We start from the raw sequence: 58,021 nt of genomic DNA on the forward strand, positions 1-58,021 counted from the left end.
TTACCATTGGAACTTCTTTTAAATAGTGTAATTATTCGGGAAGAAACAAGGCTTTGACCTTTTCTGACCTTTGGGCGAATCCCCTGTATCGTCTGCTGGTGATGTATTTTCTTGAATTGTGACCCCTCCTGCACTCGAAGTTATTTATCATGGCCGTATATATGAATACTCAAGAAAGAACAATAAATAAACACTGAAAAGAGAAAATGGCGTTTTTATTTGAATTTGTAGATAACTGTGCGCGTGCTGGAACGAATTCCAACTGCCGCGCGTTACTGTGGCAATACCATAGATACAGTGCGCGACAGGTAAAAAAGTAGTTCATTGACGTTCCAATGACCTCGAGGTCACATGAATATTAATCTGCCTGTGCCAGAGATACTTATTAGCGTACGCGCGATAAGAACTCTGGTTCGAGAGTGTGCGCAACTGTGACATAGATCAACGAACAATCTTCACATCAACGTTTCCCAGTCACTTACTTGGCATTCTAAACAAAGTTTGCGGAGGACTTGACGATCGTGTTGGATCGAGATACATTTGTAAACCATGTTTCGCAAAAGTAAATACTTTAGCTAAGCTGCAAGACAGTGTTACAAATTTACACTCTCGCTTTGAATGCGTACGGGAAGAATTAGAAATGAAATGTAAACAACGACAGCGATCGCTGATTGGCTAGTTACAGGTCTCGTACAGTCGTGTGGTGGCGCTTTAAAAACCATGGTCTGTGGGCTCGATCGGCCAAGGCCTGATTTCGGGAAGCATCCAGCTGCCCGAACAGCAGGCCTTGGCAAGCGAAGATGAATTATGGGATAAATATAGTTTTCACAGGCTTAGTTTTCAGAAATCACAAATATTATCTTCCCCATTGAGATAATACCGGAAGTGCATTAATTTTGAATGACAGATGTCGGTGAATATTGGTGAATTTGTTTGTCTAGTACCAAAATTTGCATGTTACCCCCGATTTTTATACTCGATTTTGAAAGACCATGATTGAAAGTTTGCTTGAGGAAAATTTGAGCAAAAATTACTTTCATTTTCGAGGCGCATACTACCTTAAATATTAAATCAAAGCATTACGTAACCAATATGAAAGACCGGCTTCTCATTGAAGCATCACCCATCTTGCTCTATTTCTTCTACCATTATAGTAACTATGACTCTAATTCTATGACATACTCCTCATTAGTGATAATTGGTTTTTTATAAAAATGACACCTTGTAGCTGCATCCTCAGTGATTGTCTGTTTGATAACAGTATTCTACGATATCGATCAATGAGAGCTGTCAAATGTACTTAACTAATTTTGCTCGATTGATTCTCCGGTAAAAAATTAAAATAACACATACATCTATTGCAGCAGTACAGATGGTTTTACCTCAAACCAATTTAACCTACTTATACCGTGTACCAGGCGACTTTCTTTGGTCTTTAACCAGGTTAAGAAATTATCTTCCAGTGAACGAGTAATTAGAAGCCACTGGTAAATAGGTGACAATCAATCATACACTGTATTTGTCAGACTAAAATTCGCCATGTAATACAACTGCCATGCGCCATGATACTTGTATCAAGAACAATTATGTATATCCAGTGGGTAGTGCAACACATCATCTTTGTGTTTGTAGAACCGAAAAGCGAAACTTTTAGGAAGTGGTCTTTTTAAACTTAACGGGTCATTTCAACATTTATTTGAGGCTTCTCGTTTGATGAAATAATTTTTTGCGACTGGAAGATCTTTGTGAATGCACATGGCGACCCACGCGCTTGAAAATGTTACATATATAAAATTCCAGTTCAAACCTTTATTTCTCTATCATTTTTCTAAATGACTACAGTGCCAGAGGCACAAGTCCAACAGGGAATATTGAGAAGTATAAGAATATCTCTATTTGAATACAGCCATGCAAATGGAAAAAAACATAATCCAGGTATTTTTATATTTCGTCTGTGCTTGTGTGTGACCAGCTTACGGGACTCCATACACCTCAACTTCGCATATACTAAGGGGCTTTTTGATCTCCGCCAACTTAATGCTGACATAGCGCCCCTGGGCGAAGCTATTGCAATGGCATATCACTTCGATGGTCTCAGTACCAGCCACATCACCACGTGACAACCTTTGGCCACAGAGATGGTTCTCGTCCATATTGGCCCTGTTACCAATGCGTATTTCTGCGTTGGCCAACTTGAAGGCTGAAAAAGACAAAAAGGTTAATTAAAATGATGTTTTATTACGGGAAAGAACGGCTGATCTTTACTTCCTACCAGTATCAAATAAAAATTGGTCTGACATCATGTAGCGCTCATTTCAACGTCGGAAATATTTGTCCACAGATAAAGACCTAATCTATGACAAACATATACGATAGGGCGCAGGGAACTCTGGGCCCTTGTTTGTTTGTCTTTTTGTTTATGCGTGTTTGTTTATTTGTTACGTATGATTATTTCCATATACAATGAAGAACCAATAAAGTTGTATTTGTGCTAATATCTGTCAATAAAGAACTGTGTTTGTTTGTTGTTTTTTTGTTTGTTTACAAATATAGTCAATAAATGATACTTTAAAAAGCCATCTGATCGGTCCAATTTGAATTGGATGGGATCAGCAGGCAAATAAATCGTGTGTAGTAAAATAGATTTTAAGTAAACAGATTTAAATTATTCATACTATGTTTGACCTGATGTTTATTTAAATGTCATTCCTGCTAACGAGTAAAGAAAGCCGATTTGCTTTTAAAGAATGCTTTCAATAACTTTCTGTTATATCGGATGGTTTCAGCTGGTGGACGGTACGCTTATATAGGCTAAAACGCCATTCACCGAAGGAAAAGATCACTTACAACAGCAGTCCATTCTGTTTGTTATGACAACCTTATACACGTCATAGCTCTGTCCAAGATCAATTAGCGCCCACGGCTCTCTTTCGTTCTTCGTCAGCATACACGAGTCGTGGTAAAAATCGCTGTCCTTGATACCGTCGACGATTCGCTCGGAGTCGCCATAGTTTCTCCTTGAGCTGGCGGAAGTGACTTTCCCCCTGGCGACGTTGGTGGCTTCCGGTGGCACATAGCAAACTATTTATTCGGACATGAACAAACAAAATGGAATATTTACATCGTTTGGATATAATTGAGTGCCATGCACGTATGAAATTTATATATATGTAGGCATTTGTGCACAGTTTGTCATCTGTGATACACGTTTCTTGTCTATGCATTACCTTTGTATCGATTATTTATTACAATACATTGAATGTAAATGTTGACGTTTTCGTTGTGTTACGTCAAAGTCAATATCAATCAATCAATTAATCAATTAATCAATCAGCAAAATTCATATAGCGCCAAAATAAAAAGAACAGTGTTTTGCTCTGTGACGCTCACAGGCTAAACCACATTGTACACTCTGGAGAGCATGTATACGTTTTCGTTTTTCTTTTGTAAGTTTTCAAGTTTGGGATTCTCTGATGTCGAATGGTAGTGCGATCTATATTTTACGGGCAGAATATGAAAATGCACAGCCAGCACAAGTGATGGCTTTGTATGTTGTACATGTTGAAACTTTCTTTGTGGATGAACGGAGTGCACGAGTTGGAATACAGAACTGGGGTAGATCACTGATGTACGCAGCAGTCTGGTTGTGAATAGCCTTTAAAGTTAAAAGCAAAATTTTGAAGTCAATCCTGGGAAGAACTGTTAACCAATGGAGATGGGTTACAACTTGGACGATTGGCGTAAATATATTTATATAATGTATGGATCCTCGAGAAAGTCAAACGCATACAAACCCAATTCGGTCGTTCCAGGAAGAGTGGTCGGCAGAATAGTTGTAGGAATTTCCATCTCGTCTGAATATGCAAGAATTTCCACCTCACACAAGCTTAGGATCTCCTTCTCGCCAATGATCTGGATACTGACATACTGCCCTCTAACGGGCTGCCCACACGCACAGCTCACGCGAATCGTTTCCTCCCGGGCATCTAGCTTGGAAACTCCTTCTTCCGGTCCGCAAATGGGGTTAAGCCCAATGTTTTGGTGATTCCCGACGCGAATTTGTGCTCCTCGAATCCTGTAAGCTGCGAAGTAAGACAGAGACAAGAGTATCTGATGAGTATTAACAAAATCCATATTGAAACTTGCATCGGCGTTTTCAAGCTTTTACAATTATCATTATTACGAATCAAACCAACAAATATACTGAAAGCATTTATTTAATAAAACAAGTAAACTTAGCTCAAATTTTGATTGCTCGGCTTCAACATTTAAAAAGTTCATCGTTTTTGACAGACTGAAGTGCATATATCATGATATATCGTGTACGAGCCCGTGCATGGGTATTAACTCGCATAAACTATGTAAAATATGTATTTACAATTTAGCGGCGTATTTATCCCTTGTGACCAATTGCAGCATTTTGATGTCATAATTTTGTGTCAGACTCAATGTTTAGACTTTTTGACAGATATCTACACAGTGGCGGACAGAAAAATGTTGGATGTACTGTGCAATGTCAGGTTTAGCGAGACTTGTGTATGGACTACAACCGAAAATTCAAATATTTTTTCATGCATACGATATATATCCTGTAAAAAATAATAGTCTGAAGAAGGTAACATTGACCTCAAGACAAGGTCCTGAAATAAAAAGTTATCAGATGCTTCAAACATACAGCAACAATCCATGCGATTGGTGATTATCACTTCAAAGACACTTCTTGGACGCAAGAGATCTACCGTCCAGTAAGGATTTTTCTCCTTGGCCGTTTGGGTGCAGGATTGTCCGCTGTAATCGCTGTTCTTATCGCCGTCTATTGCTCTCGCCGGCACACCACTGCGTTTCTTGCTACTTTGGAATACCGGGTTATGCCGTGCCTGGTTGACGAGGCCTTTCGGTGTTGGGCAGACTGCAAAGTACGAAATAATAAATCAATAATGTATATAAGGAACAAACATCATCAAATCAGAAAAAGGCGCCAACCAACTGCAAAATGTCTCAAATAAACATTTTGACTGAACAGTAAAAGTTAACGAGCTATAGGATCATTGATTTAAGTGTCGAACAGCAATATTTGATTTTAAATTAACAACTGCAGTGTAGTGCATGCTGAAAAGTATTTTTCTTGGTTCAGCTTAAATATTGTCCCTGCCTATTGTCGATATCGATTCTTTTTTTCATTAGTACCTATACCTGTTATCTGCTTTTGTATGCTAGAACATTTTCTCTTTCGTAAAAAAAGCCGTAACACATGCAAACAAATTTAGCCCAATTTTGTTACAATCACCACGTCTTTGTGACGCGATAGCATGCATAATGCCATGCGTGGTTGCATTCTTTCTCTTTGATATACATCTTTTTTATTCCCTTCTTAGAATGTCAAAGTTTTATTATCATGTAAGCAAAGTTTACTTTACTTACCTGCAGGAGTAGTTGCAAATGGGTTTATGGTTGTGGGCCCCCAAGGTGGGTTGGTTGGAAGCGATGGTTGAATCGTGTCAGGGACGAGAACCTCGACTTCACACAGTGTCAGTGATTGGGTCAATTCCGCGATTTGAATAGTGACGTAGCGACCTCGTACTGGTAAACCGCATGCGCAGACGATAGGGACGGTTTCTTGATTGGCCTCTTCTTTGGTGAGTGGATATTCCCCACACTTGACGGTTTTCAACATGTTGGGTGTGTCGCCGATTTTGACGACTGCGTTTTTCAGCCTGTAGGCTGCAATTCAAAATCAGAATTTAGGTACAGGACTACGAAAAGTGACGATTCAAAGCAAGAAAAATATTGTAATTTGGGATCATACTTAGATTTTGAAATCCATCTCAGAAAAATACATCTTACCCACTACTTTTACATAGATTGCATTGCTTTATGACAAATTCCAGTCAGCTATTTTCTCGTATTAGCTTACAAAGAAAGAAATAATCCAAAAATGGCGACGGCATTTTTTAGCATTTTCTAAAATTTGGACAACGATAGCAAGGCTAGTGTACAACGTAGACACTTCCTCTCAGTACTGCTGTAGACGTAACGAGACGTAACTGTATTTTAAATTCTTCAAAACGGGTCTACAAATTCCTCTCTCCAGCTAATGAATGTGGCGGGAGTCAGAACTCAATGCAGTTTAAAATCAGTACAAGTAAGGAGCCACGGGAACGGCTTGAAATATCAGAAAGACTGTGGTATACATGATGCACTGTACAAAACTAAAACGATTTGCATTGGCGCTCCAAAACGTAAAGTTGTTGATGTTAGTTGGCATCCCGTGATTGATACACGCGTTGTCATGTTTTCAACATACGCGAAGAACTCCGGACCACTTTGTCCTTACAATGGAAAGCATTGCTTGTCTAAAGGTGCCTGCAACGGTGAACATTCCCCTTTAAGATAACGTTGAATTGTTGGATTTAATCTTCCCTCATTTCTGCTTGATATAATTTGAGCCATTTACTTACAGCAACAATCTATCCTATTGGTGATAACGACACCGAATATGTCATAGGTATTTCCGAGGTCTATTTGAAACCAAGGCGCTTCTTCCTTGCCAGTTGACGCACAGACTTTGTAGACGCCAGTTTTGTCGCCATCTACGGCCAACTCGGCGTCGCGTTTTCCTTGTGTTGAGCTCTGTCTAACTTGCTTGCCCTTTGCTATATTGATTACTCCATCAGGTATTTCGCACGCTAATAAATAATGAAAATAAAATTATCATTGTACATAGCTATCATTTACGTAATGTGCCTCTGGCAAATGTGCTAACAGTAATGGGTATCTAGTTAAATCAAATCACCAAAGGTAACAAAATTCTTATATCAAAAGCAACATAATCAGAAGGAGAGGTTGCGGCGCCAGTGTGATGCAATTTGCAAGAACCATCCGATTGTTTCAGTCATGAAACATGTAAGCTTACAAATCCAACAACCAAGAATTGAGAGTACATACAACAACTGATGAAGAGAACGACAATTATTTGTTTCTTGAATCTGTTTAGTCCGAGTTTACTTTTTGAGGAGCAGACACAGTTCTGGACAGTGTAAGGACTCAGTGTGACCCAATCAAAATGTACCAAAGTTGTGATTCAATACTAGCACTTCAATAAAAGTCAATTGAACTGAACCCATAAGTGAGAATTCCCGTTTGCACTGTGATTGTCACATTACGTTTTAAGTGCACCGGAGTGAGACAAACGTACGTGGTATTGTCGGCGGTTGAACAGTTGTAAACTCCACGGGTCCGTACGACCACACTTGAACTTCACATAACGTCAACATATTAGTTTTGTTGTGGAGTTCTACAGTTACGTATCGGCCGGTGATTGGTCCATCGCAATTGCAGATTATGTCGATCGTCTCCTCGTTGGCAGCTTGGCCTGATACTTTGTGCCCACATATAACCGATGATTCTTCGAAATTCGGTGTGTCGCTGATCCGTACTTGAACTTCCTTGAGCCTGAAAGCTTCAAAGCGACCGACAGCAGACATTTAGACATTTCTTCATAAAAGAATACTGGTTTTTACAGTGATGACATTGACTCGTTGTGCAATATTTACAATTTACAGTCATTAAAATCAAGGAGGACTATTTTGGATCATATATTTTTATACAAATGCATAAATGCAAAGTTTAATGTTAATGCTTTAGCTTCATTTTTTAGTCTTCATGTACCAAGGTTTTCAACTCGGCGTACTACTTTGTTTCATGTGCCATTTGGTAGAGTTAATTGTGTTTGTGACTCTCTTTTTAGTAGAGTACCGAGACAATTTAATTTGCTTTTAAACGAATACAATGATATTGATCCTTTTTCTGTAAATTTAAATGGTTTTAAAAATGTTTTAAAACATTGTTTTCTCAGTATTTGTTAAAGTTTGTTCGTCTTGTCTTCATGTTTTAACTCTGTTTCTGTATTTTTACTAACAGTCTTCCATAAATGGCCTCGGCTGTGGAAGTCATTATTAATAAAATAAAAATAAAAAAAAACACCAATCACTATGTCAACCGGATGTTTAATCTCGACAAGCTTAGGGACGGTCTCAGATTGCTGCATAAGTTCAAAAAGCGAAATTCATTCGTTTACTGGGTGAAGGGGTTTGACCTCCATTCAATAAGTGAACTTCACTTTCGCACTTTTATTTTGTGATACAAATTCTCTTTACATTGTGTCTAAAAAATAAACAAAACTGCACACTCGAACCAACAAATTTTGCTGTAACTGTTTCCAACTCGTTCGTGTCATACTATGGTTAATAGTCACGGATTAATTTACGATGTATATGTAATGTGGTAATGGGATAAATATAGCTATAGCAAAATGCTAGATTGTACTCTCAGGCAGACAACAACATTTTGCACTTTTAAAGTCTCGTTTAGGGAGGGGGAGGGGGTTTTGATGTAAACGAAGAAATTTCGTTTCTTGAACTTATGCGACAATCTGAGACGGTCCCTTATGACCACGAATTCCAGATCCTATCGATGAAAGTGCTGTGTCATTGGAAAACATATCTTCAAAGATGTATTATCAATGTCGAATATTGTCAAAGGAAACCAATGCTCGTTTTCTCTTTGACCAAAATTACTGCTCATGGGGTAGATTATTATTTCTCAGACCTTGGCTAACTATGTGGGGTCTTTCTGGAGGGATATATCACGATGGGAGTAAAAAGATTCTACTGTCACTGAATAACTTAATTATTGCTGTCACAATGTCAAGTGACTTTAGGGGTAGTGGATAATTAAAACACCTGCTCGCCAAACGAAACCAATTGCACTTAGGCGGTTAAGTCTAATCCGATTATCGTTTGCTAATTCACAGCTGTATGCCACGATTTTATCATAGAAACCGAATATATGCGTCAAGCAACTCGATCAAACTTCATATTTTGCTTTGGAAAGGTTTTTGAAACCTTCTAGCTGTCTTGAAATCAAACCACTTATTTATGCGATTCATCGTTTTTCGAGAAATTAAAATTTCATTTTGTTGTCATATTGTATTTCCAATCTTTCGCTTAGGGATGGGTGAGCGGCGTGAGGTCAAAGGTTACGTTTGTTTACTGTTCAATTATTCTAAATCCCCTACATATTATTGGACTCCCCTTGATGTAAGATTAGATTTCGAATCGAGAAACACCAATTACATGGAAGACAATGACATTAACCACAGCACAGTAGCAGAGCTACACTCACAACAGCAATCCATTCGGTTAGTAATTGTCACGTGGTAAATATCGCGATGTCTTCCGAGATCAACTTGCCACCAGGGACTATACTGCTTGTCGGTCATCGAACATGAGCCATCAGCCAGGTTGCTGTTCAAATCACCGTCGACAGCATTCTCCGGTACCTGTCCCTGTTTAACAGAGCTCTGCTGCGTCAGTCTTCCCTCTGCAACGTTCAGCAAGTCATCTGGCATTGGACAGGCTGAAAATAAATCGACAGAACTATATAAACGAGCTTATATCTTAGAATATCCATCTGTCGTCAACACTATTAATATTAATTGTGTGGTAGTGATATTTTAGCTGTCCGAAAACAGAGCAAACTAAGGTTAATAAGAATAAGTGTCGGAAGGAAGAAATTTGGAGATACTTGATTTGTGACTTTTACAACAATAACGTGGTAAGTAATAAACTAATATTACAAGATACCGACGAATTTCATTCCCAATAGCTCCAATTTACATTTAATGGCCACAAAAGCCGTAACATTATTGGCATGTCCACTTTATGCTAACCTAGGACTCACGTGAACACTGAGGGCGCATTTACGTAAAACAGTATATTTTGCTCAAAACTGCTTTTTTAACAATTCATTCAATTTTCATTCATTTGTTAACCAACAGCATGAGGTTCACGTTTAAGCATGACACGCAGTAGTAAGTTGGATGAGAAGAAAGTGTAAATTTATGCAGGTCACCCGATTTGCTGACTTCCTTTTACACCGTTTTCATTATTTCCAAAGGAATTAAGTCCGCAATCTAGCTAGGTCAAATTCCTGACATTTTTAGTTTCATTCATTCAGTGCCATAGGATAAAACAGCAGTTTCGTTTGGCAATACAAAATATTACATTTGGAATGTTAGTCTTCCAATTTGACTAATAATAATTTTAAATCATTTAAATATTTTGAAAGTCAGTAAAATTCCCACAATACAAATACAAGTAATTCATGCAAAACAAAAATTGTCGTTTTTATACATAAAATCTAGTCTCAAATTCTAAAGTCTAATTTCAAAATGAAGTATCAAGTTTATGACAGAAATGTATTTCTTATATCAATATGAATTTGAGATTTTGATTCAAATCTTCATCCTTCGAGTTAACTATTGCTACCATACTAAACTTTAATTTTTCTGCTTTTTAAAAATGCAAAGTATAATGGGGTTTTGTTGTCATCTTTGATGAGAAATATTGCTTTCAAGAAAAGCGTGTGGGTTAAGTAAAGCACCACCTTAACCGTGAGACCACGAAGGGAAAGCTGAAAGAGACAAAAAGGTCAATGAAAGAGGTGTCTCTTTCAGTAATTGCTGTCCCTAAGATCTTGAGGTATGGCCAGAAAGAAAAAAAATAACTGTTGATCGGAATCGCCGCTTCTACTTTGCCCGATTTGGATTTTTTTTCTCGATATTTCGGCAAATTAATACCTTTGCATTGCAGATACTTTAGTACCGCCGCTGGCGACGCCTACAGTTCGTCGGGTTTTCGCGTGCAGGGTGGATTCCGAATGAGACTTCCGACGTGTCTGCACTGGTATCTGTCAACACATTATTGCGACGTCTGAATTTTGCAAACCACGACACAAACTGGGCCAGTTCTTGTTGAAATTTGTCCGTTTTGTCAAGGTTAGTACACCATGACTATTTGATCGCCAGCAAATAAAAATAATAAAAAAAACTTTCGCTCGCCGCTCCTGGTAAAAAAAATCCGATGAACAAGATTTTTTCTCTGGCCTAAACTATAGGTAGGCGACTTACGATGATCGGTTATAGTTGGTTCAGTGGTGAATTCTACCGGACCATACGCAAACACCTGCACTTCACACAGAGTAAGCATTTTGCGTTCGCCATGGAGCATAACTCTGACGTATCGGCCGATGATTGGTTCGCCACACTTGCAGTTTACATCGATTGTCTCCTCGTTGGCTGCTTGTCCCGAAATTCTCTCGCCGCACATTTCGAATTGGCTGAAGTCTGACGTGAAGCTGACGTGTACTTCAACTTCTTTTAATCTGTAGGCTGTATCAATTAAAACACGTAAAAAGAAGTGAAGAGTAATATGAAAATATAACACAGAGAGATAACTTCAAACTTTCAACCATCCCGTCACTTTTGGTCGATATAGGCTGGTTCCCTACCCTATTTCTATTTCAAGATGCGACACCTCATCGTCGTCAGTGACAGAAATTCGTCAGCGGAAAAGAGTAGGTCGACAAGTTTATGTTGTTCAAATTGTGAATAATACCCAGGATGCAGTTCATTTCCAAGGATACAAAACGTAATGAGAATTCTTAATTCTGAAGATAAGGGGTATGTATTTGCTATTTCCAAATATGAAGTATAGGCAATGGTAGAGACTAAAGAATAAATTAAGACTAAAAAGAAATTCAATATCGTTGTCGGTTCATTTGATCTTTACCTTTTCCTTGCTAGCGTTCTGATTCTTTATTTCATAATAATTAGCATTTCCCACAGACCTTTGTCACCAAATGTACACTGTAGATTTCGCTGTATGTGTTGCAGTGACTGAGGGGCATGTTTTTGACAAGTTTAACGTGTCTAAGTAGACTTACAGCAACAATCAGCTCTGTTTGTAATGGTCACGTGGTAGATATCGCGAAATTTTCCGAGATCAACCTGCCAATAAGGATCCTCTTCTTTTTGCGTCTGCGTGCAGGAGTTGCCTGCAAAGTCGCTGTTCAGATTCCCGTCTACCGCCCTCTCGGGGCCAGCACCACCTTTCACTGAACTCTGTATTGCCGGTCTGTCAATAGCTACATTTACCAAAGTTTCTGGTACAGCACAGGCTTTCAAAAGAAAAATTGTAGATTATATATTGACATCAACTAGTAATTACGGAAGCAAAGTCATCATTGACAATCTCTCTCTCTCTCTCTCTCTCTCTCTCTCTCTCTCTCTCTCTCTCTCTCTCTCTCTCTCTCTCTCTCTCTCTCTCTCTCTCTCTCTCTCTCTCTCTCTCTCTCTCTCTCTCTCTCTCTCTCTCTCTCTCTCTCTCTCTCTCTCTCTCTAATAAAAATCTCAGATTACGAGCATGTACCAAGTGAAAATGCGCAAATCTTTCAATGTATACTGGCAAAAACAAAGTCATTTAAGCAGTTCACGAACTTCGAATCTCAGATACTGTTTTCTTTCAAGTCAGCTCCTTCCTATTGGTTGTCTGTTCGAAATTACATGATAAACTCCTTCATAATATGCAATTTGATATCAGGTTTAAATGGTATTAGGGAATTTTCAAAAACCATTTGCATTGCCGCCGAAATTGTAGAGAATTGAGATTTGTAGTAACAATAATCTAGAGGAGAAATCGTATGGACAATTACGTAAGCATGTCTGCTGGATATAGTATTACCCTTCGTATCACTACCTGTGTCACTGTGTTATTTGTATTCTCCTTTCTTACTTACTGTTTAAAAATCAAGGACTATTTTGATTGTGGTAGAGCATTTGTTCTTACACAAAGTTAGCGAATTACTTAAAAACTGAATCTTTATCTCTTAATGTAAAATTATATATTCACAAGAGATCATCTTTTCTAAAAGACTCTCAACAAGGCATGTCACTTACGATCTAATGTGGTCGGCACTGGTGGCAGTGTGGTTGGATGGAACACTTCGTTCGTCCAGATTTCAACCTCACAAAGTGTCAACACCTGAGTTCTGTCTACGAGCCGAACGCTGACGTATCGGCCGAGCATCGGATTTCCACAATCACAAATCATGTGGATTGTTTCCTGCAGTGCCTTGCGACCAGTTATTCTGCTTCCACACAGTTGGTTGTTGTCCATTTTCTTGTCGTCTCCCACTCTAATCTCAGCATTTTTCAGTCTGAAAGCTGTTCATAGTGATAGAAAGTCAAATTGTGTTGTTTTCAAACTAACTGTGGTATCGTGACGAACGCCTGTGTCATCACTCATCATACATTGCAATATCATCATTTTGATCAATGACGACAATGTCATTACCATTATCACCATCAAAATTATAGTAATCGTCATTTGCCGTCGTCATTCTCGTCGTCATCCTCATCGTCGTCGTCGTCGTCGTCGTCGCCGTCGTCATCAACAATAACATCGTTGTCGTAATCGTCGTCATCATCATCATCATCATCATCATCATCATCATCATCATCATCACCACTATCATCATCGTCGTCGTCGTCGTCGTCATCAACAATAACATCGTTGTTGTAATCATCATCATCATCATCATCATCGTAATCGTCATCATCATCATCATCATCATCATCATCATCATCATCATCATCATCATCATCACCACTACAAGTATTCCACTGCCACAACTACACCTAACCTCTAGGGTACAAACATGTCCTTATAAATTGTGCAAAATAGCACTGAAATATTTATTTGCAAAATGCAGATTAATTTATCCTGTTTGCAATAACTTTCGACATTTTAAAGATGCTTTCATTGATGAAGGAAATCATGCTTCGATTGAAGGTGAAAGGGAGGTTCGATTGACAAGGCTGACAGACATGTTTAGCGAAGTCCATGAAGGATCAAAACTATGTACGAGGGCGCCATTCTCTGCAATTGCAAGTTTCTCATTTTAAGTTAACTTTCAAAACTTTGAAAGTATGTAAAGCTACTTACGACAGCAATCCATTCGATTTGTTATGGTGACTTTAAAAACCTCGTAAGTTTTGCCGAGGTCAACCTTCCACCAGGGCTGACGTTCACGTTTGGTGAAAGTACAAGATCTGCCGTCGAGGAAATCGCTATTTCTGTCACCATCAACTGCTTTCTCTGCGACGCCACCTTTATTGACCGAACTCTGTGTCGGATTAGTGTTCTTTGCTGCATTGATCAGTCCGATAGGTAGTGGGCAAGCTGTATAAAGAAAATTAAAAATACTTTTTAAGTTTTAACAGTTTCTCTATGTATATATGCATATATGTGTGCACACGTTAGCTTAATTTTGTGTTTTGCTTTTGCGGATGTGTAAAAAGCATACTTTCAAAACCATGCATCTGTACTGATTACTGAGCCATGGACGGCTATTATTAGGTCTCGGTATGGGTGATCAATCTTTTTAAAATCTGCAAAGCAAAAGCAGACATCAGTCATTCTTCATGCAGTGTTTCTTTTACATGTAATATGGTCAATCGGAAAACTTTTGAATTCGTGAAAAAAGTGACTGTATCTATTTTTGTAACAAACTGAAAAATCCTGGAATGTGCAAAGTCGCATCTCAGCTTTCGTTCCATCCCTCGAAAAATCTTTATATATATTCCGTTTCAAAAACAACACCGTTTACAAAAATGCATTATTATAGATACACTTGTAACGTACGTTCTGAGGTCGTTACGAAAGGTCCAAACGTGAAAGTCGCCGCTGTTCCCCAATCTATGGTGACAAGGTCTTGAGCTGGACGGGACCACACCTCAACTTCACATATGTGCAAGACATTCACCCTGCCAGCCAACTGAATGCTAACAAAGCGCCCTCTCAGCGGTATGCCGCATGCGCAGGAGACCCATATAGTTTCCAATATGGCCGTGGCGTCGTCAAGTGGACCGACTCCACAGATCGGATTCTTGGTAAAGTCATCGCGGTCACCGATACGGATTTCGGCACCTTTAAGTCTAAACTCTGTAAAAGAGAAAGGAATGTTTGCTTTAAGAAACACTAAGTGTGCAGGTACTTCGTTGCGAAGGAACTAGAAAGATCACTTAATTTCCGCTGGGGGAAAACCTTTAACCTGTTCACACCAAAGTCCCTGTAAACAGGTCCACGCTCACCATTGATAACAGTGCGTTTGAGCCATACCATGGTGTTCAAAGGGTTAAACGTCACACCAGTTCATTGATAAAAACAAAAATACAATGTTGATAAAATAAAACTGTCCATTGGCATGCGTCCCATAATCATGTCCCAGTTCAATTATTACGATGCACAGACTAATATTTTCGAAAATTACTCTTGAAGGAATCGCAAGATGTCAAGTACATAGTGACTCCCACTCCTGAGAATCGGTAGGGCGACTCTGTGACTTGGTAGTACCCATGCAGTGATTGAAACAGGAAATTACAATAATGAGTGATGAGACCATAAGAAGAAGCAATTAACGAACTTGAACGATAAAAATCTGTCAGAGTATATATGTGTCGTCACGGTCAGCTGCTAGAGTAATGCTATGTTTAGTAATAAATAAACAAATAAATAAATAAAAATAAAAATTCTCGATCCCAGTTGGTATAAGAACACTGCTTATAATCTATGCAGAACGTAGAAAGAAATGACACTGTGGTTTTCCGATTTAAGGTTGTACGCGCCTGGTAATTAAAGAGCTTGACTTTTTCTCAAACTTTCCTTGATGAAACCATCAACCATACTCCTACTACATCAAGAATAAATAATTCAATTTGCAACTTTTGGTATAAGGAAATGTTTCCAACATTTACCGAAGATCAATTCAAAATGGTCGCCATCTCTGTGTTAACTCGTGAGGAAAATTATATATATATGATTTTCGGAAAACTAATTCGGAGAAAACTAATTCGGAGAAAACTTTCATCACCGGAAGAGCTTGAAAATGTCCGAAACAAGCACTCTACCAGATAAGTATTCAAAAAATCCGAGAGTCAGAGTATTTGTCCCCAAGGCGCATTAACATAATCCAACGACATGAACATATTTCAATAAAATAAAAGTGATTAATTTGTCATAGTGAAAACGAAACTGCCCTATTCTTCTGGTAGCAATGCAATTACAGATGTTCAATTGAGAAAAACGGTCTAACAAGTCAAAGGGTCTCTATTCATGCCTTCTACATAACCATGTTAGACCTACAGTTAAAGGTTCAGCAAATATTAAAGTAAAAATAATCTTAGTTAAGCATTCAATGAGCTTTATTACAATTCTGACCAAAGGCATATATTTTAGATCGTAAGGTATTAAATAAGTTGTCTACATGTGTAGAGAGAGAAGGGGAGGCAGAGAGTGCCAGGCAGCCAGGCTTACAGACTGACGACAGAGATGACGACAATCAGGCTTATAGACAGAGACCAAGAAAGAGAGACATACTGAGAGACAAATAACAGACAGACAGACTGAAATAGACAGACAGACAGACAGACAGACAGACAGACAGACAGAAAGAAAGAGAGACATACTGAGAGACAAATAACAGACAGACAGACTGAAATAGATCATCAGAGAGCTTCAAAATGGATTATACTATGGGATGTTGTACATAGTTGTGGGATGGTGGATTTCGTAATATACTCACCATGACTGTCTTGCCTGTTTGTTATTTTGACGGCATACACGTAATGCGGCAACTGCAGGTCAACTTTCCACCATGGATCTTGCTCCCTTGCGGTGTGCATGCACGAGTCCGAGGCAAAATCACTGTTGGTTTCACCATCCACGGCTCTGCTGGCCACGCCGCCTCTGTCAACTGAACTCTGGTAGGCAGGCATGTTGTAAGCCGTGTTCTCTACGTCGCCTGGCATGAAACACACTAGAGGGCGTTCGATAAAAAATAGTTGTTTCAAACAATCGTTCAGAACACTTTGGCAAAAATATCACTTTCAGTTTAAAATGAGAGAGATATGAAACTAAAAAAGTTCTAGTCAACAATTACGGAGAAATTTAGAGCTAATCTTATTGCTCGAAAAAGATTAGATCAAAAATACTATTAAATTACCAGGCCCTGCTGTCGCATTTTGATTGGTCGAGCTTGCACGTGACCGACCACAAATACATAGTAATGGTTTGTTTACATGCCCGTTAATATGAATAATAAGATTAACAACTCAAAGTATCGTAACTTTACAGCTGAAACGTAAATCATAATCAATCACAAAATAAAATGGAGCACTTGTGGGCCAAGTTGAGATACTTTTTTCTGAAAATATCTCCGGATTTGCCAATTTTTACAGCGCGCGTGACAGTGCGTCACGTATTGCTCAGTTCTGGGGCCCAGTTGTCGTTCGCTCCGAAAATTTTCGCAAATTTTGACGGTTTTCTTCGGTTCGTTGATAATATAATGGAAATAACAGACTCCGCTCTGACCATTAACGTTTATTTATGGGCGCGGGCTCGAGGAAAGCCAAATTAACGGGCTCGGCAAGCCTCGCCCGTTAATTTTTGGCTTTCCTCTCGCCCTTGCCCATAAATAAACGTTAATGGTCAGCGCATCGCCCGTTATTTCTATATTAAATTTGTTTGGTTATTAAAATTATTATGTTTTAAATCTTACAAAGATTTTATCTGAGTTAGAGGTCGTGGAAATTCCGTTTTAAAGCACAAAACATAACAAAGATGGCGTTAGTGGCTTTGGAGCAATACAGATCTTGTTTTCCAGTCTAATGTTTGAACTAGTTTCGCATGTAGATCAAACCATTAGCATTTTTACCTGGAAACATAGAAACTTGAAATTCTAGGCGACAAATTGCCTCATTCAAGTTGACTGTTTTTGTCAACATCAAGAAAGGTAACGCCTTTGCAAAATATACAAACATTGGAAGTATACCTGGAAAAGCTTAGATATCTTTGATATCCAAGAGTTTCATTTTCATAATTTCAAAACATATTGTCACAATCAAATTTCCTGAACAATTTGTGTGTTATAAATGAAAAATGATACCAGTCATTTGGGAATACGTCTACCCAATGCAACTGATTTCATGTATCGAGGATTTTGATTGGTTGTTGTGGATCGTTGTACTATGAATTCACGAAAAGTAACGTTAGAGAATGAACGTACTGAGCAGACTCCTAATCCTAGGATCTAATCATACTAGTTTCAACCTTGAAAATTTCTTTTCCATCATCAAGTGCACTTTGAAAAGGATAATAAACCATACATATTGGTTTTATTTGTTCAGACAGACTCTGATGTCAATTTGGAATGCGTAAACTGTAAATGCAATCCACTTTTGTCTGACATCACACATTCGAATTTTTGTTTACAAAAATCGAGACACACGACACCAAAACTGTTGGCACAAAATGCTTATGAGATATTTCTATCAGGGCAAATATTTTGAAGTATAAAAACTAAAACAAAATGTTTTGTGACAATGTCGGGAGTAACACCACTGACAACTATTTAACGCATAAGACACGCCTTTAATGGGAACTTAACCAGGTTTCAAAACTTCATGATACTCTCATACCTTACCGCTGAGTTTTAAAACTTTTTGTACGTTTTGAACAGGTGAAAATGATACACATACCCCCTTCGACACCTTCTCCCGGAGTTAGTCCACCCGGCACTGGTACAGGTTGTCCCGGAATCGGTATTGGTTGTCCCGGAACCGGTATTGGTTGGCCCGGAATAACTGGTCCTGGTACTACAGGACCTGGTATTGGTTGTCCTGGTTGTCCTGGCTCTAAAGTCACCTGCCCCGGACCTGGCAGTGGCTGGCCAGGTTCAAGTGTCACCTGGCCAGGGCCCGGTACACCTGGTATAGGTCCTGGAATGGGTTGCCCGGGTATGACGGTTCCAGGTTCGCCGGTTCCCACAACACCTCCAGGTACGCCCGGCGCAGCCGTAACAACGACTGCAGGTACTGGGTTGACATAGACTTCTACTTCGCATAGGGTGAGTACACCGTTTGCAATCAGTTGAATGCTGACGTAACGTCCGGCAAGAGGTATCCCGCATGCGCAAATAACGTCGATGGTTTCCTGTTCCACTACATCTTCGGGGACTAACCCTCCACAGACCGCATTCTCAAACATGTCTTCCGAGTTGCCAACCCTGACTTCAGCGTTCAAAATATCACTTGCTGAAATGAGTATTAATTCATGTACTGAGATAAGAGTTCCACGTGTCGGTTTCTAATTGCATAATATTTCGGCATAAAGTTCGGTGTTAAGATTGTATTTCAAAGAGTTGAGAAATTAAAAGCTTATATCTATAGAAGACCGGTCACGACCTGCGACATGCGTCCTGCGTCTTTAAACTGTGACCTGCGGCCTAACCCTAACCCTACCCTAACCCTAACCCTAACCTTAACCCCTAACCCTAACCCTACCCTAACCCTAACCCTAACCTTAACCCCTAACCGGAATTTATAACATTAACATGACAGAAGGATCAAAGACAAAAGTTCAGGTTTAATATAGGAAAATGTACAACAGAAGGTACTGAGTAACCGACCGTATCGATACGACAGAAACAGAAAATACAACAGATAACAAATTTAATATGGATTTCCTTTCATTTTAGCATATTACAGCATAAACAAGAACAACTTGATTACAAAGGCAGAGTAAGAAATATGTGTGTTAACGATAACCCGACCAACCCTTGAAAAACCCGCAGACCCTAACATTTTTTCTATACTCAAAACATTTGAAGACATCCTCTAATATTTACAGTATTTTATAGGTCTCAGCCAACAAAAAAAGAAAAAGAAAAATCCTCCTACCTATACCTACCCTATTGTTCAGAAGTATGTTGCCGGAAACACGTGTTTTTTTTATATAGCCTTAGTTCCCTGTGATCTTATTGAAGATCTTCCCCAATCGCGCGCTTGTTAAATATAGTGCCTTGTTCTTTAACGAAACCTTCAAACCTAACTAACTATTTAAGTCTGTTTGTGTTTGTTTTATTCCGTCTCTGTCACCATTTTATCGTTTTCTTGTCATGATTTCATTTGATGTTTCAAGTAACTCTTCGTGGTGTTCCATTTCCCACTCTGAATGATTTCTGATTCTCTTTAATTTGTAAGTGACATTATCTCGTAACACGATCGGAACTAATTTTGGAGAATGGGATCTTTATATTGTTGAAATTTCTCAAATTTGTTAGGTGCCCTACAGCTGAAAGTTGCCATATTGAAATTACTTGCATGAAGAGAAAAGCAGATGAGCTTACATTTGCAGATTAAACCAACAATACTTCACTATCCAATTATCCCGAATCAGTTCCAATCGTGTTTTGTATACTAGTCCTATTTGTCAAAAGTCTCAATTTGGAGTACAAAGCAACATTGCGTTAGAAGTTAGACTGTCGAATAACTTGGTACAAAGATATATTTGAACAACGTACCAGGTTGACGTAGTAAAAGAATGAAAAGCTTTGCTCACCGCAGCAGTCCTGTCTGTTCGTGATGGTCACCTTGTAAACATCGTAGGGTTCTAACATATCTAGTTTCCACCAAGGCTCCTGTTCAGCTGACGTCATCGAACATGATCCGTAAGCGAAATCACTGTTTTTATTTCTGTCGATAGCTCTGCTAGCGCTAGCTTTACCACTCCTAGATGACTGGGAAGTTACTTTAAACGGAGCTATATTTACCAAACCACTCGGAACTGTACAAACTGAAATCGAACAAAAAACACATATAAGAGTTGTTGTTGGTATCGTTATTCGAAGTAACCTTGAACTTGGACAAGATAGTCACTGGAAATGAACATGAAGGCAGTTTTTCGCTGTCTGCTTACATCTTTTGATGAAGATGGTCAGTAACTCAAAGGAAGCATGCGAATTCATTTGAATGACTGATCAGGATTGTCCAATCGGCAGCTTTAAAATGTTAAGATACCCGGATGTCTTAAGTTCAGGTCCAAAAATATTCAAAAGGCTAGCTCTACAGTTTGAACAATCCCTTTTATATGCATCCGCAATTAAGATACTCAAAACAGCAAAACATGCATATGTCATTTAAATCGATATGCCAAATAGCCTGACCGTTGACTAATATGATGAAATGTCAGCATGCTGTTCTTTGAAGATAAGAATTGCTCAGAATTGCCTTATGTGGACTCAACGCTTCATTAAGATCGTCGGTTACACAGAAAAATCATGACTGGAGCTTCACAGCCGTGATAATGAAGAACAATGTTTTAGGAAACAGATTTGAGACGCGAAAGCACGACCGTTTAAAAATTGTGATTTATCCAATGTTTAGGGTTGAACGGCTACTTACTGGTCGAGCAACCCAACCATTTGGAAATTACTACTCACTTAATGTCGGCGGACGAACTATAACTCCCGGCTCGATGATGTCAACGTCAACCTCTATCTTGTCGGAGAGAACTTCAACTTCACAGAGTGACATTGCTTCTTCTTTTCCCTTGATTTGAATGGCGATAAACTGTCCCGATAGCGGTACACCGTTTTCCGTGCAGTCCAGGGTTATAGTATCGCTCGCTTCCACCATCGCATTGGTGACAGGACCACCACACACGGTGTTTGCATCACCTTCTAATTCTTCATGGTTACCCACTGTCACTTCGGCGCCAACTAATCTGGTAGCTGTTGTACACAAAGAAGTTTCTTTCTTTATGTTATTCTTGAGGCAATAGCAATCAGCGTATAACTCATAGGGTTCGTGTTGGAGGACTCTAAGTTATGATGTGCTATTCCTATCAGGTCATACAAAGTTTCTATACAGCTTCTGCATCTTTCATGATGGTGCGTTCTCAAACAGTATATGTCAGAATATTCATGCACATTGCAGCAGATCTACTGCTCAAGTTTATTGTAGAATAATGAACATTGCAATGTTATCAAACAACAGGTAACCTTTAACATGAGGTTTTCATGCAAAGCTTTCCACTGGCATTATGATTTCCCTAGAGGAAGTTCCCGCAAGAGCGATCTTTTTTAACCCGATTTTAGATCAATAATTGCAGAAATTGCCTTAAGTGATAAGACTAAGACATATGTAATTTTAACGACATATGTAATTTTAACGAAAGAGGGTAATTTATTCAAATCGCGTTCGTCTTTTTTTCCTTTTTCAGACCCGTAATTGCGCTTGCCAGTTATTTTGTGTTATTAATAATAATACATCAACAAAACTTGAAGACGATTAAGCAGTGGGCCGCCGAAACGTTTCACTGATGGGCATGCGTCACTGCAATACGGTAGGAATTTTCTGTCCGTAGTCGCCGCAATTGCAATCCTATAACGCTGGTGAGTGCGCCCTCGCACGTTTCATCCCAATTTCATTTTTCTTTAATTTGCTCAAGATTTGCAAGAGATAAGGTTAAAAAGTTACTGACAATAACATAGTCCCCACTTGTAATAGGAGTATTAGTCTTGATGGGGCAGGGAAATGTGGTCATTAAGAAGTATCACTGGAGTGTATATGTTGAGATCTATGGGCACATAGGTCTATGTCGTTGTTCCCAATTTGAAACACATGAGGCATGTCTAAGTTATTGTTCTAAATCTGGAAAAAAGATCAGACCTCTAGCTGTATTGGCCAGCCAAGAAATACATATGCGCATAATAAATGAGGTACAAGATGTGACATCTTAAGGTCTAATATCCTATCAAAATTGGAGGGTATAGAACTTGTGGTTACTGAGTTATGCATATATATGTATAATCAAGGTCAAAGGTCATCGAGGTCACGTGACATTTTGAAAAAAAATTGTATTGCTAATTAATCCCTCTATGCCAAAAATCAGACCTCTAGCTCTATTCGCTTGCCCAGAATTAGATATGTGCATAATTAATGAGGTAAAGCGTGTGTTGTCATAAGGTCTCCCATCCTACTAAATATAAAGGATATAGCACTTGTGGTTACTTATTTATTGACATAAACGTATATTTTAGGTAAAAGGTCATCGAGGTCACATGACATTTGGTCAAACAATTTCTATCCTATAGTTATCCCTATATACCAAAAATCAGACATCCAGCTCTATTGGCTTGCTCAGAATTAGATATGCGCATAATTAATGAGGTACAGTATGTGGCGTCATAAGGTCTTCCATCATACCAAATATGAAGGGTGTACCACTTGTGGTTACTGAGTTATGGACAAATATGTATATTTCAGGTCAAAGGTCATTGAGGTCACGTGACATTTTGTCAAAAAAATTGTATTGCTAAGTTATCCCTATATACCAAAAATCAGACCTCTAGCTCTATTGGCTCGCTCAAAATTAGATATGCACATAATTAATGAGGTACAATATGTTGCGTCATAAGGTGTCCCATCATACTATACATGAAGGGTGTAGCACTTGTGGTTACTGAGTTATGGACAAATATGTATATTTGAGGTCAAAGGTCACCGAGGTCACGTGACATTTTGTCAAAATATCTGAGATATCTGCGTGAACGGACGGACATGACCCAATCTATAAGCCCCCTGGACTTCATCCGTGGGGACTAAAAACTGTGTCACTGCATCCTTTTTGCAATATGAATACGATCAGAAACTAAATTTTTATTTTCTTGGCCTTGTACATGGCAGTCTATGGAGAACTGACTTATACATGGGAGTCTATGGAGAACTGCCTTATACATGGGAGTCTATGGAGGTGTAAACTAAAAAGTCCTCTAACACGGCCAAATTTGATCGCATTGTGAAACAAATCGACGTGCATCTGTATTGGGTAGGGTACTTACTATCCTTGTGCAAAGTTTGAAAGAAATTGACCAGGGCATGTCTGAGATATCTGCGTGAACGGACGGACGCACGGACATGACCAAACCTATAAGTCCCCCCGGACGGTGTCCATGGGGACTAAAAAGTTACTAAGGATAACTCCACAAATAAAGCTTAATTAAATGGCATAAATCTTTTCGTCCAGAACGAAACATAACATAAGTCTATATCGGCCACTATGCACTGAGTCAAGGGTAACCGCCCAAGCGCAAATTACGCTTGGTAGTTGCTAGCCACTGTACAAGTAAGCAGCGAGCTCGAGACCATCAACAGTTCTGAAGAAGAAGAGCATCTTAAAATTATTCATATCAAAATCCACCTGCCATCATGAATAGTGAACATCCACTTTAAATTTTAATTACTTAAATTTCCGATTTTCTTCTGCATGAGCTTATGGGCTCAACCAAAATGTGATATTTTTCGAAATACGTGAGATGTAAACTCTTCTTAAATTCTTGAAATTCTTGATGATGTATAGCACCTTTGTGTCATGTACTGTGTCATGTAAATGTCGTGGCTGTCTCACCACAACTAGTGACTTTGACCGAGACGAATTGCTGGTAGATTGAGGTGGAATGTAACCGGAACGAGGCTTATCGAACTATAGACTCATCATAGTCGTCAAATATGATCACGTGATACTCACTACAGCAGTCCTTTCGATTCTTTATGACAACCTTGAAGACCTCTCTGGGTCTCATCAGATTCACTCGCCACCATGGATGGTGTTCCTTCTTGGTCAGAGTGCAGGTGCCATGACAAAATTCACCGTCGCTGTCGCCATCCACGGCATTAAAAGAGTCCGCGTGCCAATCTGTTGAACTTTGTTCAGTGGGCTTCCCGAGAGCAATATTAACAAGTTCTGTATCTGAAAAGAAGAATGTTTTTACATCATACATCATACTTTTTCCTTTGGAGTATTTACGGGGACAAATTCGATCTTTTTTTACCTTTTTGCATGATTTTTTTGTTTGGTATGAAAGTAGATTGTTTTGTTTGCCTTTTTGAAACATGATGGAATACTAGCTCGTCAAGTACGCACAACCTCAACTCTGCTTGCAGTCAGACAAAATTAAACATCCTATGAAACATTTTACGCTCGGTACTAAAAAGTCAAGTAATTTGTTTAACATATAGATAAGAATTATTTGCAATGTTGCCTAGAGGTCACAAACAAAATCATCAGTTTGCATTTAGCAAGGGAGTATTTTTGACACGCATACAGTTATGTACCGCCGTCATGTTGTCCCCTTAGTGACTTTATGCATGTATTCCAAATTTTCCTGACAAAGATAAAAAGAGCGACTTTGTCCCTTTCAGTTCCGTGAGCTGCACCTTTTGAATAAAAGTTGCATCTATTACTGTTGTACATTGTCATCCCGTGGCCCTCTAAATCACAAATAACGTTGAAATGTCCATATGAAAAAAGTGTCAAAAATTTTATTGATGAAGAGAGTTCCAAGCCTGGCTATAAATGACTTCTAGGCGATAGTATCTTTTCAGCGACATGTTGTACACCAGACTGGAAAAACCGTCGCTCGGGGGCGCTCTCTACGCTCCCCTCTTACGGGAAAGTCCCCGAGCGACGGATCTTTCAGTCTAATTGTACAGAATACAGTATCCAGTAAGGTTTGATAAGTTTTCTATGGACAGGATGAAGAACAACAAAATGTACATAAATATCAGACAAATTGTTAATTATGCACTGAAGTAAAACCTTTTAAATACATTTCTAAGTACTATTCCAAAGTTATCCGGTCGATAAGGTTAGAAACCTTTCTACCATCGTACGCTTGAACTTAAATTGGACATACTTGGAGTCGATGACTATTTTAAAGCCACAAAATTGAAAACTATTCAAAAATGAACTTCATTCATGATGAATGTGTCCTTCTTATATTCAGTATTGATGTTCTCAAGTAGAAAGAGCGTCGATACTTGAAAATAAAAATATAGCGTTGATGAATTCGTAGGAAGGAGGTCTCTTAATCCCCTTTGAAACAGATGGCGCCACAATAAAAATATTACGAAACCTATTTAAACGAAAGCCGTAACATATTTTACATGATGCGGTATTATAATATAATATGTACGCAAAAAATGAAGCTGCATGATTTGGCTTTTATGGTTAATCAGCCGCCGTCATGCATGTGTATATTCGTCGCTGTTTGAAGCAAGGTAACATGCCAAGCGTACCGGTAGTTCTGACCAGCCTGATACTTACAAATTTTGTTGTCAAAGTTCATTAGCATGTCATTATGCAGGCCTGTAATAACCTTGATTAGACTGTTCCACTACCAGCTGTCTTGCCTCTCTAGCTAATCCTTGCATAGCAAATGCCTAGCTTTCTGATGTTGATATGTACTTCAACATAGACAGTGGTCAAACCTTTCCAAACTCTTTTTCGTTATTCACGTCTGCGACCGTGGAATTGAAATTTTGAGCTTAATATTCCATTATACATGTAATCCATGTGGTCAAGATGCAGTCAAGGTGATGGTGAATAACTTGTGTTCGCATTAACCAAAATTTGCCGAAGCGTCAAAACGAATGAAGACGTGAAGTCCTATGATTCAGATTTTATTCAGATTTTATATTGCAACGTGAATATGTTAACATTTAAGGAAAAGTCTTTTCATTGCTTTGCATACAAAAAGAACGGATACATACATCAAGACGGACGGACGGATACATACATACATACATAACATGATACAACACGACATTACATTACTTACATTACATTACATTACATTACATTACATTACATAACATTACATTACATTACATCAGAGAGATCAATATTGATTATCTGGCCCTTAACCCGTTTAATATTTCCAGAGCCATCTCGACTGTTTGCATCTGTCGTCCCTGTGTGATGTTAATTTTTGTCAACGATTTCATAAATATAGGAATGTTACGTAAAGATTTTACGAGAGGTGATGATTTGCTTTATTCAAAATATGCAGATGACAATATTTCACTGAACGTACTGAGTGAAATAGAAGTATCGGTTTTTTGAAAACAATGACGTTGGCGTTCTATATTGCTCGTGGCAATAGTTCTTGAATAAACCATGATCCATTCTAACCGAACTGATGCGACTTTGTCAAAACAAGGATTATAAAAGACGGAGTATACTTTAAGCTCCCTGAGCAAATACATGCAAAGAGACGTCAAATAACAGAAAGAGCAATCATATTTTTTGACACGATGTTTCAATCACAAATTAATACAATCGTTAGAACTTTACAATTCGAATGCTGTGGTTACCATTGCCTGAATGTTCGCATGATTAAAAGCCCTTTTTACAAACCTCTGTTTGATCGCTCTGACCAAAGTAATCGAAATAATCACTAAAATCGTTTGAACTTAAACCATTTGTCAGGTATTCTAAGAACCTGCAATCAATGAATTTGATAAATACCTTCCTACCGGTCCTCAGTGGAGGGACTTTCTTAACACTGAAATACTTAGTCCATACGAAAGCTTATTCAAAACCCGCAAGGGGTTCAATATTTAACAAGAAACTGTTGCTCACATGGATGAATAAAGTTGTTTTTGTTAAAATTAGCATTAATGGTATAATGGTACAGAGGAAAGTCTCTCTGCCAAACGTAGCTTAACAAAAGGCAAGAAGAAACAGATTGTTTTGTTTTTGTCTCTCGACGGAAACCTTAAGCTTTTCTCTTACTCCCTTACCATTGTATCATTTGAGACCCATTGGTTATCACGGACATAGTGTAGGCAGGTTTATACTTTAACGTATCCATATGTAATGAATATTACACAAATTTCTCTGTCGCTATTTTTTATATTATTATTATCTTACCTCAACACTCGTGTAACGCAAAGGCCCTAGAAATTATTGTACTTGATACACATTGGTTTTGCGGTATTTTAACCGAGCATACATAGAGACCGAAACAGAAAAGTTCAATGGTACTATTTCGGAGGAATTGATCAAATTCTTGATTGCTGTCTATGCGTCTATGACCCACAGAACGGGGCTCAAACTTTTGAAAATTTCGCCGCTATGCAGCAAATTGCCCATGTGGTGAAAATGAAAAATGTCACTTCTTTTGACAGTGATAGATAGAGATGCCGGAAATACAAGGACACATTAAGTTACCCTGCAATGAGTTCCAGGGCTACATTTTGTAGCATATCCTTAAGATATCACATACGTCCCGGTGCAATGCATCGCAACATTTCTTGTACAAGAGCATGTACAACCAAAAAGATGCAATTTTCAACACGTAAGGCCTGACATACTGTTAGTTCGAAACTAATATCTTGAAAACAGTTTAAAAAGGCAAGTTCCTAGGATACTCATTACATTCAAAGTATAAGATTCTGGAATTAAATGTTTACCTTAGGTAGTGCGCACCTCGAAATTAAAAGACTTTAACCTTTAGTCAAATTTTCCTTTCAATCATTCTTTTAACAAATCAATGATAAAATCAGGGGTCACCATATTTTGGTACTAGAGAATTTTTTTATTGAACATTCTAGCAAAATTGAAGATGAAATAGCCGATATTTCTGTTTTAAGTCTAGGGGAAAAATAAATTTTATTTTCACAAAGCTATGACGTTGAAAACTTTGCTTATTCCGACAGCTTTAAAATGTGCCCCCTGAGCGGCAGACCAGAAATTCAGTGTAAAAGTTTGAGAGGACTAATATCTGTGCCCAAGGCGAATTCTACCTTTAAAACAACGATAATATTTAGGTAATGAGCGCCTCGCAAGTGTAATAAGTAAACTTTCGCTCGAAATTTCCTCAAGGAAATACTCAGCCTTACGCTTATCAAATCAAAAGTGAAAATAAGGGATATCAGCGTTAACATTTTGTACCAAAGAAAAACAATTACGGAAAATTTATTTTGTTATTTAAAATACAAATGACAGCCAAACCTATGTTAACTCTATGGTTTAAAATTAAATTTTAGATTTTCCAAAAATTCAGTCGGTGAAAACTTTGCTTTCAGGACGTTTTAAATCGAGTTCTCACGAGCGATTGTAAATTTCGAGTCTGAATATGTGCCCCGGGGTGCATTCTAAGGTATACTGACGGTATCGCTGATGCAATTAACAATGCGTTGTTCGCAGTAAAAATTAAAAGTAAAGATCTTTTGCTGGGTTAAGTCGAACTTCTTGTCCGGAGAAAAAACGCGGGCAAATGTTAGCATTATGTGGAATAAATTCTTGTAATTCGATTTGACTGGGTAAAATGCGATATTCTGATTAATCCATGCCTGCAACTATGAAAATAAGTCCATTTGTATGTGCTTAACAACGACAATGTGAAAAGCATTACCAATAAGTCAGTTCGAAATAAGTCCCTTGTGAAAGCGGATATAGATTTGATACCAAACGCGATAATGTCATTCGTGTAAAAGTTGAAGTAAAAACTTACCCTGACCGGAGACAGAAATGAATAAAACCAGTAACACGAAACCGATAAACGTTCCCATCATTTACCAGCTGAAATAATTTTTCTGAAACTTGTGAGCTTTATAACCTAATCATAGTGATCAAAATGATTGTATAATCATAAATATTCATATTTCCTTCTTTGTGCTTGTTTTGCATAACTATGAGTATTTTGTTGGTAAATCCTATAGGCGGCGACAGGTGTTTGAAACTTTTTACGTCACGGCACAAGTGTTATAATGTGAACGAGCTATCATTTTGTCAATGGTAGGCCCATGTTTCACGAGTGCTACTTCTAGCAATGTAGAAAACAAGATTTTCCAAGTTTCCTCATTGGAATTAAATATGTAAATCCATTAAAGGGACAATGGCAATAAGTTTTGATAATAGTTCTGTCATTTCTGTTCTTTTTTTTCAAATAATTGGAAGTGCATTTCACTTTTCCTGTCCCTTCATCACAGAGAAGGATTTTGTCGATCGAACGAGTGGTGTACATTGTACAATTTAAGTCGAAAAAAACATTAGCTTTTACTCACGAGGGATGTGTTGGCAAATTTAAAACTCAACCTTTCGACATAATTTTAGCAGTGGAAGAAGAAACAGTAATTTAGAAATAAAAAAGGATGTTTGATATTTGACAGTCAAGAATTAAAAAAAAAAACTTCATTGCCCTTGTCTTTCGTCTGAAACAACCAGAGTGATTCACAATACATCCGTTATGACGTCATATTTTTCACGCCTGATTATCTACACCAGAATAACCTCAAGGACGTCGTTGATTGCATTAAATTTGTCCCCACGCAATAAATCCAATAAGCTGTATTTTTGTAATTTTGCTTTCCAGAAAAATCTACCATCAACTCTTCGGAGAGACGATTTTATTGACGCTTTGAGTGCCAAAGTCAATTTTGTTCCCTTCATAAATATACCCCAGTCAGGTTTTTTTCAGAGTTTTTGCCAAAGTTTTGATAAAAAACTGCAGCCTATGAAATGTGATGTCTATTTGGTCTAAAATGATAAAAAATTACAGAAAACTTATAAAAATTGGTAAAATGTTGCACTAATATTTTGGCGGGAAAATTACAACACTCAAAGGGTTAAGCACAATTGTCTTTGAAAATATGGCTATTTCAATCCTTAGCATTAGATTAGTCGATTGTTCACATTTTGGTGTACTCATATTTTTCTTGTAAGTCAAAAATTATTAAATTGTGTAAATCTACATTGTATGTACGTTCGTCCAACAATTTTTGAATAACGTATTGTGGTCGCTCTGTGGTATGCAGTTTTTACATGAGTTGGTTTAAAGCTGCCGGAACGAAAAACAAAAAGATAAAGGTAGCTAATCGGGCGTTAAACAGCAAGTTTAATAGATCTTTCTATTAGTTCTATCGGATCTCCGAGTGACCAATTCAAATGAAAGACTTGAAAGACCCAAAACTGAAAGACTTAAACTTTTGCCAAAATATTCCTCAAGGATACCTCAAACGAACTTGAACTAGAACCGGGGGTCACCTTGCAAGAGTTTGAACTAGAGAAATAAACTACCGAATTTTTACCGACCCTTGAAATCCAAATGTCATTTGCAAATTATTTACAATATATCGTGATAGGGAGACAGACACTTGCATTTCAATGAAACATAAGAAAACGAGCCTGTTCCTGGAATATACTTACTGAAAATGTCATCAAAAATAATTATTACAACTATTGACCCCTAAAGCTAGTGACATGACAGACTTGAACAACAGAAATTGATTATTGAGATATTTTGTGATATTGTCTATTCAGTTTGCATATGATGTGGAGTAAAGAACGGTTTTGAATTGAGACGCTATTAATAAATTATATAAACAGCAAAATGTTCTGCATGAAGCAACGCAACGATTATCTCCCAGGCTTCTCAACTACTAACTGATCTATTATATTTAAAACGTTTTACGATTGAGCAGCGTACACCAAAGTTTGGATTTATGCGACTGATGCGAATCAACAAAGGGAGATGCGAAAGGTTGTACATGTAGGTACATCAACCACTGCACCGAAGTGTAATCATGAGTTTGAACAGATTGAACGAGTCATGATTTTCATACGGTGCACAGTACATTATTTTTAGATGGAAAAGCAGAATTCAGACACATCATGTTGACAAAGAGATGGGAAGTCACGATAATTTTCCTTGACCTTAATCAAACTTGCTTCTACAAGAGATAGTATTTAAATCACATATCATCTGGCGGAGATGGTCTCCGCTGTGCTTAAGTGTGAACATTTTCCATTACATTTTAACCGTGTCCGATACCCTACTGAAGGCATTGAAGTTCAATCAGCTGGGCCCGTTAGTTAATTCCCTCGACATCGACAGCTTGTAACGTCAGCAGGTCTTAATCTTTCGGGTATTAGTGAGGCAAACATCACGTGGCCCGAATGCATCCTCATTTAGAGCTATCGTTTCGCCAGCATGCAGAAGGATGAATAATGATTTCGGTCAACTGAGATGTCAAAGGTCGTTACCTAAGTAACCCCGAATGTCACTCGACAGCCATTTCCTATTATGTTAGACTCTTTTCAATTAACCGTCCCATGTGCTTTCAGAATTCTGGTTATGTACGGTTATCATGTATGACGTCAACAATAAATTCCCTCCGTGATTCACAATTAAACTTGCTATCCCGCCTAGACTATTTGTCGTAAAAAGTGAGCACTACGCCCTCGAATTACCTCACAACTTCTGGTGTTCTAGTTAAAGTACACTCGCTAATTTTTATCCTACTTTCAAAGAGATGTCCTCAAGTAATATCGTTGGTGAAGACGAGACACTTGTCGAACACGTCAAACACGCAGTTTGAAATTCAATAGTATCTTGACAGCGCCCCTTACGGCAGATGGCCTCAACACTTCCTCTTTAGGACACATTTTCAATATGATTAACAGTATTCTGTATTTTTGAAATTTTATTTTCTTCATTTTTGTGGTTCAAACCGTAAAAATTACTCTGAGGCGATTCAAACCCTCGTTCACTGAGGCAATCAAAATCTAATTATACTAAGTAAAACGAATGGCGATTTCTTAATGCTTAAAAGTGCAATACGGGGTCGACGTCAACTTTTCTGAAGTAAGAGATAAAGAATATCAAATACTAAACATATTACTCGTCAGTTAAAGAAAAATAAACAGGCAACTTCATTTTCTCAAATGTACATTATTAGATTATCATTTCCACATGCCTACGATTTCCAAATTACAACCGTCGATATTACTTAGTTCACCAACTGACCAGCCAGGTCACTAGCCAAATAGCTGAATGATTTTTTCGTCCTTTTCTGGTATAGTTATGGTTTCCATGTAACAGTAACCTACCAGTATTACTTTAAATAAAAACATCCCATGAGTAACCGCTCAGTATAAGTGCCGGCTCTCGTTGGGTAAACAGAAAATTGGTGCAGCAGGAGGGCGCATGTCACACCAACCAAGACCGATCTATTAATTAGCTTTGTTTGTGGAGTATTTGACTTGAAACCGAGCGATTTTCCTTTGACCAATTTGGCACAGGTCACCCATGCGAACCCCAAGTATTTCTTCGTTAAGACGATCTGATTTAGTTGTGTGATTATTCTTGTTTAAATTACCTTTCTGTGCATAAGAGTATATTTGTATAAATTTGTTTTTAAATATTTCATAGTCCCAAGTCAGTAGCTGTTTGTTTTTCAGTGATCTTGACAAAGTCATTGATAATTTTCATACCGTAAAGTTATTTAATGCTATACTGAATGTGATATAAATATGCTGTTGACGTATTTGCATAACGTTCTCCTTCGTTCCCGCTGGGCGAAAGAGATAAAGTTACACAAATTCAAAGTTCCCAGTAACATATTGACGATTGGCATGTGGACTTGTAGTCTGCCACAGTCATGGCGCCATGTTATCACTCACTGAGGACTGCTTGATTAATTATTTGGAACTTGGCTGCGGTTGCAGGTACCAAAATGATTTATGGCTGGGCCCTAGAAAGGGCGCCCTCGAGCGAGGAAGCTACACCAGATTAGGACAAATCGATATGATCATCTTGCCAGCTGCAACTAGTCATATATTGACGATGCACATGGTTATGTCAGGGTTGTGACGCTCGTTGCGATTTCTGCATTAAAAGTACTCTGACCTGTTAATGTTTTAACCATTTGACAAAGTTGAAGCATATACGATTTTAGGAGAACATCTACATCAGCCAAGATTCGGGCGTTAGTTAACGAGAGAGAGAGAGAGAGAGAGAGAGAGAGAGAGAGAGAGAGAGAGAGAGAGAGAGAGAGAGAGAGAGAGAGAGAGAGAGAGAGAGAGGTATGTCTATACGTCGACACTGGGATCATGAGTTGAAAAACAGCGGGGATCATGCGTTTTTCTAAAGCTCAAGGCGATACAGAAATATGTCTTAATTTTTCAGTACCTTAAATACGATTTTGCCAGCCCACGTAAGTGAGTTATAAAAGTTTCAGGCGGTAAACCATGTCTTCAATATGGCGGATTCCTACAGGTAACACGAATAAGATTACAGAAGCAAAATTAAAGTTTTAGGTTATACAAGAGTTTAATGCCAGAAATGCCTAAAAAGATGAAAAGATGAAAGAGGTTAGATAGTTTCAAGAGCAAACAGATCTTTTGGACATGACAGAGATAACATTTGTGTTAAAACTATTCATGAGCTCAATATCTCAAACTTTTCTGTAGTAAGAAGTCGACGTTTTACCCACAATGCATTTCAATTTTATGTAATCTGCCCACCCCTTCAGCACAAGACAAAAGCTATATAAGGTAGCGAGAATTACTATGCCAGGAATAATGAGAAATATTAACGAAAACATTCTTATGTTTATGATATTTTGTTATACACCACGCTGTTATTCAAGTCGCTGTTGCTGCAACTAACTACCATTCTTTTGAAAGTCATTATCATCGACAGCAGCAGTGTTGACCTTTGTTCTCCTTGGCACCATCATTATTTTTATGAACTGAAGAAATAGTGGACGAAGTGTCAGATCTCAAACTTCAATAATACTAATCGATTCTAAATAGCGATCATTTTAGCCTCCTTCGATTCATTAAATCTCAGAGTTCTCAAAGATACTATCATGATCGGTTATTTAACTGGACAGGCGATGTACATCCGATTCAGGCTGGAGACGCGATAACAGCATTTTTACACGAACAATTTTAAGCATGTCTTGTGAGTGTCCAACACTTGTCAAAAACATGTCTCGGTTGCATGTAATGGTGTGGGTTTAACTTACAGTCTAATTACTGTTAGTTGGTTTATTGAAATATGACTCCGAGTGAAGGAGAGCGCTGTGGTGCGAAAAGAAAATTGAAAAAACGCTGTGGTTACAGACTTCGCATAGAGGGTCGCTGACCCTTTTGAGATGTCCCGAGTACGTCTTTATGGGCATAGGGGGCCTAAATGGTTGTTTGAATCACAGTGGTCACATATCATTAAAACGAATGATGATGATTCTGTGCAACTTGGAGGTGACCTTTGGCATCCTGTCAAAGGTCATGTCCAGTCGAAGACTGCACTGTTTGGTACTGCTGCGCACCGCGGGCTTTGCTTCGTCTCCATGGCGACGGACTTTTTCTCTTTGCGTCATGACTGTGAGTCGTGCAGGTGACTACTCTTTAGGATAAAGTTGTTTTCGATTTTTTGATTTCTTTAACCACTGTCGCAAAATCACGAAAATGTTTTGCCCCTTCGTCAGAGCGACTATCAAATATAACGGATTTGACATCGAGACTTGGAAGGCATAAATGTTTTGCAGGGGAGCGTGCTTGAGATTTGATTGCGAATTCCCACATGCTGATGACGTCATCAAAGGGAGCGAAGACGATACCTAGCGGCGGCCAGTCATGTGACTCAAAGCAGCAAATTGAAAAGTGAAGTTGGAGTCCGGGTGCGCGTGTTGTTGTCAGTGGTGACGCGATTTCATCTGAGTGGCAGAGATTTAGAAGTACCGCACTGAAACGCCAGAACAGATGAATTCGACAAACAACGATCGAGCTACAGCAATCTGAACAGTTGACGGGGCGTTCGCGCTGCAAAATGGTAAGAACAACGTTTACGTTAAGATGTACGGTTTAGACTCGTAAGCTGGCTTGTGTATGTGTGAATTTGATATGTTACTGTGACTGACATAAAATCTTTAAAGGTTATTGCAACATCCGACAAATGAGGCTTTAAAGACATCACAGCCTCTCAAAGACGTCAGCGGCAGGGTAGTAATACGAGAGGCAATAACAATATAACAGGTGAACCGGGAGGTCTCGATGTCATCTGTCATCGGCGATTGAAGACACGAATCAAGTTTGCGCGCCTCAAATTGCAAGCGTTATTATGCGCCCTTGTTCTTCTCTCTGTCTAACTTACACGGTATTTCACAACACTTACGATACCGTGACCCAGTTCCTAGCATATTTTCACGTCTTGACGATATCTTTATGACGGACCACCGCGAATACTGAGAGGAGGCGAAAGTTCTCCACGAAGGTGGGCGCTGGATATATCATTGAATACTCAGACTTGCACAGACCTCTGATATCTGGCTAGACTGCCCACTATATTACGACTGTCGGCTTAGATTTCAGTAATAAAATATCAAAATTACTCGCCGAATACGTCTTTTCGCGTTATCAAAACCATGGCAACTGAATGACAATTACTACGAATGTAGAAGCCCTCGTTTCAAATTGTCATGTAATCGTCCTCTTTATTAAGTCTATTATAAAAAAAAATTGGACCTTTGACGCATACGAAATCATTGAGATTTTCCGAGAGTCCGTTTTTGTAAAGCCTGCATCATCTTCTTCACAAGGAACAAGAATTGTTGATACCTTTCATCGACAAGGCCGACACGTTTCATTTAGTCCCATCCTTTTTCTGAAGGGTGAACCATTTATTTTCATGGACAAAAAACAACTTTTCACTTTTACTGCCTTCGAGCGTACTCGTCTTCCTGATATGTCTTATATATATTATATATATATATATATATATATATATATATATATATATATATATATATATATATATGTCTGTGTGTACATATATTGTACCTATATTGTTTATATATACATACATATATACATATACGTATATATATACATTATATATGGACATATACAAATATATTATATATATGTATACATGTATATGTATGTATGTATATATAAAAATATATAAACAATATAGTACATATATATGTATATATACATATATTGTTTATATATACATATTACATATATGTATATAATATACACTTTATATATGGATATATATATATAATATATATATATATATATATATATATATATATATATATGTCCATATATAAACTGTATATATACATATATGTATATATAAACATATATATGTTCAGGCTATATATATATATATATATATATATATATATATATATATATATATATATATATATATATATATATATATATATATATATATATATATATATCAAACCATTACAGTTCAATTACGATCCCTTAGAAAGATTCATTGGGGAGAAAAACGAGAGAGCAACATCTGAAATCTCTCTGAGGAAAGATAAAGCCCAACAGGACAGTGCACTTCAACCAACTAGAATTGATCCGTTAGCTCAGTTGGTAGAGCATCAGAGCTGTATTACAGGGACGTGGGTTTAAATCCTACATGGGCCATTTTTCAATGTAAAACTGTGCGGTGTACGTACAGACAATCAGATGTAGTTGTGTGATTTTTCTCATACGAGAGAGGGGGTGGTGTGCGTATACAGTTTAACGAACAGAGTCGATGTGAAGCCTCCGACGACGAGGCAGGACAATGCATCGTAATGAGAGGGAAAGTCAGCATACACATAGTGTAAAGGTTAAAAAGAACGACAAAAAACATGCTGCAAGGACATACAGCTTGAATAGTAGGGTTCATCATTTGTGTGTGTGTGTGTGTGTGTGTGTGTGTGTGTGTGTGTGTGTGTGTGTATACACACATATATATATATACATATATACATATGTAAAGGTTAAAAGAACGACAAAACACATGCTGCAAGGACATACGACTTGAATAGTGGGGTTCATCAGTTGTGTGTGTGTGTGTGTGTGTGTGTGTGTGTGTGTATAACACAATATATATATATACATATATACATATGTAAAGGTTAAAAAGAACGACAAAAACACATGCTGCAAGGACATACAACTTGAATAGTGGGGTTCATCAGTTGTGTGTGTTGTGTGTGTGTGTGTGTGTGTGTATACACACAATATATATATAATACATATATACATATGTAAAGGTTAAAAAGAACGACAAAACACATGCTGAAAGGACATACAACTTGAATAGTGGGGTTCATCAGTTGTGTGTGTGTGTGTGTATATATACACACAATATATATATACATATATACATATATATCACAAATTACTTCAAGTACAAATTAATAATATCAGTTATTTAAGTTTCATGCATTCTGCTTCGAATATATATATATATATATATATATATATATATATATATATATATATATATATATATATATATATATATATATATATATATATATATAGAGAGAGAGAGAGAGACAACTCTTTTCTTAACAGGTCTTCTCTACATTTTATCTACTTTACGGCCTGTCCTCCACCCACGTTTACAATCGTCCATCTGTGCCCTTCAAAACAGTGCTCTTCAAAATAACGTTTGACATTTTCTGGCTCAAAACGCGGAGTATTTAGGAACTCTCTAAGCCTTTTTTAATACTTGTTCGAAGGCGACACAAATAATCTGATTAAATCTGCAAACGAGACTGACTGACTGACAAATTACAGGATGCTGCACGTCCAATTCATGTTCGAAAAACTGACAATGCCCTTATGTTCTCTGTTGCGTAACCTAACATAACTTTCTTCCGTTTACGGTTAATGAACTATTAAGTCGATAAGATGAAACATTATACAGCACTGCATATGTTCTCCTTACATCGTTTCAGCGTGAAAGATAAATTTTTAATCACTCCTTCCGATAAATGCCTTTTTCGCCATCTTTGCATTTAGAGGTATTATGCATGGCCTATCATTCTCAAAAAAGTGTTGGTGAAAGTTCGAACATTCCAGCACCAGTCTTTTTCTACGATTTTTTCTAAGATAGCTTGGATCAAGGATTTTACTGCAGCATCAGAGTAGTATTCAAACTTTCCTCAAGGAAAGTTCAACTATACTCTTCCAAATGCAGATAATAATCAGAGGTCACCGTGCAAATGTTGCTACTGGAGAAACAAATTACCAAACATTTGCCGATATCTGAAATTCAAAATGGTCATCATCGCTGAGTTAACTGTATGAGGATAAAGTAAATTGTCGAGTTTCGCAAAACTAGGGGCCCCACAAGCTGTAAACAAGAAATGGATTGTAAAAATTTGAGTCTAAATATCTATCCCCGAGGACCACTTCATCTTAACATTTTTTCCTGTAAAAGTTCAATTTGCCTGGAGTTTTATAGGATGTCATGTAATTACGCTAATTCTAGTTTCCTAATTAGACCAAGTGAGATAAGTTTTGGGCCAGTGTTATCACAACTGAAGGAGAAATTGTTAGGTACTATTTGGTTGTATTTCGGTTTTTTTGTTTTGTGTTGTTTTTTGTATTCTCGGCATTTGAATATCTTCATCTGTCCGTTATATGTTCGCATGTTTTAATTAATATTATGATATTTTGCCTTTTTCAGTGACAGTGGTTGAATTTATACAAGCCTTGTGCAACATCATGAACATTTCTTGCAAATGAAATGCAAAGCTATAAACGCATACTTATTTATCGTAAGGTGTAACACCACATTCACAGCTTCACTCATAGGGGAGAATATTTCTCCCTTAAATGTGGAAAAAATGAGCAATGAAAATGTCTGACAAAACCTCTGAACGCGCAATTTTCCACCACTTGTAAGCTTATATATAGAATGATGCTAGTTGTGTGTGACAGAATTTAGGAAGTTAGTCTTGTATCATTTCTAAATCCTGTTTTAATGATTCGCTTGCTTTCGATGATTTCCTCAATTATAGATTTCTGAACATGATTCCATTCGCTCTTGTCAGCTGACACCCTTTGATAGTCAACTCAACTAACATTGCTTTACAGATAATTGTTGAGAACGTTACATTTTCAAAATTTATTATGTCTTTCTAGATGCATTTTCAGTATTGTTGCTGTCTTTCATGAACTCCTTATAATTCAAACTGTAACGTCCATTTTGAGGCATATCGTTCTGTTTTTATTATTCTTTATACTTATGATTTTTACTATCAACATTGACACAAATTTTAATATGTATATAACTATATAACTATATATTTATATAAAAAGAGTTATATACATATTAAAATGTTGATAGTAAAATGATTTAATTATATATATATATATATATATATATATATATATATATATATATATATATATATATATATATATATATATAAATATACTAGAAACGTGATATTGAAATATGACAGGTTCCCCAGTGTTGTGTAGCGTGGAAATTTAAAGTAGAATCTAAATTGAAAAACACACAACTACATCTGAGTGTCTCTGCGCAACAAATTTTTGGGGCTTCAAAAAATGACCCATGTAGAGAATAACCAGTGTAAAACTGAGGTCTCATTCGGGGAAGAAAAATTCAATTTAGTTTCTAATATATATATATATAATATATATATATATATATATATATATATATATATATATATATATATATATATATATATATATATATATATACGTAGATACATCAAGATGTGTGTATTCCTCAAGTTTCAAAGTTGAGCTTTTTATCTTATCAGTATGTTTGACGTCGTTTCGTCTTGAAAAGCGTCTTTAGCTTCATTCGATCGAAAAGCCAAATGAAAGATAAAATGGGTACCGAAAATAAATTGTCGCTTTCCGCAATTTAGCAGACGATCAAGTCGCTATCGTGAGGTTGCCATCAGATACGGGCGTTCAATTGATTTACGCCGTCAGATAATGCTTAAGCTGTGCTATCAGTCGACGCGAGGCAGAAATCCCAAGTCGTATAAAACATTCATTTCAATATGCTGTGAAACTTTCCAGGCAAACGAAGCAGTCACGATTGTTGACGCCTGTGTGTTCATATTAAATCGCGGCTCTTCTTACAAAGGTGATTTCGAGATCATTTCTGCCAGATAATATTTATTTGTACCAAGATGAAAATTAACATAAAATCCTCGATTTTATTTACATATCGAATAATAACACGTCTTCTTGCTTTCTTCAATACACAAAAAATCAACGCCCGTCTACTTGTCCACTGATTTTATTTCGTATTGAATACAGGTAAAACATCAGTAGAGTTTCACACACAAAGGTAACGCTGTCTTAAATTTTTCATTATCTAGGATGTTAAACTGGTTTTCTGATATGAGAATTATCTGTTGTCAAACATCTGACACACTATTTTAATAGTTTTATTTATTCCAAATATCAAACTTACATTACACGTTCTTCCAATTAAAATTTCGTCATCCGTTGAGGTATGCGGCCAATAGATTGTTGTCTTACAATATTTCTGGGACGAAAGTCAAGATATCTGTCTTGTGAAAACGATCGCGTAAAATCGATGTGAGTTTAAAATATACATCACCGCTCTCGCATGTAGATATCAATTATTAAATAAAGTCTTTTTACCGGTACATTTAAATACTAAAATCCTAAATGAATTGGCGCTTAGTTGCAACATCAAGCTTCCGGCAAAGATATTTGTTGTCACTGATTAAATTCTTTATCACTTAAATAGGTGTCAAACGTCTATATATGTCACAATGGTTGGCATTCTTGCGGCACTGATAGGAGCCACAGTTGAAATCATGTTGTCATGGTAACCAGAGAAGAGTCAGGATTCAGGACGTCAAATCTGTAATCGGCACTGTAAGACGACATAGCCCACACATGGCTTCAGTATAACAGTCAAAATTCACGTATGCTAATTTTCGAAGTTGTAGGTGTATATTGTTGGGGAGCAACCAAGCTATATCGGCGACTATTGAGCTAACACGACGCACAGACATAGAAATGAAATATTCATTTGAAAAAGAAAAACCGCCAAAGCCTTGCTATCATGTGCAGAAGAAAGTAATTCATTCGATGAGAAAAAACTCTAGATGACGGTCAAAAGATGTACACCACGTGGTCGACTCGATTGTTGTCAATGGATCTTAGCAACGAATATATAGGCAAATAAGTTCATACAAATGTTATTATACATTACAGTTTTTAGAGAAATTGGCGTTTGGACAGTCGTTATCAATCAGTCTGTCCGTCTATCGTTCTATGTACTTACCTGTACTTACGCTATCTCTCTGTATTTGCCTACATTATATGTATTCTCTTGGCGTGCAAATTATATGTATTTTCCCTTCACCCCTTCATCTATCCAACATATCTTTCCAGGTTTCTGTTCATCTTTATTTTTTGTCCATCCATGTCTCTGTCTGTCTGTCTGTCTGTCTGTCTGTCTGTCTGTCTGTCAATGTCTAACAATACTACATTCCATCAATAATGCACACGGTCTCGTATACACTATATACCGTTGCAATTCTACTGACGCTTGAATCCACACAGATAGACACAAATAGACAGGGACCTTATCTGTCTTTAACTTTCCAGAGTGCACATTCATGTGTGTTAGGGGTCGGGGTTGTCTAACTACTTCTCAGTCTCTCCAGTCATATGTATGTCTCCCCGGCATGTGCATCTTGCTACATTCGATGAACGATTTCAATCATGCTAAAAATATTTTCTCACCATTTCTAACAACTACCATCCCGCGTCAAAAATACCTCGGCGTCAATATATATAATTTTAATTGTGTCAGTGCTTAAATTACATCACCGCTTATGTGCATTCACATTGTGTTGCATTCCATAAATTAATAGGGAAAACAATATGCATGGCCTCTACAAGTGTCTACTGTTTTATGTAGCGTCGATTACGTTAGAATGCTTAATAATTAATATAGCTGATGTTGGGAAGCCTAGAAAGTGTATCTTACCGCACCACTTAGATGCAGACAAAACAAACTTTAGTCGCAAAGGGATTATTTTTAATCATAATTCAGACAGTGAAATGAGACACTTTCAATACCATTTCTAAAATGTCATTTGATAGGCGCATCTTAGACAAACCTGCATGGCCCGACTTGATTATCATAATCTTAATAACTTCACCATTTAATCTACCGTATGGCAGTAGAAAGATAATCACTTTACCGGGGTCGTGCATGATTGAATTTCGAGATGTGCTTTCTCCTTACGGCTTGTGATGTTCTTCAGGGCCATGCCCGACAGGCCCCTGACATTACCGTGATATTTAAGTAACATACCAAATTTACATTGATAGAACAGGGCCTTCGTTTTGACTATATTACTTCCAACCTTATCATGTTCAGTGAAACCTATCATAGTCAATGCCATTGGCACATTCACATGTTGTTTAAGTATTTCAGCGAAATTTCCAAGTAGATGTAATCTGTAAAAAAAATTGGTGCGTTAATCTTAAAATTCAAATATAATTATGCTATCTTCTTATCATTCACCTGTATTCATGAACGTCTGTCCTTGTGAAGTTTTTTACATCGCGCGAGCGAGCGATCGAGAGAAAAAGAGTCAGAGACAGAACGAGACAGAGACAAAAACAGAGACAGACAGAGACCCAGAGAATGAGGAGAGACAGAGACAGTAGGGAGACAGAGGAGAGAAACATACGGACGTTCAGAAAGACAGAGACAGAGGGGCAGAAACAGACAGGCACAGCATACATACATACATACATACATACATACATACATACATACATACATACATACATACATACATACATACATACATACATACATACATACATACACATACATACATACATACAGACATACATACATACATACATACATACATACATACACACATACACACATACACACATACACACATACACACATACACACACATACATACATACAATTATATTACATAAAACATACATACATACATACATACAATACATACATACATACATACATACATACATACATACATACATACATACATACATACATACATACATACATACATACATAGATACATACATAGATACATACATACATACATGCATACATACATACATACATACATACATACATACATGCATACATGCATACATGTACATACATACATACATACATACATACATACATACATACATACATACATACATACATACATACATACATACATACATACATACATACATACATACATACATACATACATACATACATACATACATACATACATACATACATACATACATACATACATACATACATACATACATACATACATACATACATACATACATACATACATACATACATACATACATACATACATACATACATAAATACATACATACATACATACATACATACATAGATACATACATACATATACATACATACATACATGCATACATACATGCATACATACATACATACATACATACATACATACATACATACATACATACATACATACATACATACATACATACATACATACATACATACATACATACATACATACATACATACATACATACATACATACATACATACATACATACATACATACATACATACATACATACATACATACATACATACATACATACATACATACATACATACATACATACATACATACAGACAGATAGCCAGCTTGATTGGCGGACGGGCGGATAAACAGGCAGAAAAGCAGACAGGTTAGCGAAGGTCAAAACGAATACACCAGTGAAGCCAATAAATGTTTCATTTCACTTACTACTGGAACATGCCATCGAAATCAATGTCGCTAAATTTAACAAAACCGATTCCTTCATTGTAGTGAATGACTAGAATATGTAAACAATGGAAAGTGGAACATCTTTCTTGACTAAGCAGTATAATCGTGACACCTCTACAGAATACCGAGACTTATAGCATTAAAATGCAACATTCTGTCTACAAAGAAGGTTTTAAGACGACAGCAACACGTCTTTATTCTTTATGTTTTATTTTTAACTTTAGTTTAACGATTTTAAAATATGAACCGTTTTTGCGGCTGTACTTTCAGTAGTTGCATTCCGCAAAGCGACAAATGCAATACGCTTAACTCTCACTTTGGCTTGACGTAGATAAATTCGTCTTTAACAGTTTCGCTTTGATGACGACATGAATGTGTTTTACACCATACGTATTGAAAGCAAACCATAGCCTTAAAATCAGAAAACGAGGTAAATTTTCCATAATTTATTGTCTGATGGGAATCGCTATGCATTCTTACTGCTTCGATTACGATAAAAATCCATCGTGCGTGCATCAATAAAGGAATTTTGTCAAAGATGTGAGAAACAGCTCAGACGCTGATAATGCTATCTTTCCACCACGCGCATGCTCAAAATAGTTTATTCATTTGCACACATGCCCATGAGGAAGTATCTCTATCTGCCTTCATCGTCAAAATCGTGACCGGCGACAGATATGTTATCGTGCCGCACGTTAAGGTAGTTCGCGCCTCGAAATGGAAGACTTTAATAAGCTTTTGCTCAAACTGGCAGATCGTCTATGTAGCCAACACGAACACGGACTGTCTGATACCAGCTATCAAATACTATGAAAAATAGTGAAGAATGAGCTACAAAACTTTCCTCAAGCAAAACTACAACCATTCTCTTTCAAAATCAGAAGAAAAATCGGGGTCACTGTGCAAATTTGGTTCTACAGAAACGAATTTTCCCAATAAAATGACCTCCATCCCTGTGTTATTTCTATCTGAGAAAATAAACTTCCCGATTTTCACCAAACTAATCCGGTTAAAAGTTTATTTACTCTGTAAGCTTCAAAAAGAAGCCCAGGTTGCAGGCAAAAAGAACCCTGTAAAGTTTAAGAGTCCGAATATCTGACCTTTGTTCTCCTTTAAGTGTGCGCACGCAGTCAATCGATTTCTTCAGAGATAAAACTGACAAAACCCTGCCCCTTTAAGTCTCCCTCAGACTTAATTTGTCTTCATGATGTTAGGTATATATGCAACGAAGTATATAACCTTTACAAGATCAGTCTTGTACACGGATCCATCGCCCTAAGAAAATTAATTAATACTGATATACCAAAGGTAATGGGCAGGAAGGGTCAGGCTGTCAGATTATAGTCTATTCGCACCAAATGTTTGCTTAGGGCATGACATGAAATATCCACACGTGGTTCACCTCAAGCCACTGTGTATACTGCAAACGAGGCCAGCAAATTTCAAAGGGACAATATACATCTGAACCTGTTTAGATTGCCGAAGTAAAATGCGCAGTGGGCTTGCGCAGGCGGTTTTCTGGTGATAACAGGCGACCTCTAGAAAACATATTTAGGCTTCGCGATGTATATCAGATGTCGTTTAGAGAGTCGAGGTCCGACAAAATGTCACGTTTTTCTAATGTGTAGCATTAAGTGTGCACTCACTGACAAGAAAATATGATGTATAATACTTGTCTTCACTGATATACCTAAAAAGTGCTCACTGGCGATCAAGTGATACTTTTTATAGATATCGTCGTGACTCAGCCAGACATGCTAACAACTATAAGTCCACGATCAGATGGTGCAAATTTATATTAGACTGAATAAAATAAGATGGAGTGGGAAATTCGGGTTGTTTTTATTCCAAAATGTTACCTTCGTCCCCATCTTTTGTCAGAACAGCCCAACAAATAAGTGATCTTAAATTATTCATCAAATGTGGTAGACCTACATTTAACATTCAATAAATGATATGAGATATTAGCAAGGTATTTCGTCAGAACAATCATATGGAGTTTTCGTTGAAATGTCGTACACAGATGCAAGACGGGCAGAATAGGCTCCTTTCTATGGAATGACTGTAGTTCAAGGATTTGTTAGAGTTTACGATGGAAAATGAGTCACAATATTAACTTTGTCCTTTGAGTGATGCCAATACAAATCCATCGAAACAATGGGTTCAAAGCAAATAATCGTTTTTGTTGATTGCTGCGTAACATTATTTACCCACATAAGTAAACTTGTGGCGGCCATTTTGACTTCGCGAGATGCAGTATATCTTCTCAGAAAGCGAGATTCCTATTGCAAAAATTATCCTTATTCAAATGTTTGGTTGTTTTGTTGTTTTCTGCCCACAGGTGACGGCGTTTTGTAAAAGAACTGCGCATGTGTACCGTGCCCGGCTGCCATCGAGTCTGTAACGCCCAAAGGAGATAGTGCAGTTTTTTGCGTTAGACAAGTTTCGCCGACGAATCAAGAATACCAAAAAGAAGAAGGGAACACTTATTCAAGCTGACCTTTTAGTACAAACAAATCTCGTCTCATTGTTCTACAAAGGCCAACAGAAGAGGTTTGGTGACCAAGGAAACGCCTTTGTCGGTGCATGAAGCAAGCTTGGAAGGCTGCAGGTTTATTTGAGACAAATCTTTTGAAGCTTAGTGCTACTTTCAGATGCTGACAGAAAAATAAATAACGAACATATAAACCGAAAGTAAACGGTAAAAACCAATACCAAGAAGGGCTTAATACAGCATCGGTAAGGAAATCGCAAAACCAGATCGAGTAGAATTAAAATTGCATGAACATGAGTTGGTGTTATCGTTCCTTCGTCTGATTTCAAATTTTAATTACTTTTTCATTCATTTCCTTTTTGAAATTGTCTCATCAGGCAATTTCCTTCAGGGCGGAAGTAACCAGTTCGCGTTTTTTCTAATTTTCCTTTATCAGAGTTGACGATTTAAAAATGGAATCAGACGTCCCCTACACTGCGGTGCACCTCACAGAGGAAGCCGCTTTCTACATGAAAGCGTATGAGTATCACTTCACGGGACAAGAATCCCTTCTTGTCGATGGAAAAGCTGGTCAAAATCATGGCAACGAGGTAGCAGCGAGAGCAACTTCAGCGATACTTGATGGACAGATACCGGGAATGACAGAGAAAGAAGCCGGGGACGCTGACGACAGTAGTTTCGATAAACCTTTCTCTGCGGATAATTTGAGTAAGAGGGACTGTAGAACTACTGTTAACCAGAATGAGTTCGATAGTAGCGACCCAGAGCAGGCTGCAGTGTCTGATGACCGCCATGGATCGTTGCCGACGACCACAACCACCTCGAGACGTAGCAAGTTTATCGACGTAGTAACAGCATATAGACGGTTAAGAAATGCTTTAGTCGCCAATCCCGCCGAAATCAGCGACGGCAGATGTGACAAGAAATTTGACGACCTCAATCGTTTGGAGGAAATTAAAAAAATCGCCTCAAAGGTAAAGAAAACGCCAAATTTGAGCACTGCAAAATTGCAACAAAAGAAGGAGGCCATTGACAAAGGAGACTTTGCGACCAAAAGTATTACCATGGCAACAAATGAAAAAGCGGGATACCTTGATCGCCCACAAGTTACAAATCAGCAGGCGAGAGGACATTTTGAATCGAAAACTCATCCTAGACACAAACACGTTGCGAAGAAAAAGATGTCTGAAAACAAGTTTAAAAGTGGCGACGCTCTAGTGGTTATTGGCTCCCGGCAACATCCCTCCGTAACCAAGGCAACCATTCAGCCGTTTGAAAGGAAATCTTCACCTCACACATCGCTCGTTTTATCGGATCCCTTTGCTGTGAAACTTTTCGATGAAATGAAACAACCCGGAAGAAGACAGCGAATCGATGGTCCGATCAGTTCGACGCCGAGCCCGAGTGTGTGCCTAGCGCCATGCGGCATAGGCAATGACCGTAGAGTTGTTGGTGTGAATGACGAGTTTGGAGTTCATTTCAGCATGATGTTGGACAATAAAAGCTACAAGGATTGTGGAAAACGTTCAAGCAACGAAGAAACTAAGAGGTTTGGAAGGAAAATAAAACAAGCAACACATAAAGTGATACACTTGGTGATGTTCGTCTCCCGCCTATCGTTAGTCAGAATCGCACTACTTGGCAGGTTGCCGCCGAGCAGAGTATCGAAGTATCGAATGGGCGTGGCAGAGGCGGTCGGAAGAAAGCCGAAGTCGCTAAACCCAGAAGACCGGCGGTTGTCATCCCGAACGCAAATGATCTTGAAGCGGACAGTGAGAAAATCAAAAATTTGCGGTCAGTTGCACGCAAACAACACAATAGCCACGCCAAGAAGAGTTTGCCGAGAAACCCTAGGGGGAAAAGGCGAGAAAAGGTTGATTTGGTCGAGGAGCAGGAAAGGGAGGTAGATATTTCAGATAAAGTTCAAGAACAAATGCAGCGTCCCTGGCCCTGGGATCAGTGAATCAAGAGTTGAGAGGTCATCATGATGATGTTGACTTGATGAACCAATCATAACCTGCGAACCTTTGAATCATGACAGTTTGGTGTCAATAATATACAACTTTAATTTGAGAGAAGTTATTTCACAGGACGATGTGATTTCGTTTCTGCACTCATATATTTATAAACATTGCACGCACAATTATTCGTGTTTTGCCAGAGCTGGTACGGATACCAGCAATTCTAATCGCGTGCACAGGCGATACCATATCACCACGGCAACACTGAAGAAGACTGGGTGAACACATTTTTAAAATCAACACGACCCTAGGGGTCCACTTGCTTGATGGATGCTACATAGGGACCCCCCGAAAACACTCGTGCCAAAATAGCTCTGCCTAGACCTTGGACACTTAGTAAACAATACAAATGTTTATGATAAATAATACGACTGACGTACACAGCTACCCAAACGGTCACAAGCAACATGTATGTCACTCGATGAAAGTGCATTATAACGTTCGAGAAGTTACACCCCTGGCATCAATACTTCAGCACAACCGTACATTGCTATTAAGGTTTTGAGATGAGGAATTCTAATGCTTTGACATTAAAGTCCGTTGACCCCTGGAGTGTTTGCTTGATGTGAATATATCTCTGCGCCTTACACAATGGTCTTCGTCAAGTCGACAAAGCGAAATGGGATCGTGATATTACCACAACAACTACACAATGCGACTGTGTGATTCGTGACAATCGAGAAAAATGAAGACTCGCCCACGCTCTGAAGGCCTCGGGTGTCAGAAAGACTCATGAGTCGATAATGAATTATCAAAACACAAAATCGAGTTCTATATCAAAGCTACGAAAAAAGCGTCATATCGAAGACCCAATCGTATGTCACAAGTATAGAATCTGTACTGCACTCCATATACATGGTGTGAAAATCTGGTTGCATTTCAGTTTACACGACCTCAAGCTCCAAACTGTATGCGTTGACATCTTCGAGGCTTATCATCGTTCTTGGATCATCCGATCACGTGACAAGCCTTCTGAGGAGAATAGAAGAAGAACATTAATGCGAGACTATGGTCAAGGGAAGATATACACCGAGAACGTATCGCAAAGAAAACTGATCGACCCGCTTGGAAGTGAGGAGAGGAGAACTGAAGCGTGCAACACAACAACAACTATATATATATATATATATATATATATATATATATATATATATATATATATATATATATATATATATATATATATATATATATATATATAATATATACATATACATATATATATATATATATATATATATATATATATAATATATATATATAATATATATATATATATATATATATATATATATATAAAATATATATATATAATATTATATATATATATATATATATATATATATATACAGACATACAAAAATACATACATACTAGGTCAGTTGTCATTGGTATGCATTTACATCCTGATGGTAGCAGTGACGAATAAACTGACATTCACTAAAGCTGTCACTTCTTCCGGCAATGTAACAAATACGAACTTGAAATTGTGTCGTTTGACGGACAAAAATAGGGGATTATATATTCTCGACTATTCTCTTCTTCTTGAAACTACATAGAGTGTCCCGGTTGCATGCTGGTAACAGTGCCTTTGAACTTGTAATGTGTATAAAATGATATGTTTTAATACTGAAAATTGTATATTATCTTATATGACTTTTCGATTGATATTTTATCTCTTACTCTCACTGATACTTGAAGATCAAAATTGTAATTTATAGTGATTTGGTGCAACTAATGCTATGCGTTTTATCTCAGAATTTTCTCAGTCCATAAGGCAATACTTCATATCATCAATTACACAAAATTCCTTTACTAGATTAGGCACGATTTCTCGTAACAAAACAAATAATTCGCCAACATGTTTACTTGATGAACTTTATCACATTCACGGGCAGCGTTCTATTTACAAACAGTCATTTTATTAACATATCAAAAAGACTAGTATTATTGAAATTTACTCTTGTCCAATCGCTGTGTACTTTTTACCAAATGTTCTTCTACATTTTTGCCCGTTTGTTATTTGTTTTCTCTTTTCTGACACGTGAGATCGTTTGTAACCCACTTCTTGCTAGATATTCCCTCACTGTTTTGGACCAGAGTATCGCGCATGCCCACCGTAACCAAGGACTGTGTCACTTTCAGTCACTAGTTTTTCCCCATTCCTTTTAATCGTTTGCTCATTTTGTTATAGGATAACCCTCTTTGTTTGATAAGGAAAATCTGAGAAATATTTACATGTATTAGTGGTATAAAGTTTACACATTGACACTATGAGAGCAACGTGGAAAAAGGACAACAGACCGTACGCACAAATGGTTAGAACAATTGTGATCTGTATTTATGCATAAATAATCGCCAAGTGAACACTCAGTGTGCCAGTCTATATATGCAGTACAAATCTGCATCTTATTCATGGCTTTGTTTTACGTATGATGAGTGAAATCACCATCTTTTTCTTCCACAATAGTGTGAAGACAGTCGCGATTTGATAGTAAATATTCATATTGTCTACTTTCTGTTGCTGTCCAAGAAAAGAGGCAGTTTACAAATCGACCAGTTTTTGACAATACACCTACAGTATTACATGTATATTAATAAAATCTTCTACACGTAAACATTAGAAGTCTCCCTCGCTCTTCAAATTTAAACGCACAAGATGTACTTGTTCCCATAACGACTTGCGATGATGCCTATACTTTGTCAATGATTATAGTGAAACTCGTGAAAAGAACTAAAATTGACTTCTTTTCAAATTAACCATGGTAAATAGACCACTTAGAGACAACAGCAAAAGATCAACAGTGATATCTTCATTAGCTCGGAGATTGCAAAGATCGTCTGTCTCTGTCTGTTTAGCCTCTACGATGCTTCAAAAATGAAAATGCGTTTCCCAGGGCGAACCAACAGTTCTGACCAAAATTTATTCGTCAAGTGACAATCATAAAACAAATAGAGAATTTTATTCTGAGAAAGATAAAAGATACAATGTAGAACAGGAACATTATTTTATGCAAAATGAAATCCATGAAAATAACATGGCTACGTCCACATTACGTCACAAATTTGAAGCTTATACACTGCTTGTTGTATTACGCTCATAATTAAGAAGGGGTAATGTATTTTTTTCCTGAAAAGTGGCGTGAATTATCACCGAATCTGTTTGTCACATGAAATGCCCGCTATCAACAGAAGTGTACACGTACAAAATGAAAGTTTACGAAATGTACTTCAAATTTTAAGTTACATCAGGGTTATGATCATGCACAGCTTTTAGTCAATTCTCGCTACCTTAAGTAGCGTTTGTCTTGTAAGCGGGAACAAACTACTTGAAATTGAAATGCATTGTGGGTAAAACGTCGACTTCTTACACAGGAAAGTTTGAGATATTGATCTCATGAACACTTTTAACACAAATGTTATCTCTGTCATGTCAAAAAGTTCTGTTTGCTAGTGAAACTAGCTAACCTCTTTCATCTTTTCATCTTTTTAGGCATTTCTGGCATTAAATTATTGTATAACCTAAAACTTTAAATTTGCTTCTCAGGCTGTAATCTTATTCGTGTTACGTGCAGCAGTCCACTAAATTGAAGATACGGTCGACTGCCTGAGACTTTTATGACTCACTTAGGTGGTAAAATCGAGAATTATTACTGTAAAAGATTCCAATGAATAACCCGAACACTTCAATGTATTATTCTTTCAATTGCAAGGGCATATACTGTAAGATACACAAGGTTTGACCTCCTTTGTGTCACGTATTCTACTCCCTATGATGCATTGTTGCCGTTTGTCCTTTGGTTTATAGCCTGTATCATTATACAGCGTTGTTGCCTGCATGTTCATGGCGGTATGTAATCGAGGTTTTGTACAATAAGTTTCCTTCAAACAGCTAGATTCTTACATGAGTGCCAAGAAAAATAAAAAGTTTGTTTCTCATTCTCGCGCGCGTCAATTCAGACCCGCTGCGTCAAATTTTTTTTCTGTTCGTGGGGAAATAAAATTTAAAATGGGAAAAAAAATAAACCCCAAAAATATGCGACGATAGTGCACAACACATGTGCTGTATAAAATAGAACTGTAATGAAAATAATTGATCCTGATATTCCATTCAAAACTGTAAAAATATGTCACTGTTATATCAAGCGGTCAAACTGTGCATTGCTGCACTAAAAGCCACCCGCAGAACTGTTGCTATACAAAATACTAAAGCGACATGCACCGCTGTGCATTTATCTCTGCGATCATTCCTATGTTGTTTTCATGTTTTTTACGCGTTCTTGTTGGTTGAAGAACACAAAAAATGAGAGAGAAAAAAAAACCGTCACCGCATCATTTTGCAATATGTCTAGGCCTTAGAACAAGTTTGTAAGTGGTTTTGATTGATGACGTGCTTTTCAATATTCCTGTTCTATTTTTTTGCCCAGTGATAAATTTGTCAATACAACTTGCATGTTTGTAATTTCTAATGTTATTTTTGAAAAATGATTCTAAATTTTGCTCGGTGTAGGATATAATTGTCTCCAGTTACATTACAGAATACACTTAACTTGATTGGAATTAATTTGGGATAATTGGAAGGTGAAGTCATGTCGATTTAATCTACAAATGTAAGTTCATCTGCTTTTCTTTTTACGTTACACACTTGTTTTTATGAGTAATTTGTAATATTACAACATTCAGCTATACGGCATCTAACACTTTTAAAAAATTTGAAAAATATGAAATCCAATCATCCCAAATTAGTTCCAATCGTGTTCTATGCATTGTAGAGGTGAAACAAGTACTTTGCATTTCAATATACACTCGGGAGAAAAATAACAACTTTTACTTTTCTTGAAAACATTATATATTGTCAATAGTTACCCTTTCGATTCTCAATATTCACACCATCAAAGCGCCATCGTGGTTACACATTCTCAAAAACAGTGATCAGTCAAAACGGTCAATAAGATTATTTGAAATAAAAATAACTTCGTAATCTTTATGTCCATATCTAAGTGGGTTTTTCGACATGACGATTCTTAATATTAATTAAGTTGTCAAAAACACATGGATGAATGATCGTTAGTGTAACTGGTTTTGAAAGATACAACTTTAAAATCTACGTTAATACAACACTGAATCTTCTTACAAAGATTACAGACTTGGCTGATTCCCACACTCAGCTGAAAAACTCCAAGTTACAACGGACTGTGGTTTTTATATCTAGTATGTGATATCTATTTTCTTTTCATCTTTGTCGCAGCAAGGACAAATCAGTAACAAGTCTAGAGTGAAAGCTTTGAGTAGCATGATTGATAAGTACAAACCAACGCTGTTATCTTGCTTTTTTGTAATGACGTCATTGCTGTCCTTGAAGTCGCCATAGCACAATACTTAGCGTTATATGGTGTCCGGCATTTCCGACCAAGAGTCAGATATCATATTTAAATTCGAAGCATCCGTAATGTAAAATTTCATGACCAATATCTCCTCACGTTTCCAAGTGCTCTGTGTGAAAAGCTTACGTAGGATACGAGCCAAACGTCAGTGACATGCTTTGTAAACTGTAAAAAGCATCTTTGAAAAGACCCTTTGTCGCAATATTTTGTCACATAAAATGTTGACATGCGTCCTTTAGATATGTAATCGTCCTTCAGTTTTGCCTGAGTCCTGGAAATAAACGATGTGGAATTTAAGTTGTGGGCGTAGTGCTTACAGACCCATTCTTTGCTCAGGAGAGTAGATACTTATGATAAGTCTGACGTCCATGAGTGTCCGACTTGAATGACATCTTTGAAACGATTCGTTGTGCGGCGATACTTTGTCTCACAATCTATCGACATGTCATTTGTAGGGATATAAACGTCCTTCAGTTTTAACTGAGTCGCGAGAATAAACGATGTTGTACAAATGGAGGTTCAGAGACCCTTTCCTGGTGCGTGGAGAATATACACAAATTTCAACCATGTTGGATTACTGCGACTGCGCAGAGAATCAGAGACACCATCTAATTTAGATAATTATCAAGTTCACGAGATCTCCTGCGTCGTGTTAAAGACGCAATAGCTGTAACTTTTGGTAAATCTCTCATTATTTTTGTTCTATGAAACATTTTTGTAGTGTTTTTCTTCCTTTAGAATGCTGAACGTTGAGTATCAGTTTAACAGTGCCATATTTTCTCATTTGTTCGACAAGTCGAATTAATCTGTCAACGGTAACATTAGGCATTGTCATTACACACATGCAGGCTGTGTTGGCCAGTCGCATATTTGGCATTTCTACCTACATAATTTCGGAGTAGGAAAAGGAACATTTTACAAACAGCACAAAAAACACGAAAAATACTATATAAATACTATAAAAATATGATTATACATCACAAATACATAAAATGACGAAACGAATCAGTTGATCTTTTGGAACAAAAAAATGTACAATTTCTATGTCTCAGTAATCTGGTTATGTTCTACCGACTCATTGCGTAACGGAAGGTCATATGTCTTCTAGTCTCGGGTATAAGCGTGACCGTCAGTTCTATAGTGTCAAAATTACATGAATGGCATGCAAAGTCTTTTGGCCATTCTATCAAATACGTGTCATAAACCTAAACAGCCAATATTTTGAAATACATGTTTAAAGTTTTCTGAAGATGGGTTGGAGTTTTTGTGTTTCTCCTAGGAAAGAGAGTTTTCGTTCAGTCATTCAGTATCGTTCACATTTAGAGTGAAACAACCGATGATTAACAAATCAAAACAGGGCGCCTATTCGTGCAAAGGTTTGCTCCAGAACTGTACTTGGATATATTGCAAAATTAAAATATTCCTAGATTCGAATAAAAATATCGTATAATTGAGATTACCTTGTTCGTGCTTTTATTTCTGTTTTCATAATATTGGTCTCGTACACATTTCGGTATCGGAGAAACAAAGCACCTCATTTGGAATTCAAAATGGCGTCTATACTCTGTTTGCTCTGAGGGTGATTTTGACAAAAACTTGACGGTGATAATTTTGTTTACTTCACATACTTTTTGATGGATCAACAAAACAGCAATGGATCCTAAAGACAGGATAGTCCTAGCAAACGCCTATCCCCCGAGGCGCATCACAGTATGAATTTGACAGTCCTGCATCAATTTTAGCTTGAAATGTACCCTTTTACTAATTTTTATTTGGATAATTAATTTACAAAGAAGAGAGTCCGTAGATGAAACATATTTCAAAACATTTTTTTTACATTGTAAAGAGTGAATTTGTTCGTAACATTTTATGGTCCAATTTTACAAAGTTTATCTCATATCTTCAACACGGATGTCCAGTTTCCCTTCCTTTTTTCAACATAGTATTCAGAGTTTTGTGAATTCTGTACAATTCAGTAAAATTTTTATAAATTTAGGAATTTATTTGCTACATCTCGCAACAGAAATGTCTTTGCTACCTGAGTTTAAGAAAATTCACCAAAGGCGAGCCTCCGTTCGGGTAACACTCAGTGCCACCACAAATGTTACCGCCACAATTTTACCGCCACACGAGCCGTGTGTAAACGTCAAAGATATTGTCGAGTGGTGTAGGCTTACATAAATCAAATGCTACCCGTTTAATTCCTTAGTGCCGGTGTTTATAACACGTGTTCTACGGTTCAAGGTTTTCCATGAAATCTAAGAAATTATGACGATTTTTCTCGAAAGTTGACAATACAGCACAATTTATATCAATGATCTGAACGCACTTTTGTAAACGATCACCGTGCAGAGCAGCGTTTCTCACGACAAGGAGAATGCCACAGTCCCTCCATTTTGTACTTAGAATGGACCCCTAGAAATTTTCACTCATGAAAACCGACACCCTCGGGGTGCAATTCCAGCGATATCTTATCTTAATGTAAGTGATTTTCTGCACGGAAATTACTAGGTAGTGCCAACGCCTTCGCACTTTGTCAAAGCGAACCGTTTATGCGATTTCGAAAATTAATCTTGTAAACTTTTTACCCATTTCACCGTATCCTAATGTATCCAAGTCGTCTTTATTTCCTCAAGGCATTTTCAACTGTCATTGGAAACGGTATCACAAAAATATTTTCAACCGATAGTCTTTAAAAGCATTAGCAATGACAGCGTCAACTGTGTAAAGATTTACGTCCCATGTCAAATTTTATTTTGATTGCATGTTCGTTAGTCAAGGTTAATAGCTCAGCTGTTCGATACTTCAAGAAAAGTCTCATGAAAGGTCAAACCACTACCTAGCCTCGTTCCAGGCCTGACTGACGGACGTTTTTTTTTTGAAACACTAGGCACCTTACTGACCTCGATTAAAACTCTTTTTACAGTGACATTTGATGTAACTTACATTTTTTCCGGTCATTCCGCATTTTAATAGGCTTACTCTTTTTATCTCGAAACACTTTAGGGGGAAATAAGAGAAACTATATTTTGTGTGACGAAACAAAAATAATTTCAAGTTACAGCGATTGACCATTTGCTTCTGTTTCTACTTGCCGGTAATGAAATGGTTCACATTTGGATTAAAATACCAAAGATATAAAAATGCATAACAATTAAAGCCGTTTAAAGGTCGAAGGTAAAAATACACAAATCTCTATTTCAGGCCTCAGGATGAGAACTCAACAAGCGTGTATACTATATCTGAGTATAGCAGTTTGCCAGCTCTATGCGCATGAGCAGTAGCTTCCTTTGATCAAGATAAGAGCGCCTGCAAGCATGAGTTAATTGCCCGCATTGTCTGTTCTTTGCTTCTTTCCGTGAATTGACTAAAAGACCTTAGAAAAATCGGCTCGCATTCAGTTTGCCGAACCATCATAATAAATAACTTCACTTTTATAAAACTCGTGTCTTCGTGTTCTACTTAATATTCTTCGTCTTTTGGTCACCAAAACTAAACGTCTAAAGATAAAATGCAGATTTTAATGCGCGGAATTTATTGGTGTTCAGAAAAAATTCAAAATGAAGAAATTCGAGCACACGCAGTAATGATCTAAACCTAAAACATCGAGATTCTCGGGAAGAGGGATACTGCACGACCTGAGTTTAATTGTTAGGGTATTGAGCAATTGAAAGACCTGAAATTTTGCTCAAATTTTCCCCAAGCAAACTCTCAACCACTCTCTTTCAAAATTGAGAATAAAAATGGGGGGGACGACCCAACTTTTAATACTAGAAAAACAAATTATCCAATATTGCCCAATTTTTTCAAAATGGCCGCTATCCCTGTGATACTATATGTAAAGGGAAAATGCATTCCCGATTTCCATAAAAAGCCGAAGAAAACTGTATTTTCTCAATCAGCTTAAAATCAGCCCCGCAAATGGTTGACAAAAATGCATTGGAGAAATTTCACAGTCCGAGTTTCTGTCCCCGAGGCGCATATTTCCTTAATGCAAAATACATACAGCATCAAAAGTATTCAAGTTGTCATTAGGAGCAAAACGAAAAGTGACTCGACTAAATATACACTTTAGATTCGTACGTGTTATTGCTCGAGAAAATACAATCGGCTTTGGTTGTGATATATTTAT

General features: G+C 37.4%; 2 protein-coding genes across 2 annotated transcripts; one reads left to right on the top strand and one right to left on the bottom strand.

Moving 5' to 3' along the window:
* Positions 1-811: 811 nt before the first annotated feature.
* LOC139121694 (uncharacterized) lies at positions 812-29,162 on the bottom strand. Its single transcript, XM_070686782.1, has 19 exons — positions 29,038-29,162; positions 24,267-24,488; positions 21,178-21,468; positions 20,298-20,531; positions 18,437-18,991; positions 16,483-16,716; positions 14,544-14,843; positions 13,845-14,081; positions 12,797-13,063; positions 11,785-12,018; positions 10,970-11,230; positions 9,184-9,417; positions 7,196-7,459; positions 6,459-6,686; positions 5,422-5,721; positions 4,676-4,909; positions 3,795-4,082; positions 2,848-3,081; positions 812-2,200 (listed from the first exon to the last, which is right to left on the bottom strand). The coding sequence occupies exons 1-19, from the start codon at positions 29,096-29,098 to the stop codon at positions 1,974-1,976; spliced, it is 4,905 nt and encodes a 1,634-aa protein (XP_070542883.1). The 5' UTR covers positions 29,099-29,162; the 3' UTR covers positions 812-1,973.
* A 17,270-nt stretch (positions 29,163-46,432) lies between these two features.
* On the top strand, positions 46,433-49,580 carry LOC139148636 (uncharacterized). The gene is made up of 2 exons (XM_070720132.1): positions 46,433-46,729; positions 46,921-49,580. The coding sequence occupies exon 2, from the start codon at positions 46,937-46,939 to the stop codon at positions 48,389-48,391; it is 1,455 nt and encodes a 484-aa protein (XP_070576233.1). The 5' UTR covers positions 46,433-46,729; positions 46,921-46,936; the 3' UTR covers positions 48,392-49,580.
* Positions 49,581-58,021: the final 8,441 nt, after the last annotated feature.

This window comes from Ptychodera flava, chromosome 2 (assembly GCF_041260155.1).
Source record: "Ptychodera flava strain L36383 chromosome 2, AS_Pfla_20210202, whole genome shotgun sequence".
In the NCBI taxonomy this organism is placed as follows: domain Eukaryota; kingdom Metazoa; phylum Hemichordata; class Enteropneusta; family Ptychoderidae; genus Ptychodera; species Ptychodera flava.

What these genes read in the sequence shown, in the direction of transcription:
- LOC139121694 (XM_070686782.1), bottom strand. Translation starts at nt 29,098, where the DNA reads ATGATGGGAACGTTTATCGGTTTCGTGTTACTGGTTTTATTCATTTCT. An exon ending in AAACAGGCAAGACAGTCATG is followed by an intron (nt 14,844 to 16,482) that starts GTGAGTATATTA and finishes TCTCTTTTACAG; the next exon opens with AGTTTAGACTTAAAGGTGCC. An exon ending in AAACAGAATGGACTGCTGTT is followed by an intron (nt 2,201 to 2,847) that starts GTAAGTGATCTT and finishes TGTCTTTTTCAG; the next exon opens with CCTTCAAGTTGGCCAACGCA.
- LOC139148636 (XM_070720132.1), top strand. Translation starts at nt 46,937, where the DNA reads ATGGAATCAGACGTCCCCTACACTGCGGTGCACCTCACAGAGGAAGCC.